General features: G+C 45.9%; 1 protein-coding gene across 1 annotated transcript; it reads right to left on the bottom strand.

Moving 5' to 3' along the window:
• Positions 1-23,394: 23,394 nt before the first annotated feature.
• Positions 23,395-49,791, bottom strand: LOC308238987 (zinc finger protein 587B-like). The gene is made up of 3 exons (XM_080651527.1): positions 49,503-49,791; positions 28,402-28,525; positions 23,395-27,176 (listed from the first exon to the last, which is right to left on the bottom strand). The coding sequence occupies exons 1-3, from the start codon at positions 49,503-49,505 to the stop codon at positions 25,873-25,875; spliced, it is 1,431 nt and encodes a 476-aa protein (XP_080507653.1). The 5' UTR covers positions 49,506-49,791; the 3' UTR covers positions 23,395-25,872.
• Between the last annotated feature and the right edge of the window lie 22,298 nt (positions 49,792-72,089).

Genomic DNA, 72,089 nt, shown 5'->3' with positions numbered 1-72,089 from the left:
TAAAAAGCACATAGTCATATTGATGAAGAAAAAGCATTTGACAAAAGTCTAACACTGTTTCTTGATAAAAAAAAAAAAAACCCTCAGAAAAATGGGAATAGAGGGATCATACCTCAGCATAATAAAAGCCTTATATAACAAACCTACAGCCAACTTCATACTCAATGGGCAAAAATTAAAACCATTTCACCAAAAACGGGAACAAGACAGGGATCCCTGCTTTCACCACTCCTGTTCAACATAGTTCTGGAAGTGCTAGCCATAGCAATTACATAAGAAGAAGAAATAAAAGGTATCCATATTGGAAAAGAAAGCGTAAAACTGTCATTATTCGCAGATGAGATGATACTGTACATAGAAAACCCTAAAGATTCTATCAAAAAATTATTAGACTTAGTAAATGAATTCAGCAATGTAGCAGGATACAAAATTAAGGCCAAGACTTCTATGGCATTTTTATACACTAATAGTGAACTTACAGAAATGGAGATTAAAAAAGCAATCCCATTTACCATCTCACCAAAAAAATTAAGATACCTAGGAATACACTTAACTAAGGAGGTAAAAGACCTGTACTCAGAAAACTACAGGACACTGAAAAACAAGATAAAGGAATACATAAACAGATGGAAAAACATACCATGTTCATGTATTGGTAGAATCAACATCATTAAAATGTCCATACTACCTAAAGCAATCAATAGATTCAATGCACTCCCCATTAAAATACAAACGGCATATTTTACAGACCTAGAAAAAACTCTCCAAAATTCATCTAGAGTCAAAAAAGACCCCAAATAGCTGCAGCAATTCTGAGAAAGCTGTATTACAAAGCCACTGTTCTTAAGACAGCCTGGTACTGGCACAAGAACAGACATATAGATCAATGGAATAGAATAGAGAACCCAGAAATCGACCCAAACCACTATGCTCAATTAATATTTGACAAAGGAGGCATGAACATACAATGGAGTCAAGACAGTCTCTTCAACAAATGGTTTTGGGAAAACTGGACAGATACATGCAAAAAAATGAAACTAGACCACCAACTTACACCATATACAAAAATAAACTCAAAATGGATACAGGACTTAAACATAAGACAGGAAACCATAAAAATACTAGAGGAATCCACAGGCAGTGAAATCTCAGACATATGCCAAAGGAACTTCTTCACTGATACTGCTCCTAGGGCAATGGAAGCCAAAGAGAAAATAAACAAATGGAACTACATCAAAATAAAAAGTTTTTGCACAGCAAAAGAAACCATCAACAAAACAACAAGAAAGCCCACTGTATGGGAGAACATATTTGCCAATGATATCAACGATAAGGGTTTAATCTCCAACATTTATAGGAAATTCATACAACTTAACAAAAGGAAGATAAACAATCCAATCAAAAAATGGGTAACAGACCTAAATAGATACTTTTTGAAGGAGGACAGAAGGAATGCCAAGAGACATATGAAAACATGCTCAAAGTCACTAATTATCTGAGAGATGCAAATCAAAACAACAATGCGGTATCATCTCACACCTGTCAGAATGGCTATCATCAACAAATCAACAAACAACAAGTGTTGGCAAGGATGCGGAGAAAAAGGAACTCTTTTGCACTGCTAGTGGGAATGGAGACTGGTGCAGCCACTGTAGAGAACAGTATGGAATTTCCTCAAAAAACTAAAAATGGACCCAGTGATCCCACTTCTAGGAATATATCCCAAGAAACTAGAAACACAAATCAAAAAGGATATATGCACCCCTATGTTCATAGCAGCACAATTCACCATAGCTAAGATTTGGAAACAGCCTAAGTGCCCATCAGCAGATGAGTGGATTAGAAAACTGTGGTACATCTACACAATGGAATACTATGCTGTGGTAAAAAAGAAGGAATTCTTACCATTTGCAACAGCATGGATGGACCTGGAGAGCATTATGCTAAGTGAAATAAGCCAGTCAGAGAAAGATAAATACCACATGATCTCACTTATTTATGAAATATAATGAACAACATAAACTGATGAACAGGGACAGATCCAGAGACAGAGAAGCATTGATCAGACTGTCCAACCTCAGAGGGAAGGTAGGGAAGGGTGGGGGAAAGGAGGAGAGATCACCCAAAGGATTGTATGCATGAATATAAGCTTAACCAATGGATAGGAACACAGGGGGGTGAGGGCATGAGTTGGGGGGTTTGGGGGGTTAATGGAGGGATGAGGACACATATGTAATTGCTTAATTAATAAAGAAATTTAAAAATAAAGTTATTATTGATAGGTACTTGTTTGTCGCCATTTTTATTCTTTACCCCCGTGTTCCTTCTTCGCTTCCTATTTCTTTTCTTTTTTTTTAACACCAGACCCTTTAGCATTCCTTGCATTGCTTGTTTGTTGGTAATAAACTCCTTTAGTCCTTTTTTGTCAGTGAAGCTCCTGATTCCACCTTCAATTTTGATTGATAGCCTTGCTGGGTATAGTATTCTTGGATTCAGTCCCTTGCTTTGCATCACTTTATATATTTCATTCCATTCCCTTCTGGCCTGGTGTGTTTCTGTTGAGAAATCCGTTGATATTCTAATAGGAGATCCCTTGTAGGTAACTTTCTGTCTGTCTGGCAGCCTTTAAGATTCTTACTTTGTTGTTGGTGTTTGCCAATTTAATTATAATGTGCCTTGGCATCGGTCTTTTGGGGTTCATTTTTCTTGGGACTCTGTGAGCTTCTTGGGTTTGTGTGGGTTTTTTCTTCCCTATATCAGGGAAGTTTTCTGTCATTTCTTTAAACAGGTTTTCTATTCCTTGCTCAGTTTCCTCTCCTTCTGGCATCCCTATTATGCGGATGTTGTTTTGTTTCATGTTGTCCCAAAGTTCCCTTAGGCTCTCCTCCTGCTTTTTAATTATTTTTTCCTAGAAGCTGCTCTATTTGTGTATTTTTTCCTACCCTGTCTTCTAGCTCACTGATTCAGTCCTATGCTGCTTCTTGTCTACTCTTGATGCTTTATATTGAGTTCTTTACAGCAGCAATGTCATTTTTCATTTCTTCTTATTCTTCTTCATTTCCTCTTGGTTCTTACACATATTGTCGAATTTGTCTTCCATTCTTTTCATCCACGTTATAACCATTTCTCTGAATTCTTTCTTTGACAGGTTGCTTGCCTCCATTTTGTTTACTTCCTTTTCTGGTGATGCCTGCTTTTCTTTCATATGCGGGCTATTTCTTTGTCTCCCCATGATCTCTCTTCTCCGGGTGTCTGGTTATGTAGTTTTCTCTCTCTGCGTTGATTTAAAGGCACAAAATACAACACAACAAGGTACAACACACAAGGCACCGAACACAAATGTACTCATGATATTAATAACCCCAAATAAAGGTGACCACCAGAGAAAAGAAATTTAGAGGATAGAGAAAGGATAAGAGAAAAAAAGGAGTGCAAAAATGAAATTGGAAAAAGGAAAAATAAGTAAGAGAGAATAAGAAAGAAGAGGGGGAAAAACTATATATATGGGGAGAAATCTCCAATAGAACAGCCACTAATCCCAACACATGCCAGCAACAAGTACCTGGAGATGAATGCAAACTACAAACAACAACTAATATCAAGCGAGGTGAGAGAAAACAGAAGCAAAAAACAAACAAAAAGAAAAAGAAAAAGAAAAACAATCTCACAAACAAGCATAAAAATGATATAATCAACAATCAAGCAAACAACAACAGGAAGAAAACAGGAAAAAAAATTGGATAGTGAAGAAAGAGAAGAGAGACTTGGAGCAGGGGATTGGAAATTAGATACATAAGTAGGGTGAAATTTTAACAGGAGGTAAGAAGAAGGAATAGGGAAAATCTAAAGCAGGAATATGGTAAGAGAAACAGGAAAACAAAAGGGGGAAAGTGAGGAAGAGAGTGATGGCATAAAGGTAAAGTTGAGGTAGAGTAAAATGATGCTAAAGGAAAGATGAAAATAGAATGTAGAACACTAATCCCACAGTAAAATAAAGAGAAAATAAAATGACACTTTAAAAAAAACATAAAATAGTAGTAATCATAATACTGACTGAAAATAAAAATGTAGCAATTACAAAGGTAAAATCAAGTGAGGAAAAAAGAAAAAAATAGTTTCTTAAGTAAAAGATGAAAAAATAAAAATGTGCAGTAGTGAAGGTCATTCAGTTCCTCTACTGTTCTGTTTGGCACGCCTGTTTCCTAGTCAGGACAGTATTGAAGTTCCCTACGTTCCACTTCTCCTCAGTGATGTAAGCCAGTCCTGATTTTTAAGTAGGCAGTACATCTTTATTTTAAAAATTCCTTTATTTGTGTTTACACAAGAGTCAATTTGTGATTCAACCCCTGGGTGGCAGTGTTTCTGGATTAACTTCCGGGTCTATAGGTTCTCTCTAGCTAGTGTTTAGATTTTGTTTTCCCTGTGGCCCTTAATACCAGTTTGCGGGAGTGGGTTGCCCCAGAGCTGGTTCTCTGATGGTTATTCCCCGCTCTGATCCCCAGGTTCCATAAAAACAACTTTCCCCTGCAGTCTCTTAGAGTGTCCCCAATTGGGTGATCTTATGTATTGGGCTTAGTAATTAGAAGCAAGGATTTAAAGAGGAAAAAAAAAAGAGCCAGAGTAATTGTGCGAACTCCGGGGCTGTGTGCAAGTCTGTGCAGTCTTTTTTCCCCCTTGGGTCTAAGCAGCCGGCACATTTTTAAAAATTTTAGGCTGTCCTTTTGTGCCCAGATCAAAATGGATTGCTTTTTAGAGTTCTCTTCTGTTAGCAGCTCTGAGGCCCCCTTCCACATTCACGGATCACGCCAGCCCCAATACACATGGATTTTCCTAGGCGCAGACTTCCCCAGGTTCTCCAGCTCCCGCTGTGCACATTTCTCTCTCCTGCCCAGACCACAGACCTCACCTTATCCCAGGCGCAAACTGACCTTCCCATGAGGGACTGTAGAGCTCCTCTGAATCCACGTGCTTGCGCCACTTGGGCACCAGTGTTCTCGGGTTCGCAGCTGTTCGGTGGGTGCTGTAGTTGTAGATTCCCCGGGCTTTTCAGGCTTCTGATAACATCCACTTTCCCCTTCAAGATGGCGCGGTCTCCGTGTCCAAACCAGTCACTCTGGGAGGGAACCCAGCAGCAGTGGGGGCTGCCTGGTGAGGGGAGCCCCGTCCAGCAGTCCCCCACAGTCTCCTGGAGTATAGCTGTCCCTCAACTCACCAACAAACACTCCCCATTGACCATACACTCTCCCTTTGTTTTCTCACTCACACACTATCTTGCAGTCTGCCTTCCCTGTTATCTTTCTTTTAATTTTTTTTACTGTTTCACTCATTACTGCTGTGCATGTGCTCCATGTAAGTGAAGTAAGTGCTTATGTAAGTGGGTTCCAACTTACTGTGAAAATCACGTTACCTCATGCCATAGGAACGGATCTATGACGTAACCCGAGGACCTACTGTATACTTATTTCCAGGCCTAGAATTTAAAAACATTAAACATTACATGTGCTCACATGGATAAAGAAAAACTAGAATTTTCATTATTGTGGGTGACGGGGAAGGCAAAGGAAGGACATTTTAGATCACAGTTCTGCATATCTTAAAAAGAAAAACTCACCTATACTGCAACAGTTAGATAAGGAAAACATACATTTATATAAAGAACTGAATGCAGTATTCTCAGCAAATCCTCTATAATAAAGAGGTAATATGAAAATTGACCATCATGCCCTCACACAAGATGACCGCCCCATGTGGGCACAAGATGGCTGCCCCCATGTGGGCACAAGATGGCTGGCAGGGGTGGGCAGTTAGGGGTGATCAGGCTGGCAGGGTAGGGCTGTTGGGGGTGACAAGGCTGGCAGGGGAGGGCAATTAGGGGCAACCAGGCTTGCAGAGGAGGGCATTTGGGGGCAACCAGGCCAGCAGGGGAGGGCAGTTGGGGGTGACCGGGCAGGTAGGGGAGCAGTTTGGCGTTGATCAGGCTGGCAGGGGAGTGGTCAGTGGGTAATCAGGCTGGCAGGCAGAAGCGGCTAGGGACAATCGGGCAGGCAGTCAAGCAAGCGGTTGAGAGCCAGCAGTCCCTGTGGGATCAGGCCTAAACTGGCAGTCGGACATCCCCCGAGGGGTCCCAGATTAGAAAGGGTACAGGCTGGGCTGAGGGACACCCCCCCAGCCCATGCATGAATTTCAGGCACCAGGCCTATAGTTTATTTATAAAACCCAAACCTGGCAATAACTAAAACCATAGAAAGATCAACAGATAAAGCAGTTGTTCAGAGAACACAATACTACTCAGCAATAATAAATAACTATTCATATAAGCATTAGTATGGAATCTCACAATAACTGTATGGCATGAAAGATACCAATATCTGTTAAAGAATATACACCCTATAGTGCTTTTAAAGTTATGAAACTTATAAACTAACTAGAGGCCCAGCACATGATTAAATCTTGTGTGTGTAGGTTCCCTAGGCCTAGCCAGCCATCAGGGCCATGTCTGCCACCCCATAAATGCCTCACATGCTCCGCGGACACTGCCGGCGCACCGTGACGCTCAAGCCCCCATAGGTGCCCGCAGGGATTCAGTGTCAAGCGCCCCCTGGCGCCCGCAGGGGCACAGTGTCAAGTCCCCGCCAACCCGCGTGCACCTGCCGCACACACAGCCTCCTGGTGATTAGTAGTTATGGTGTGAGGGCATCACGACCCCAGGCTTTTTAGAATATAGGATTTTGTAAAGGAAGGAAAATCAATGCCTGATGGAGGGCTGGGCAAGGCAGAAAGAAAGATTATAAAGGGCCAGGAGGTAAATATAGGGTGTTGTAAGTAGGTTTAGTGTTGTTGGCATGGAAATTAATATAATAATTAATAAATGATAATGCAAGAATAAACTCTTCCTTTACCACTGTGCTTCAGTTGATGTGGCACCATCTCTTACCCAGAACAGTCACTGGTTCCATTCCAAGTCAGGGCACATGTCTGCCTGGATGCCCTGTAGGTGACATGCAGGAGGTAGCAGTTCAATGTTTCTTTCTCATATCACCATTTCTCTCTCTCTCTCCCTTCCTCTGCATTCTAAAAGGTCAATAAAATAATTTAAATTTATAAAATACTTATTTTTAAAAAGAGAATAAACTCTGTATTTTGCATACTCACATCTGTAAGCCTACTTTTGCTCTAACCTGTATATGGGTGTGAGATACATTTATTTCACACGTGACGTTTTACAGCTTTATCCATATGTCCAAACTCAGCAAATAGTACACATTAGAAAAGAGTATTTTGTTGCGTGTCAGTTATAAATATATTTAAATAAATCCTTAAAGAGCACTTCCAAATAAAGGCCTGGATATCCCTATCTTGTTAGGAAATTAAAATGACAACCCTATATGGGCTCTACCATCTCTCTCCTAATTTCCTGGGAGGACCAGCCTTGCCTCAGGTTCAGCCAATATTGGCAGCAGTGTAGACTATTGCCATTGAAATTCACAAGAATGCTGACTGGTTAAAAAATAAATCCTGGGGTTGATTATAGGATTATCCTTCCTCTAGCTTTGAGGTCTTACCAGTTAAAGAAACCTTGAGGTGAACACCCTAGATGGGCCAGGGGACTCCAAAAGACTGTGTTTATTTTTTCTGTCAATTACGTCAGCCACAGAATACAGATAGAGTTATGGAGGTCCTGAGAATGTCTATAAGCAAACGTCACACCAGACACAGACCTTTGATCATTTGTGAAAAACGTTCACAAGAGGCATTTTTTATACAATTTACTGCAGTCTTTCCCATTCGTTATGAATACAGTGTTTCTGTTCGAATGATGGTTCCATTTAAACCTCAGAGTCTTAAAACAAATGACACCAGCCTATGCAATTTCATCCATCCTGGCACATGGCTCCTTTACAGTATGTGAGGTGTTTCCCTAAAAATTGATGAGAATTATGTAATACTAACTGTGAACAGAGACTATACTTCATATTGTTCACACAAGCACAACAAAGGACTACTATTTTTGGGTGACCATTGATGTCACCAATAATAGAAGCACTAGGCTGCAAACTAGAACCACAGAGTCATGCAGACATTCTTTCAAGGCCTTGGCCAGCAATGCAAAAAAAAACAATATTGGCAAAAGAGTGATTTTCTGCTATTGTTATGTGCCTTCCAAAGCACAAAAGTTTGGAACCACATGAATGCTGTCATACTAATTCATTCTCTTTAAAAAAAAATTTTTTTATTTCAGAGAGAAAGGGAGAGGTAAGAGATAGAAATATCAATGTTGAGAGAGAATCATTGATCTTCCGAAACCTGCACGCTCCCTACTGAGGTTTGAGCCCACGACCCGGGCATGTGCCCTTTATCTGAATTGAACTGGGACCCTTCAGTCCACAGGCCGACTCTCTTTCCACTGAGCCAAGCCAGCTAGGGCCTAATTTACTCCCTTACAGGAAACATTAAGAATTAAGGTGCTGCCCTGCTCAGGTGGCTCAGTGGGTTGGAGCATCCTCCTGTAAAGCACCCCCACTCTAAAAACATGGCCTGTTTGATTCTTGTTAAGGGCACATAACTAGGTTGCAAATTTGATCCTTGTTTGGAAAGCATAGAGGAGGCATTTGATCCATATTTCCTTTCACATTGATGCTTCTCTTTCTCTCTCTCTCTCTCTCTCTCTCTCTCTCTCTCAAATCAATAAACAATTCCCCAGAAGCAAAAAAAAAAAAAAAAAAAAAAAACACAACTAAGGTGTTGATGTTTCAAGTACATATGGTTAAATCTAAAGTTATCTCTCTAGAAAAAATAAAAAAAATAAAAAAATAAAGTTATCTCTCTAGAACAGTTACCATCATCTGAACTCCATGGAAGTCTGTCTCCTTTCATGTAAGAGGCTAAAAGAACCAATATCACGGATTTTAGACAAACCTCACACTATTAGTGTCATAGTCACGATCCCCACCTTGTTTTTATTTAAGCCCTAAAATCTGATTGTTTCTGATTAAAGTCATCTCTTTATTTTTTTAACTTAGGTTAGTCTTCGAGTGATAAATATTAACTTTCCCACGGGAGAAGCTGTTTCTGAGGGATTCCATTATAACTTTAGACACTGGAGTGAGTAGAGCCCATGGTGAACTAGAAGCTGTGCTTTCCCTAGTGAAACTCATCTACATATATAAAAGTCTATGCCAAACGACTGGTCGACCAGTTGCTATGACGTGCATTGACCACCAGGGGGCAGATGCTCAATGCAGTAGCTGCCCCCTGGTGATCAGTGTGCTCCTACAGCCAATGTCCTGCAGCTCACCAACCTCCCAAGGTCCCTTCTCCTGGCCAGCCTGACCCGATCAGGACTGGGCAAGAAGGCCCTGATCGGCCTGATCACTGGCTAGGCTGATGGACCCCACCCATGCACAAATTTGTACATGGGGCCACTAGTGTTTTAATGTCTCTAAATACTGCCAATTTCACAGGAGGCACAAGTCAGCCAACTTGCAGTCTTTCTTAAAGGAGAGAATTCTCTGCAGACCACATGGGGGTTGGTCTTGGGATTTAAAGATGACTTCTTTAGACAAATATAAAGTAAATGTCTAAGGATCCTCATTATCTGAAATAGTATTTCATTCATTGCATACCCTGCCCCATGTATCCTCCAGCCATTTTTTTTTTTTTAATTCTGTGTAAGCTTACCATCATCACTGTCTCCTTGTACATTTCTGTGTTTGTCATTTTCCTCTGGAGAACGATCCTTGTGGTGAGTAAACTAAAGGACTTTACAGATACACTTTTACTCATAAATAAGCAAACATGTTTAAGCCCCTGGATTCTTTATGTGCATTTGGGATTGTAAATTTTCCTCTAGCAATGATGTTTCTGAAGGCAGCCTGGGGCTAGAGGCAAACTGTGAGGCCTCCTGAGGAGGAAGTCAAGTCCAGCCACAGTGCCCACAGCACAGCCAGGACCCCCTTTCTAGTTTTAGTTGTCCAAAGCAGCCACAGTGACCTCCCTTCATCTCCCAAATGGGTTATGCTCCCAGCAGGCCTTCCAATGGGCTCTGCCATCCCTCGCCATATTTTCTCTGTGAGGCCTACACTGACCACCACTGGCTTCACCTTATGCCTGAGCTCCTGTCACCTGTCACAGCTGTCCTGTTCATTGTCTGAGGGCTGTCCTCCACTAGGACACCAGCTCCTAAGGGAAGGGGACTCTATAACTCTGTAGTCTGGAATAGTTGGGGTCAACAGTGTCCATGCCCTCGGTCCTTACAAGTCTCAGATGTACCCGACCTTGGCTGCTGCCTCTACATCCAGTCTGATTCAAATTCTCATTCCTAGAGCCTTCCCTCAGCCCACCCACTCAAGGACCCTGCCTTCTCTCCTGCCCTGTCCCTGACACCAGCCTCTCTGCTCCTTCAACCACACACCCCAGCAGCACACTATACCCACAGTTCAGGGTCCATCAACTCGCTTCAGGAGCATGTCTCACTTTCAGTGGAACATCCCAGGCACAGCCAGGAAAGAGTGTAGGGGGTGGTCTGTGCAGGCAGCGTGGATGTTTACCCATGAAGGAAAGATCAGGGACACATTCCCTCTCTGGATTGATAAATATCTAGAACCTCCTTTGGTGGCTAAACTTTAAGACACTTGTAACCCAGCGCAGGACCACCTGGCTCAGCAGCCTGCAACCCCTACTGCTGGGCAGAGAGGGAATCAGCCTCTGCAGAGACAGCTCCTCTCCCTCCCTGGGCAGGGCAATGGCTGGAGCACTTCATTACAGTAAACTAGGTTGGCCCTGCCTGGGTCACAAGTTTTCTTGGAGCACATGCTGACTCCCAGGTCACGACCCCCCAGGAACTCCTGCAGCAGAGAACAGAGTGGCCACCAGCCAGTACTGTGACTAGAGTGGGCCTCAGAGCCACACATATGGCCCAGCACCAACTCAACCTAGCAACTGACCTAGCATTTTCCCTGACCCACCTGCCCAGCTACCACTATTTCTCCAAGACTTAACACCTGAGAGGAATATGGGCTCCACAGGAATATAATCTAAAATATGGAAGTCTTAACATCTTGCTGGAAGGTGCAGAGACCACAAAGGGCATGTCCAGACCCAGAACTTTCCTGACCCCTTAAGTTTTAGTTTCAGGGAGCACAGATGTCATCATCCCCTGTGGGTGATTGTGCAGCAAAGACCCAGTGCCCCACCCTCCACACTGGCAGCAGGGGCACCTTCCCTCCTGTTCTCTCTGCCATTGCATGCTCTATACTCGTTAGAACCCTGGCTGCTGGTTCATCACTGGGTACCTGGTCTGTGCTGGTGTTCACATGTGTCAACTAATTGAATGGGCAAAAATAAACACAGCAATACACCAAAGATGTTGACTTGAGAGAGAGAAAAATTGGGGGAGAGAGAAAGAAACATCCATTTGTTGTTCCACTAATTTTATAATTCATTGTTTAATTCTTGCATGTGCCCTACACAGAATGCAACCTGTACCGCAGGTGTTATCGAGATGATGCTCTAACCAACTGAGCTACGTTATCAGGGCCAGACATATCTGGGGTTTTCAGAAAAATTGCCCACTAATGTTCTTGAGAATAGATATACACCAGAACCACCATGATGACAAATAGTGATAGAAGGCTAGAATAGGATGCATGGGGTTTCATATTTCTTTATATGGATATATTTGAAATAAGGTATTACAAAGGTAGATTATATTCTTGATCAGTAATTTTATATGCCAAGAAGGAAGCACTGAAAGAGACAGGAAGAATTCAGTTTAAGGGATGCAGGCATGTATGGAAACATCAAAAGTGCATGTAAAAAAGTGTCATAGCCAGGCTGGTGTAGGTCAGTGGTTGAGTGTTGACCCATGAACCAAAAAGTGATGGTTCTATTCTCAGGCAGGGCACATGTTCAGGTTGCCAGTTCAGTCCCAAGTTTGGGGCGTGCAGGAGGCAACTGATCAATGACTTTCTCTTATCATTCATGTTTCTATCTCTCCCTCTCTGAAATCAATAAAAATATATTTTTGAATGTATGTTCTAAATCAATTATACTTAAATCAATATTTCAAAAAATGTTTAACTATTTTTACTAAGAATGTTCTTGAGCATATTTGTTGCCACTGTATCAGTATGTTGGAATTAAAATGTAATGATTTGCTATTGAAATATTTTATCATGCCCATGTTTACTGCCATCAGTTTGGCAGTTCGAAACTGACCTTAATGAGAGCATGTACAATGGGGCAATAAACAAACATTAAAAACCTATGTATTAGTGAAGTCACTTCACTTCATGTATTAGTGAATGCTGAGCATTACAAAAGTGTAGTGGAGAATGTTAATAATGCATGTAAAGGTACAAGTGGGTTTAAATTGTACATAGGATACAAACTGAAGAAAACAAAATTTCCTTCCTGTATTCAAAACCTATAATTCCATATGGCAAAGAAGTCACTCTTCCTTCTGGTTAAAATAATAAATTACTTTAAACAATTTGAAAAAAGATTCTTAGCTGACATTTTAACAAAGGAGATAAAAACAATGTAAATAAATTCATGAAAAAAACACACACTCACCATAAAAAATTGCTTACGTGAATGGAATTAAAACAAAAGTGAGTTGATACTATATTCATTTCCCAGGATATTATTTAAAAAGTTTAACCATTGCATGTGACGGCAGGGTTGCAGAAAAACTGGGATTTTTATACACTGTGGGTTATGGGAAGGCAAAAGCAATCACCAATTTGGGTCACAGGGCCACATATATTAAATGTAAAACATTCACCTACAGTGCAACAGTTTGAGATGTAAAATATATGTCTATATAGAGAACTGAACACAAATATGCCCAGCAGATCCTGTCTAATAAAAGAGTAATATGCAAATTGACTGTCACTCCAACACACAAGATGGCCATCAGGGGAGGGCAGTTGTGGTTGATCAGGCCTGCAGGGGAGGACAGTTGGGGGGACCAGGCCTGCAGGGGAGCACAGTTGGGAGTACCAGGCCTGAAGAAGAGGGTAGTTAGAGGTGACCAGGTTGGCAGGGAAGGGCAGTTGGGGGCAACCAGGCCAGCAGGGGAGGACATTTAGGGGCGACCAGTCCTGCAGGGGAGGGCAGTTAGGGATGACCAGGCCAGCGGGGGGGCAGTTAGGGGAAATCGGGCTGGCAGGGGAGCAGTTAGGTGTCGATCAGGCTGGCAGGGGAGTGGTTAGGGGTGATCAGGCTGGCAGGCAAAAGCAGTTAGGGGCAATCAGGCAGGCAGGCAAGCGGTTGGGGGCCAGCAGTCCCGGATTGTGAGAGGGATGTCGAAGAGGGTCCCAGATTAGAGAGGGTGCAGGCTGGGCTGAGAGACACACCCCCCATGCACAAATTTCATGCACCAGGCCTCTAGTTTATGTATAATACCTCAAATCTAGAAATAACAAAAATAATAGATCGATAGATAAAGTAGTTATCCAATACTACTCAGCAATAAAAATCATTAAGTATTGACATAAGCAATACTGTTGAATCTCAAAATCACTGTGCAGCATGGAGGAAACCAGTACTTGTTAAAGAATACACACCAAATAGTGCCTATGAAATTATGAAAAATATAAACTATTCTATAGTAAAGGAATGAAAATCAATGACTGCATGAAAGGCTGAGAAAGACAGAGAGATTATAAAATGGATGGGAAAAACAGGATATGGCAAAACTAGGTTTAGAGTGGTTGGTATGGAAAATAATACAATCTATACTAATCCTATATAAGAAAAGAGAAACATGTAAATTGACCGTACCTCCGTGATGCTCACCAGCCAATCAGAAGTGAGTATGCAAATTAACCAAACAAAGATGGATGGTTAATTTGCATATGCAGGTGCTGAGTGGCCTGCACGTAGACCCTGAGTGGCCAGGGTACCAGAATGCCCCCGGCCACTCTGGGACTATGGGTGCAGGTGCCAAGTGGATGTTCCCATCCTGCGGCCACTTGTGAGTGCACTGGTGCCAAGCGGTGGCCCAGGTCCACGCCCCTCAGCCTGGTGCCCACAAGGCGGGGCTACTAGCCTGGGGGGCATGCCCCCATGGGCCATGAGGACATGCCCTTAACCCAGTGGACACAACACAGGGGCTCCTCTGCACATGTGCTGCAGAGGAAACACCTTTACTTTGCTTTTTAAAAAATATATTTTTTTCTTGATTTTTTTCAGAGAAGAGGAGAGAGGGATAGACAGTCGGAAACATCAATGAGAGAGAAACATCCAACAGCTGCCTCCTGCATACTCCCCACTGGGGATGTGCCCGCAACCAAGGTCCATGCCCTTAACAGGAATCAAACCTGGGACCCTTCAGTCTGCAGGACAACACTCTATCCACTGAACCTAACCAGTTCGAGCATAAACACCTTTTCTGAACGCTCATTGGCTAAGCTCTCTGTACAGCGCCACTTGCAGTGTTCTTGGTAACTTGGGTTATAAGAATCCAAGAAGGTGATCTAGGGTTTTTCTACCACACTCCTGGAGGAAAAAACGAAGGTCTGCTGCTGGAGGGGCTAAGAAATGTCATATCCTGCCCTAGCCGGTTTGGCTCAGTGGATAGAGCCTCGGCCTGCCGATGGCAGGGTCCGGGTTTGATTTTGATCAAGGGCATGTACCTAGGTTACAGGCTCCTCCCTGGCCGGGGCCCAGGTCAGGGCTCATGCAGAAGGCAACCAATAAAAATGTTGCTCTTACATTGATGTTTCTCTCTCTCTCTCCCTCTCTCTTCCACACTCTCTAAAAATCAATGGAAATATATCCTCAGGTGAGGATAAAAAAAAGAAAGAAATGTCATATCCTATGAAAGACACATCTTGAAAATGGCTAAAGAAAATTGTCATTTTTTAATGGTGAAGGGACTGGAGTCCGTGTTAATGAAAACACCTTGGGGCTGTGGTGGCTGGCAGTGGCTGCAGCAGTGGGGTGATGGGGCTGGTGCCTTCCCCTGATCAGCCCAGTCACCTCATGCAGAGGGAGGCCAGACTGTGGTAGGGCAACCCCTGTGGGCTCCCAGTCTGTGACGGGGGCAGGCTGGGCTGAGGGACCCCCATCCTATTGCATGAATTTCGTGCACCGGGCCCCTAGTAAAAAGATAATATGCTAATTAGACTGGATGTCTTCCAGTTGACCTTCTGGACATCCTTCCTCACAAAGTTGGCCCAGGCAAAGCTGCCCATGGTACCGGGCACCTGCGCCTGTGGCCTGCCCGGGTGAAGCCATCCCTGGTCCTGAGTGCCTGCAGCCAGCCAGGTGAAGGGAAGCCTGGGTCCCAGGTGCAGGGGCTGAGGCAGAGGCAGTTAGGGGTGATCAGCCTGGCAGGGGAGCAGATGAGAGTGATCAGGCCAGCAGGGGAGAAGTTAGGGGCGATCAGAAAGGTAGTCAGAGGTGGTTAGGGGTGATCAGGCAGTCAGGCAGGTGAGTGGTTAGGAGCCAGTGGTCCCAGATTGGAGAGGGTGCAGGTTGGGCTGAGGGACCACCTCCCATGCACGAATTTTACGAACTGGGCCTCTAGTCCTATATAATAAAAGGCTAATGTGCAAATTGACCGAACAGCAAAATGACTGGTGGCTATGATGCGCACTGACCACCAGGGGGCAGACGCTCAACACAGAAGCTGTTCCCTGGTGGTCAGTGCAGTCCCACAGGGGGAACGCCGCTCAGCCAGAAGCTGGGCTCACAGATGATGAGTGCAAGTGGCGATGGTGGGAGCCTCTCCTGTTTTCACGGCAATGCTAAGGATGTCTGACTGTGTCAGTTGGACATCCCCTGAGGGCTCCCAGACTGCAAGAGGGCACAGGATGAGTGGAGGGACCCCCCACCAAGTGCACAAATTTCATGCACTGGGCCTCTAATAATTAATAAATGATAATACAAGAATAAACTCTTCCCAGACAATGTCCTCAGTTGGTTGGGTGTCATCCCATTCACCAAAAAGTCTCTGGTTTCATTCCAGGTCCGTGCACATCCCCAAATGGATCCCCAGTAGGGGGAGTGCAGGAGGCAGCATATTTATGTTTACCTCTCCCTTCCCCTTTCTTCCATGTAGATTTCTCTAAGTTATACAAGAGATGTACAGAGAGGGTGGCCAGGCTCAGTGCTTCCAGACTCTTCTGTTAGCAGTGACAGGTTTCACTCCCAGCACATTTCATCGATCAAAGCACATCACAGGGCTGCAGCAAATTCAGGAGGTCAGGAGGGAAAGCTGACATACTTGATGGGCCTCATTCATGTGACTACATGGGGCCAGCTTCTTTTGGAGCTGTGTGGGGGCAAAGAAGAGCAGTGAGGATTGGTAGGAAATGACAGTGGAAATTAGTTCAGATGGTTCACTTTCCCCTCATCCAGGTGCACTTTGTCCCAGAGCTGCCCAAGACCACCACTGTCAAGTTTCAAAGGTGTGAACTTCTGTAAAAGGAATTTGGTCAGAAGTCATTGGCCATGAACTCAGAGCCCACTTCGGAGTGTGACCTTTGATAAATCCCTGACTGCCTCGGTTCTCCCACTATGGTCAAGGTGAAGACCCACATGTTGAGAATGTTGATTAGGAAGGGTACAGGACTACAAGCATTCTGGCACCCATGTTCTTTGAAATTAACTTCAGTCACTACGCTTCCTCCGAGTGTCTTTATCTTACGCATTGCCCAAGTGAGTGAGTGCTCAACCAGGTGGGGCTGATGGTGAAAATGCTGACATTAACATCAATGTTGTTCCCAGGTTCCCATTCATTTGTGACTGAGCTGCCCTAAATGTGGTCCCTCCATAGTTCTCTCCATCCCCACTGGATAGAGCACTGGGCCTAATTCTCCCTCCTCGTCCCAATGTTCCTGGGTGTCCAAGCACACCCAGTAAATGATGAGAGCCCAGAGGACAGAAAGTGATGCTCTAAGCAACCCCAGGCACCTTAGGTGTCAGCGTAGCTTACACATGGGCAAGGGATTGACCTTCTCTTTAGGGACCATGAGTACCACCTGACTATTCCAGCCCTCTCCAGGGGTATTTCTCTCTCTCTTTCTCCTTAGTCATTCCTGGGGGTGGATTAGGGTCCTAGTATTCTTCACCCTCAGCTTTCCCCCATTTGTACCCATCCATGTATTCCTTTCCAGGGATGCCAGATCTTCCAGCTCCTCCTCAAAGGATTAGAGTCCTCCCAAAACAGAGCCTCCACACTCTATTCCTCTTTTCTGCAATCAGAATCTTCCCCAATTCTCCAACTTCACTCAGCCTGCAGTTCTTTGACCCTTCACTTCATCCATCCATGAATCGGAGATGGGACCCAAAGGGGTATAACAGTGACTTGAAAGAGTAGAGTCAGAAGGAGCTCAGCCTGGGGAGCAGGGAAGAACATACTATCCTCTAAATCACCCCTTTGGAGATTGCCTATGCATTTGCCTGTTGTTGGGGTGCACACATACACAATCTCACAGGGAACATGCAGACACCATAAGCACAGAAACACGCAGGTACAGAACACCCCCAGCAAAGACGGGCTCTCGGGTGCAGGGCTTGAGGCTAGGCTCACACAGACCCAAACTACAGACACGGACATCACTTTGAGGGGAACACACACAAACACACAGATAACAACACATGGGAACAAGACAGTGTCACGATGCACACCCACACACACAATGGACACACACACTCACACACCAGGGGAGACATACATGGACACAGATTACAGACACAAAGAAATAAAAATAAAAAAAACACAGATACAATCAGGAACACCCAAAGGGGCAGAAAATTCACACATACAACCAACACTGACACATGCAAAAGCAACACTCCCCTTAATTCTGAGTCATACTAATACACTGTTTTGAAGGAAACATTAAGAATTGAGGTGCTGTCTTTGAGAGGTGGCTCAGTGGGTTGGAGAATCATCTCATAACACACGTCCTCTCCCCCGCAACACACACACAATAGATTGTGGATTTGATCCCTGGTCGGGGCATGTATAGGAGGCAACTGATCCATGTTCCTCTCTCATTCATGTTTACTTATTTCTCTCTCTCTTTCTCCTTAGTCTTTCCCTAAATCCAATAAACATATCCTCACCTGATGATTAAAAAAGAAAAAATAATAATTAAGGTATTGAATTTTCAAGAACATAGCATTAAATCCAGGGCAATCTCTCTAGAACAGTTATCAGGATCATTTGAATGCAACATCTGTCTTCTTTATATGAGAGGCTAATAGAATCAATATCACTAATCTCAGAAAAACCCCACATAATTAGTGACAGTGTCATGATCCCCTCCTTGCTTTTATTTAAGGACTAAAATCTGATGGTTTCTGAATAAAGTCATATCTTCTAGGTTAGACTTTGAGCGATAAATATTAACTTACCCTTAGTAGAAGCTGTTTCTGAGTGATTCCAAGATAACTTTAGGGACTGGAGAGAGGAAAGCCTAATTCTCCCTCCAGGCCCCAGTGTCCCATGTGGCCATGCATCCCATGTAGATGACTAGAACCCAGAGAGAGGTCCAGGAGTGATGCTCTGAGTAGACCCAGACACCTTCCTCTATTAGTTGTCAGCCTAGCTTTAACATGGGCAAGGGACACCCTCTCCGGGGATGTCCAGTTCATCATTACTTGTGGGGACTTAGGAGCCTAGAATTCTTCACTCAGCTTTCCCACACATGCATCCATCTTCACATTCCTTCCCAAGGATCCTAGGTCATCCAGCTACTCCAAGAAGGCATAGAGACTTCCACAAACATTTCCAATCCACACTCTACACCTCCTATTGTCACAGTCTTTCCAATTCACCACCTTGCTACAGCTTGACATTCTATGAACTGACCCTGTGCTTAATCCATCCCTGAGATGGGACCTCCAGAAGGACACCAGATGCCCGGATGAGCAGGAGAATAAGGGGCTCACCTGGTGGTGGGAAAGAAAAACATATAGTCCTCTACATCACCTCTCCGTAGATTGACTATGCACTTGCCTGTGGTTTGGGTACACAGACTCAGAGAGAAACATGCAGATAACATGAGCACAGAAACATGCAGGTGGAGAACACCCCCAGCCTCTACTGGGCACTCAGGTGCTGGACTTAGGTCCAGGCTCACACAGACACACACTGTAGACATAGGCAATACCTTCAGGGGAAAACACACACACACACACAGAGAAACAAACATTTGGGGCTACCCAAACAGTGCTACAGGAAACACACACAATGGACACCCCCAAATATGCTGGCAGGAAACCCTATGACCAACCCTGTCCCAGGGCCCAACCTCTCTGCCCCCTCAACCTCACATCCCACAGTGTACTGTCCCTCAGAGTCCAGGCTCCATCACCTCACTTCAGGAGCCAGGGTCTGCTCTGCACAGGCTAACCTTATGGGGGGGGGGGAGACCACCTGTAATGGATCCCCCCAAAAATGGTATCATGTTGAGATCAAGCCTGTCCTTCTGGAAATGCTTGTATAGCAGAATGGGCTCACCATTGAATAAAACACAGCACCATTTCCTGCAGAATCCATGCTACCTCCAGGACTGGTTGGGTGGTGGTAATTGTAATGAAATGAAAATGGAAAATTACCCAGAAATGCAAAAGTAGACTTAAACAATGCCTGTGGGGCTCAGGCATGTGTGGCCGGCTCAGAAGTAGATGAACTGATTTGAGGGCCTCAAGTATCAGGAGCTGCTCAAGAACACCTGGGAGGAATCTGTTTCCTCAACGACCTGAATCCAAAATAGCTCAGTCTCAACCCCTGGCTGGAAGGTGCTGAGACCACAAGGCCCATGTCCAGGCCCAGAGCTTTTGCCAGCCCCTTAGGTTTAGTCTCAGGGAGCACCAGTGGGTGACTGTGCAGCTCAGCCCCAGTTCCCCACCCTCCACACTGACAGCAGGGGCCCCTCCCCTCCTGTTCTCTCCCTCACTGTGTTCTCTGCCCTCAGGAGAACCCTGCTGTCTGGTGCACCACAGAGTTCCTGGTGTGTGATAGTGTTGACAGGTGTTAACACATTTACTGATTAGAGAGAGATAGAAGAATAGGGAGAGAAACACACATTTGTTGTTTCACTAATTTTATACATTCATTGTTTGATTCTTACGTGGGCCCTGACCTAGGATGGAACCTGCAACCTTGGCCTTATTGAGATGATGATTTAGTCAACTGAGCTCTCTGGCCAGGGCCAAACTCACCAGGGGCTTTTAGTAAAATAATTCACTAATGTACCTGAGAATAGATAGATACCAGAACCACTGGGACGAGAGTGATGGAAGGCTAGACTGGGATACGAAGTTTCATAAGTGTTTTCTTTATATGGATGTATTTGAAATAAGCTATTACAAAGGTAGATTATGTCCTTGCATCAGTAATTTCATATGCCAATAAGGAAGCACTGAAAAGGGGAGGAAGATCTGGTTTCTGGGATGCAGGCAGGTATGGAAACATAAAAGTGCATGTTAAAAAATGTTTTACCCTGGCTGGTGTTGCTCAGTGGTTCAGGATCAAGCTATGAATCAGGAGGTTACAGTTGGATTCTTGTCAGGGCAAATACCCAGGTTGTAGGTGTGATACCCAGTGTGGGTCTTCAGGAGGCAACTGATCAGTGATTCTCTCATATCGTTGATGTTTCTCACTCTCTCCCCCTTCCTCTCTGAAATAAATAAAATCTATCTATATATCCTATCTAATAAAAGAGTAATATGCAAATTAACCATCACTCCGCTACACCAACAGGCCACGCCCACAGGCCACGCCCACAAGCCAATCAGGAGCGAATATGCAAATAAACCCAACCAAGATGGCTATGGCCACAGAGAGCTGGAGGGAGGTGTGGGTTTCCCCGGCAATGGAGGAAGCCAAGCTTTCCGCCTGCCCTTGCCGGCCTAGGCCTCCACTCAAGGCTACAAAGTTTCAATTATAGAAGATACATAAATCCCAACAGAAATGGCTACTGCCACAGAGCAAGCAGAAGGCTTGGCTCCGCTCCAGGCTACAAAGTTTCAAATGTAGAAGATAAATAAACCCCAGATACCAGGGCCTCTGCTTGGGTAGCCAGGGGGCATGGCCGGCCTGCAAACCACCACAGGCCCCTCGCCCAGGCTGCCCCATGCCCCAAGGGAACCCCCACCCTGATCTGGGACACCCTTCAGGGCAAACCAGCTGGCTCCCACCCGTGCACCAGGCCTCTATCCTATCTAATAAAAGAGTAATATGCAGATTGACCATCACTCTAACACACAAGGTGGCTGCCTCAATGTGGTCAAAGATCCTGCCCCCATGTGGACACAAGATGGCCAGCAGGGGAGGGCAGTTGTGGGCGATCAGACCAGCAGGGGAGGGCAGTTGAGAGGTACCAGGCCTGCAAGGGAGGGCAGTTGTGAGTGATCAAGCCTGCAGGGGAGGGCAGTTAGGGGTGACCCTGCCGGCAGAGGAGGGAAGTTGGGGGTGACTGGGTCTGCAGGGAAGGACAGTTGGGGGGGACTCAGGACTGCAGGGGAGGGCAGTTAGGGGTGACCAGACCTGCAGGGGAAGGCAGTTAGGGGTGACCAGGCCTGCAGGGGAAGGCAGTTAGGGGTGACCAGGCCTTCAGGGGAAGGCAGTTAGGGGCAAACAGGCTGGCAGGGGAGCAGTTAGGCATCAATCAGGCTGGCAGGGGAGTGGTTAGGGGGTGATCAGACTGGCAGGCAGAAGCGGTTAGGGGCAATCAGGAAGGCAGGCAGGCGAGCAGTTGGGAGCCAGCAGTCCTGGATTGTGAGAGGGATGTCCGACTGCCTATGTAGACCCGATCCCACCGGAATAGGGCCTAAACGGGCAACCGGACATGCCCCGAGGGGTCCCAGATTGGAGAGGGTGCAGGCTGGGCTGAGGGACACACACCCCTGTGCACAAATTTCGTGCACCGGGCCTCTAGTATATATATAAAAGCCTAAGTGACTGCATGACTGGTCGCTATGATGTGCACTGACCATCAGAGGGCAGATGCTCAATGCAGGATCTGGCCCCTGGTGGTCAGTGCGCTCCCACAGTGGGAGTGCTGCTCAGCTGACTGAGCCATCCCGCAGCAGCCACTCCCTCCCTCAGTGGCGCAAGTCTCTCCCGATCAGCACTATGTCAGCGTGCAGGGGCTGGGACGAGCAGGAGCAGCGGGCAGGAAAGGCAGACAGGAACAGCATGCAGCATTGGCCTGCGGGTTTCAGCCCAATCCCTGCAGGCCACACCAAGGGACCCCTCCCGTGCACAGATTCATGCACTGGGCCTCTAGTTTTAAATATATACATATTTACTTAAAAATTATGTTTTAAATCAATTACACTTATCACTTTCCAATAATTCAGCTGATTATGTTCTTGGTCACATTCATCGCTACTGTATCAGTATGCCGAAAATCTATATAAAAGGCTAAGGGACTGTCCGACCACCTTATAGGTAGCTATGATATATAATGACCACCGGCTGGCACACACTCCAACAGGTAGCTATGATGTGCACTGACCACCAGGGTGCAGATGTTCAACGCAGGAGCTGCTGAGCTGCAGTGATTGGGCAGTGGCGGTTCTCTGGTGACGCACCACAGAACCGGAGAACTGCCCTCTCGCAATCCAGGCACCCTCTCAGGATGTCCAAGAGCTGGTCCAGTCCTGATCCCCGCAGGCCAGGACGAGGGACCCCACAGTGGGAGGGACCCTGCTCACTCCACAGACGCCCTTCAAGCCACGGCACCGCCCCAGGTGTGGCTGGCAGGGGAGGGACTGTGGGGATGGTCTCACCCAACACCCCCTGCCAACCACTTCCTAATTAATTTCCTTTCAATGTGCATGAACCCATGCACCCGGTCACTAGTAAAAAAATAATTATGTAACACTGAAATATCTCATGTCCATGTTCAATGCCATCATTCTGGCAGTTTCAATGTGGTGATGATGAGTATTTACACCAGGGGAATTGTCAACTACTTACTAACCTAGACTTCACTTAATGTATTATTAAATGCTTAGACTTAAAGAACACTGGTGGAGAATGTGAACAATGCAGATTAAACAAGTGGGCTATAAATCGTACATAGGATAAAATTTGAGAAAAACTATTTTGTTTTTAGAATTCGAAATCAAGAATTCCATATGGCAAAGGAGTCACTCAAGTCATTGAGGAATGAGTGAAATTCAAACATATGTCTTAGAGGCTGCACTGTCCTCCTATTGGTTAGGATAAGAAATTAACTTTAAAAGTAGACAAAAAATCCTGAGCAGACATTTTAACAAAGGAGATAAAGACAGTGTAAAGAAATGCATGAAGAAATGATCGCCACCAAACATTTTTCGGGAAATGGAATTAAAACAAAAGCAAGTTAACAGTATACTCATTGATGGGGTTAGTACTGAAAAAGATTAACCTTCACATGTGCTGGCAGGGTTGTAGGAAAATGGAATTTTTATTACTGTGGGTGGTGGGAAGGCAAAGTGATTGACCATTTTAGATCACAGTTCCACATGTTAAAATGTAACACGTTCACTGACACTGGAACGGTTTGATAAGTAAGACATACACCTGCAGGAAGAACTGAACACAATATTCCCAGCCGTTTTATTTAGAAAACCCCAAACGTAGAAATAGCTGAAACCATAGACAGCTCCATAGTTAAAGTGGTTATCCATACAATACAATATTTCCTAGAAATAAAAAAGTAACTATTACATAAACATTAGTGTTGAATCTCAAAATATCTGTGTAGCATGAAGGAAGCCAGTGTTTCTTAAAGAGAACTCACCTTATAGTGCCAATAAAATTTTGAAAAATAGGAACTTCTCTATTGTAAAGGAAGGTAAATCACAGCCTGCATGGAGGGTTGGGGAGACAGGACGCTGACAAAAGGGCTGGAGGAAAACACAGGGTGTGGTAAAAGTAGGTTTACAATTGTTGGTGTTGAAAATAATAATAATAACACAAACAGGAACTCCCCTTGGCCAGCTGTGCCTCACTTTGCTGGGCGTGATCACGGGGCGTGAAAGCCACTGGTTTGACTCCAGGGCAGGGCACGCGCCTTCCTGAATCCACAGGAACAGTTGTGCATGAGGCAGATGATTGCTGTTTCTCTCTCCCCCATTCCTTTCAAAATGTAATAAAAATACATTTTAAAATATATAAAATAGTCACTTGAAAAATAGAATTAACTGTGTGTTTGGCATACTCACAACAGTAAGCCTACTTATTTCCCAACGTGGATGTGGGTAACAGAGAAGCCTATTTCACCTGTGACGGTTTCTCAGCTTTATCTGTATGTTCTACCTCACCAATAGTGCACATTAGAAACGACCATCCCCTTGCTCGTCATTTGTACATATACGTAAGCCTTGCAATGTGGTTCCATACGAATCCTAGATATTCCTCTGTTGTTAGAAAATTAAGATGGATGCCCTGACTGGTTTGGCTCAGTGGATAGAGCGTTGGCCTGTGGACTCAAGGGTCCCAGGTTTGATTCCAGTCAAGGGCATGTACCTTGGTTGCGGGCACATCCCCAGTGGGGAGTGTGCAGGAGGCAGCTGATCGATGTTTCTCTCTCATTGATGTTTCAAACTCTCTATCTCTCTCCCTTCCTCTCTGTAAAAAATCAATAAAATACATTTAAAAAAAAAAAAAAAGAAAAAAGAAAATTAAGATGGCAACGGTATACAGACACGACCATCCCTCTCTTCATTTCTTGGGAGGACCAGCCCCGCCTCAGTGGCAGCAAATATTGGCCAGCAGTGAAGACTATTGTCATCAGTCCAGCTGGCATGGCTCAGTGGTTGAGAATTGACCTATGAATAAGAAGGTCACAGTTCGATTCCCGGTTAGGGCACATGCCCAGGTTGTGGGCTCCATCCCCAGAGTGGGGCGTGCAGGAGGCAGCTGATCAATGATTCTCACTCATCATTGGTATTTCTCTCTCTCTCTCTCTCTCTCTCTCCCTTTCTCTCTGAAATCAATAAAAACATTATTAAAAAACCTACTGCCATCAAAATCAACAGGAATGCTGACTGCTTACAAAAGACACATCCTGGGACAGATTACAGGATTATCCTTCCTCTAGCTTTGACTTCTTGCCTGTTGAGCAACTTAAATGCACAAAGTCATGTGGTCTTTCTTTCAAGGCCATGGGCTGCAATAAATAATAAGCCAATATTGCACAAAAAGTGATTTCCTGCCATTATGCTGTCCCTTCCAAACCACATAAATTTTGAGATAAACACAATATACATCTCTATATGCTGAAAGATCACATTTGTGTTTGCAAATCATCTGTGGCAAATCATCTGTGAATAAAACCAAAATTAAAGATACAAATGTAAAAAACACCTTAACAAAAGATCATAAACCAGAGCAGAGTAAGTGGTTTACAAGTTGGTGAATAAGAATCCACCCCAAATTTATCAAAGCATAATGTGAGTACCACTATGTCCCTGAAAGAGGTAGCTCTTCTTAGCTGAGAAGGGGTGCTCTGGATGATTCCTGGGTCAGGTCCATTTTTTAGTCACAGAGAAATGAGTGAAGATACTGTCAACAGCTTGGAGGAATCATAATTACTTCAAGTAGAAGTGACAACACAGAACACATTTCCCTGAGCACCAAGGGACTGTGACTGATTCACACTCCTCAGGTGAGCCAGGTGTTAGAGGTGAAATCTCTTCAGCGACAAACACTCACAGTGACATCATTTGGGTCGTAGGTCTGGGCATGTTAGCAAGTACAATGCAGTTCCTTCAAGTCTCTTATACTTGAAATTTATAAGGAATCTAGCAGAGCGTATGTTCTCATAAATGGGGTTTACATTTATGTAAATGGGTCCCATAGTCTCCTTAAGTGTTCTTATTCTAAGTGAGAAAAAGGAAACATTCTCTGCACGTTTACAGCTTTTCTCCAGTGTGAACTCTCTTGTGGTGTGCAGTGAGGGTAGACTTTTGACGAAAGAACTTCCCACATTCACTGCACTCATATGGCTTTTCTCCAGTGTGAACTCTGTGGTGTATAATAAGCTCAGTCCTTCGACTGAAGTGCTTACCACATTCGCTACACCCATATGACTTTTCTCCAGTGTGAACACTCAGGTGTCTATGTTTGTAGGTAAGAGATTTCCCACATTTACTATACTCACTACATTTACCAGTGTGAACTCTCTTGTGTCGACTGAGGCTATAGCTTTTACTAAAGGATTTCCCACAATCACTACACTCATACGGCTTTTCTCCAGTATGAACTCTGTGGTGTTTAGTGAGGTCAGTCTTTTGACTGAAATGCTTCCCACATTCACTACACGCATATGGCTTTTCTCCGGTGTGAACTCTGTGGTGTGTAGTAAGGTCAGTCCTTTGACTGAAATGCTTACCACATTCGCTACACCCATATGGCTTTTCTCCTGTGTGAACTCTGCGGTGTCTAGTAAAGTCAGATCTGTAATGGAAGGACTTCTCACAATCACTGCACTTATACCGTTTTCTAATGTGAACTCTGCTGTGTTTAATGCACTCAGTGCTTTCACTGAAGACCTTCCCACAGTCAGTACACTCACAGAGCTTTTCTTCAGTGTGAACTCTCCCATGTTGAGGGTGGTTCCAGATCCGACTAAACACTTTCCCACATTTATTAGACTCATAAATCATATCTCCAGAGCAGAGACCTTTCTGATAAGCAACTTTCTGTTTCTGGCTGGCAGCTGATTCACACTCAACCCACTGGTGATGTCTTTTTCCACGGATACATTCCTGTGAAATCTCATGGTTACTGTGTGGCTCCTTAGTATTACGAGTGTCCTGGTGCTGGAGAAGCCCTGAGATGGCTGGGGAGTCTTTCCGAACCTTTGTACTAGCTGCAGGCACCCCTGATAAGTAGAAGCAGCAACTCGTCACAAGCGAGGCACTCTCCACATCTTCTTTCCAGGGATTCTCTCCACTGGCATCCTTCTGCTGCTGGTGAGGGTTTACACTGAAACACAAGTCTCTCATACATGCATCACTTAAGAACACATTCTTCTTAAAGTATGCTGCTTGTAACTCAGTCAGGTGCAAAATATCTTTTAACACTGAGAAGCATGGCTTACACAGATGGGTCCTCTGGGTGGCTGGAGCTGTCTTGGAAGCCCTGACCTGAGACTCTCCTACAGATACACTGTGCTCAGAACAGGCCTCCACATCATCCATTTTATGCCAAGGACCTGAAAACAGAGGAATGAGGAGGAAATGAATGTTGACTCTGGTGACAGGGGGAAGTCCCATTATAAAAGTGTGTTGCACATACTACATTGGCTGAAAATAAAAGACCTGAAAGATGGATTATTAAGAGGCCCCTGTGAGTTCTTGATCACTGAAGATCACAAAACAGGGGAGACTTAAACAAAAATAGAGCAAAAACATGGCAAGCACCACATGGAGGAGAAGCGGACTGTCCAGCTCATACTGCTGCCAACAGCATTCAGTAGATCTTCTCTGCTGGTGACAGGGGCCAGCTGTGCAGAAGGTTGGTTACATCTCATTCCAAGTAAAATTCAATAAACAAGTAGCTGATGTTTGAGGGGTGTTTAAGCACGTATGTTCTCCTCATAACACTTGCATAGGTCCATGTTGTAGTATACTGCAGAAGGAGATGTGCAGGGGAATAGGTGATGTAAAAAGGACAAGTCAGCAAAGTGTCAAAAATGGAAAAGGAAAATTATAAGTGAGGTGTGGCCATTGGAACCTGCGCCAAACACCATTAGACAGAAGCAGGTTCCTGGTACAATCTGAACACCATCCTTATGTCATACCTTCCCCAAGTTGCCACTCAGAAGGGCCAGGCATCTTATGAGATCATCCTGTACATTCACCCTAGAAAAAACCAGGGTTTCCCCTGCACCTCCTTCTCTGGAGATATGTGCAAACTAAATATTCTGATTATTAATGAAAGACAACAGAGGTGAGGAGCCATCACCTGCCAATAGCATTAGGCTTGCAATAGTATTCAGGGAAGGTAATATTACAAACAACAATTGAAGGAGGGTCTTACAACAACAGCCCCTGGTTCGTGTATAGAAAGAAGATACCTGGCACACGCATTCACCAAGGTCCTTATCTACAGGAAAGGTGCAGAAGTGGAAGCCATGGATCTGGGTATAGTCACCCTCCCTGGGAGAGGAAGAGCAGGAGGGACCCATTAAGCGGTCTGTAAGACTGCTGACACCCAGACACTTCCTGCAGTTTCTAATGCAACTGGTGTCAGGGAAGTTTATGGAGTCTATTGCTCAGGACTCTCAGCAGAGTTCAGCACTGGCAGCCACAGCCCATTGGCAAGACAGTGGGGGACATTAGCAGAGCCCATGGTCTGGCTTTGAGAGTGCTATGTCTGGAGAATAAATAAAGAGTGGGCATCACTTCAGGACACTAGGAGCGATGTGAAGGTCTTACCTATGAATGATACAAGTGCAAACACTTCCAGCATCACATCACAGTACAGACGTCTCTGAGAGTCATCAAGGATCTCCCACTCCTTCTGAGAGAAGGCAATGGCCACGTCCTCAAAGTTCATATCCTGTGATAATGGAAACAGTACATCCCATGATAAAATTCTCTCTTCAGATGCCAAGCTTGTCATACTCCCCACTCGGCTCCCTCTAGTCCCCACATTAGAGAAAATAGCAGGCCTTGGACCCATTAAAGTCAATCTCTCCTTATATTCCTACTGATGCTGTGTCTTCCCACAACATAAAGGCAGATACCTGTGCTCTGATCCTCAAATGTGAGTCAAATTGCCTCTTTTCAAAAACAGTGGGTGTCAGGAACATAAGGTAGGAAGAGATGTTGTACATAAAGGGAATGTGATGGATTTGACACTAGTCTTGTCAGGCAATACCCATGTTGTCCTCCAAATTATCCCTCCAAGACACCAAATAACATGGTAATGCCCATTACACTTCCAACTCCAATCCCAGTTTGCTGAGGCCATCACTTCGCATTACCTGCTGCCCATAGTTCTTTGAGCCACACTTGTCTCACACAGCTTCATTCCCAGAGGCACAACTTCACTGGTAACACAAATATGGCATGACAAGGACGGGTTGTTTTCTAATCAGCTTCTTTTCCAAAATTCTAGTTCACCACCTCTGTAATTATTTTCCCCCCTCACCCTTCTCTCTTTTCCTTGCCCCACACTGGTGGAGATTTTCAAGCGCAGATGATACTGATGTATGCTATCTCATTCCTTTTGTTCACTGGGTGAGCCCTCAACAAGAAATGCAGGTGGGCACATACATGGTATCTAAGCTCTGGACCTGCATGTAGCTCCACAGCAACCCATCTTATTGGGAATTACCCTAAAATTCCCCATGTCATATTATGAAGATACCATCAGAAATGGACTCCCTTTTCATTCATTCTTATATAAATATCAGTGCACTGCCTTGAATTCACACCCCCTCTCTAAGTGCAAATCACTTTCTACTACACCTCTCTCACACCGGAACTCGCAGAGCCACAGCCCCCATAGTTATCCCCTAGGTTTTCTACTCAGTTACTCAGCATGTGTGTTCCAGAAAGTGCTTGGCAAATTCAAAGAAGACCACGTATTCCACCAACTCTGATAGTCCACAGTCGTAGCAATAGTCTTGAACCTGGTATGAAGGTCTCCCTCCCTGACTGTTTATTCCTTCAACCTCACCTATGGAGAACCACATCACATCTCAGATGTCCATAGACATCTCCACTGGTGCTGCACCTGATGTCCCTTCACCAGTCATGCTTCACCATTCAAGTCCCATCACCTATGGCCCTCTACCCTATGCCCAGTGAGTCTCACAGATGACCCCTCATGGCCCTAAGCAAATCAATCAGACTGACTGCAACCCCTCAGGCCAGACCCAATGGCACAAAAAGTTCCTGGTGGGTGTTTAGAAGTTAATATGCACCAGCCCAGCCACAACTTGTTGGAATTACTCTTCAGCCTTCAATTTTAAAAAATTATCTAAAGTGCTTCCTGGTCCATAATTCTTCATAAGCTTTTGAAGAAGTCTTCATCCTAAACTACCCCTCAGAGTCAAAGATGCTCATGAACTGCTCTCTGAAATCTCATATTCCAGTGGTTGGCAAACTCATTAGTCAACAGATCCAAATATCAACAGTACAATGATTGAAATTTCTTTTGAGAGCCAATTTTTTTTAACTTAAACTATATAGGTAGGTACATTATTAATTTAGAGTACTCCTAAGCTGGCCTTTGCTAAAAACTCAAGGGGCCAAAGAGCCACATGTGGCTCACGAGCTGCAGTTTGCCCACCACTTTCATATTTTAACAGGCCAAAAAGAAGTGTTTGTATCCCCAATGAATATCACTCTTCCACTATGATTTCCTCCATCTAAGTTGATGGTGATAACTGCAGCTGCTAAATCCAAAATGTCAAGAATTCTCTGACTCTTATCTCTCTCTCTCTCAATCTCAAAATTAGAATATTTAGGTGGCCACACCTAAAACAGCAATCCATAATGCAAGTGTTTCTTCCTCTTCCACAGCCACCTTCATGGGCCAGTTCCCATCACACTCACTAAGACTATCTTCTTAGTATTTCTACCACCTCCCTCAATGCCCACATTGTCCATCATGTTGCAGCCACAGAATCTAGGGAGACCTTGGTCAGACCACGTGTCTCCAATTCTCCAAATGTCCCATTGTTCCCATAACATGCAAAAGAGATACACAAGTTGTCACAAAGTTCCTCTAGACCTGTCTCCTGTCCCATTGTTACCTGTTCCCATTTTGTTTTAATCTTTATGGTTCAGATTATTACAGTTGTTCCTCTCCCCCCCCCCCCCATAGCTCACCTTCACCCGGTTCCCACCCCACCCATGCCCTTACCCCACACACACACTGTCCTCCATAGGTTTATGATTTTTGTCCAGTCTCTTCCCACACCCCCCACACCCCCTTACCCACAAGGATTATCAGTGCACTCCCTTTCTATGCCCCTGATCCTATTATATTCACCAGATTATTCTGTTGATCAGATTTTTATTCACTTGATTTTTAGATTCACTTGTTGATAGATATGTATTTGTTGTTCATAATTTTTGTCTTTACCGTTTTCTTCTTCTTCCTCTTCTTAAAGAATACATTTCAGCATTTCATGTAATACTGGTATGGCAGTGATGAACTCCTTTAGCTTTTTCTTATCTGTGAAGCTCCTTATCTGACCTTCAATTCTAAATGATAGCTTTGCTGAGTAGAGTAATCTTGGTTGTAGGTTCTTGCTATTAATCACTTTGAATATTTCTTCCCACTCCCTTCTGGCCTGCATAGTTTCTGTTGAGAAATCAGCTGACAATCGTATGGGTGCTCCCTTGTAAGTAACTAACTGTTTTTTTCTTGCTGATTTTAATATTCTCTTTGTCTTTTGCTCTTGGCATTTTAATTATGATGTGTCTTGTTGTGGTCCTCTTTGGATTCCTTTTATTTGGGGTTCTCTGCGCTTCCTGGACTTGTATTTCTTTCACCAGGTCCAGGTGGGGGAAGTTTTCTGTCATTATTTCTTCAAATAGGTTTTCAGTATCTTGCTCTCTCTCTTCTTCTGGCACCCCCATAATTCAGATGTTGATAGCTTGAAGTTGTCCCAGAGGCTCCTTACACTATCTTCATATTTTTGGATTCTTTTTTCTTTTTGCTTTTCTAGTTGGGTGTTTTTTGCTTCTTCGTATTTCAAATCTTTGACTTGATTCTTACGATCCTCTAGTCTGCTGTTGGATCTCTGTATAGTATTCTTTATTTCAGTCAGTGTATGCTTAATTTCTAGCTGGTCCTTTTTCATATCCTCGAGGGTCTCACTAAATTTATTGGCCTTTTCTAGAAAATTCTTGAAAAACCTTATAACCGTGGTTTTGAACTCTATATCCAGTAGTTTGCTTTCCTCCATTTTCTTTCATTTGTGACCTGTTTCTTTGTCTCCGCATTTTTGCTGTTTCCCTGAGTTGATAGAGTGGCTTTGTGTGCTAGGTGTTCTATAGGGCCCAGTGGCTCAGCCTCCCCAGTTACCTAAGGTGGACACTCTTGGTACACCGCTTTGTGGGCTGTGTGCATAGTCTTGATGTAGTTAAGCCTTGATTGTGGTTGGTATCACTGGGAGGAATTGACCTCCAGGCCAATTGGCTGTGAGGATCAGCTGTGTCTACGATGGGAGAACTTCTGTGCTGGAGACACCCTTATGAGGCAAGACTTGCTTCAGTGGGGCTTTGTTGCTCACTGAGTCTACCCCCTGAGTATGTCCCTTATGGATTTGAGGAGTTGTAATCTGGATGGTTCTACTCTGACCTCTGGGTACACTGGCTCTTGGATCTCCAAGGTGGTGCTAATTTAGCCTCTGCCTGAGGCCACCCAGCAGGAGCTATGGAGAGATCTTCAGATTCCTCTTCTTTGTTTGGATTTTGGAGTTGCCCAGATGAGGCCCAGATGTGAAGCAATGCAAGCTGTTGTGGAGCCTTGGGCCTTCTTTTGGATGTTCTGGGTCTCACTGACGCAGCTGCAGTTGGTTAGGTAATTTTAGATTTCTAAGGACCAGGCCATTCATATGCAAAAGCCTCTGCACACAGCTTGGATGGGGCGGAGTCTCAGGGCAGAGCAAACAGCAATGGCTTCCCATCAGCCCTGCCCTAAGAGGTCCTGGGTCTCAGTGTCCCGCAGTAATCACAGCAAGCAACTCTGAGAAAAAGCCACCTTCGAGTTCCGCCCGCTGCCTGACTGTCCAGTTTCTTCCCGTATGAGTCTGGGTCCCCAGAGTCTCACCCAGAACTGGAGTTCAGAGCAGTCAGGAGCTTTTGTCTCCCTCCTGCTTGAAAAAGACAGCCGCATACTCAGTTGCCAGCCCTCTCTGCGCACGTGCCTCCGTACCTCTGCCTTTACTTCCACAGCTCCTGTCAGTCTCAGTGTGCTTTTCTCTTCCCTTCTAGTTGTAGAATTTCCACTTAGCCAGCCTTCCTGTGGTTCTGGGTGATGTCCATTTTGTCTTTTAGTTGTAGTTTTAAAGTGGTTGTGCAAGGCAGCAAGTTCAGGTGTTTACCTATGCCACCATCTTGGTTTCACATCTGTTTCCATTTTTTTTTTTAAAGAATACATGCCGGTTCTGAAACCAGCTCAATCTTAACTCCAAGCCATTGCACATTCTGGTACCTATGCCTGGAGGACCTACAACTTCTCATTCCACTGGTTGCCCAAACAGGGACCACTTCATATAACACTGGACCTGGACTTAACATTATGGGCTTGGTGTCTGATTAAGGTCCTCAGGTCCAAGGATAGGACGGTCCCAGGAGACCACTATATCTTAGGCTACAAGAGTGTGAGGTCCTAAAATAAGTTCCACAAACCAGTACCCCTAAGTGATTCTGCATTTGCAGGAATCTGTGGAAAAACTAAGTTTTGCTGACACTGTCAACCACCGCCAGGATCCATGGGCTCAGGCTGCTCAGTACCCTTACCCAGCCCTAGGGCCAGGTCACCTCGAGATGCCTGCGTTACCTCAGGGCTCAGTCCTCAGTGCACACTCTTGCGGGATGCATTACTTTTACAGTACTTCTCCTTCCTGTCCCTAACTGCTCTCCTCTCTCTTCCAGGCAGTTCTTCCTCTGAGCATTTTGGGTAAGTGTGTAGAACCCTACCTCAGACCATATCCCTTGTTTTTGTCACTATAATGGATGGCCCCACCTTCCTGATCTTAATGTAACAAACATTCACAACTTTAAAGAATTTTTTGAGTTTATTTTAGCAAAACTGACTACAATTCGCCAAAAGTAGAATCTCAAAAGTTTTGAGATAATGCTCCAGAGAATAGTGTTTCCCGCCCGCCCCCCCATTTTTTTTTTCAATATATTTTATTGATTTTTTACAGAGAGGAAGGAAGAGGGATAGAGAGTTAGAAATATCGATGAGAGAGAAACATCGATCAGCTGCCTCCTGCACACCTCCCACTGGGGATGTGCCTGCAACCAAGTTACGTGCCCTTGACCGGAATCGAACCTGGGACCCTTCAGTCCGCAGGCTGATGCTCTATCCACTGAGCCAAACCGGTTTTGGCCCCCCTATTTTTTACCTTGCAATCCAAGAAGATGTGAGTGGGCTACATGAAATCCACTGCTGATAGATTAGGGAGGCAGGAGCAAACAACATGGGGAAACCTCTGGGATTAGATAAAAATAAAAAGTAAAATGATAGATGTATGCTGTTTTACATAGGTTTGTACAGGATAGTTAACAGTCACTAATGAACAGGATAACAATAACAATGAGTGAATTTGCGGTCTCCACCCTGGCCCATTGGTTGTTCCCTGAAGGGTCCAGAAAAAGGGAAGTTACAAGTTACCCTGACATTCCAACTATATGTTATCGTAGATGCAAAGACAACAGACAGGCTTAGTTAGGTAAAGATTGATTTTGTCAGGGAAGAATCTAGCTTAGGACATGACTACTTGCCATAAACTGCATCTAGTTAAAAAGTTTTAATTTAGACTTTCCTTTGGGGTTATTTAGGTCTCTGAGTTTGCATGGCGGCCATGTTGATGTTCCCTGAGATAGTCGGTTAGCATGTGGCCCCTTTTCATCCACACTGAGAAGGAAAATAAAATTCATCATGGAAAACTTGGCCTCGTGTTATTGGTTGCATTAAGACACAAAACAGGCCTGGGTTTCCTGAATCCTCCGGGCTCAGTCATACCACCCAGTCCTTACACAGTGGCATGGCAGCCTGTCAACCTCCTCCCCCATCACACCCTGTGTCACCCACAAGCAACTCAGTGTTCTGGATGCAGTGACCTGGGCTGCAGGACCTGAGAGGTGCCCACACGTGAGGCTGGAGGGTTAAGTGGGGTGAGGCTGAGTTGCACTCTGTAAGCAGAGAAGAGTGTGTGAAGCAGCAGGCCTCCATCCCACCTGTTGCAGCTCAACATGCCGCAGATACACCACTGCACAGCAAAGACTTTGCCTCTGGTGCCTCGTCCTCATTCCTATCTCATTCCTAACTATCTCATTCCTAGCAATGAGTGTGTCACCCCCAACAACAAAAGGCTGGTGGGTAGATAAATGACATCTAAGCCCTGTACCTGGCAGGTAGCACCAAAACACCCCTCTTTTCAGGCAATTAGCCTACAGTCCCAGCCCCCATAGTCATCTCCTTGCCCTCTTACTTATTACTCAGCAAGTGTGGTCCAGAGAATGCTTGCCAAATTCAAACAGGATCAAACTGTCCAGACACTGACAGTCCACACTCATAGAGGCAGTCTTGAGTTCTGCTATGAAGAACCACAGTCAGATCTCAGATACCCAGAGCCAACTTCCCTGGTGCTGCACTTGATGTACTTTCATCAGTCGCAGCCAACTCCTCTCCACTTAACCGTTATGCAAGTCCCAGCTGCACTGGCCCTCTGTACCATGCTTAGCGAGTTTCACAGATGACCACTCGAGCCTCTAAGCTAATCCACAAGACTGACTATTACTCCCTCTGCCAGGCCACACTGAGGGTCACAACAATATCCTGGTGAGAGTTTAGATAAGTAAATATGTACCAACCCAATCTCACCTTGTTGAATTACTCTTTGGCCTCCAATTAATCTCAGGTCCACTCATCTTTTAAAGGCCTTGGCCACTGCAAAATGATGATCTCTCCCCGACACTCTACATGACAACTTCTGTCCCTATGTTGTGTTGTGACACCACCTCCCACAAACAGTGGCCCCAGCAGGAAAGCCAGTCCTCAGGCTCACACTGTCTGTCCCTTCTGAGCTACTACTACCATTACCAACCTGACCATCATTCCCTGTATTAAAGGATCTACAGTCCTGGCTGACGTGTCTCAGTTGAGCATAGACACATGCACTGGTGAGGTCACATGTCTGGTTTGTGGGGTGGATCCACAATAGGGGTTGTGCAGGCGTCAGCACAATCGGTCCCAGGTTCGATTCCGGTCAAGGGCACGTAACTTGGTTGCAGGCACATCCCCAGTGGGAGGTGTGCAGGAGGCAGCTGATCGATGTTTCTCTCTCATCGATATTTCTAACTCTCTATCCCTCTTCCTTCCTCTCTTGTTTCTTGTTCATCCCTGTTTATCTGTCTCTCTCCCTCTCCCTTACATTCCTAGAACATACCTGCTGGTTCCTGAATCAGCTCACTCTTCACTCCTAGCCCTGGAGGACCTCCTACTCATTACACTGGTTACCAGAAACTAGGTCCACTTCATGAAGCCCTACTCGTGGCCTTAGGAGTCTGGCCTTAGTGTCTGTTCAAAGTACCCAGGTCCAAGGGCTACAAGAGCAGCTGGACAGTCCCAGGGCACCACTATCTCAGAGGCCACAAGTGCGTGAGGACCTGAAATAAGCTCCATAAATCAGTACACCTACCATAATCGATTCTGCATTTGCAGGAATTCATGGAAAGAAAATGGTCTGATGAGAGCCTGGCAAACACCGCTAGGATCTAGGGGTTCAAGTTGCTCAGTACCCTTGCCCAGATCAAAGCCAGGTGACCTTCAGATGCCTGCATTAACTCAGTTCTCAGTGCACACTCTTGCCAAGTTTGCTATCTTTCAACAGACTTCTCCTTCCTGTTTCCAACTGCCATCCTCTCTCTTCTAGTGTGTTCTTCCTCTGAGGAGTTTTGGGAAAAGTTTAGAACCCTACCTTAGACAATGTCCCCATTTTATTCTCCACCATCAATGTCCCCAGGTTCCTGAGAATGAAACTAAAATGTCTCATGCAAAACAGCCTCATCCTCTCTGTTGCCTTTAGACACAAAACAGGCCCAGCATTCCCAAATCCTCCCACCTCAGCTACAATAACCACCTCCTTACATGGTGATATTGCAGCCTGCTACCCTCTTACACCCTGACACACCATGTATCAATCACAAGCGACTCAACGTTCTGGACGCTGTGACTTTGACTGCAGAGGACCTGATAGGCACCAGCACCTGAGACTGGAGGGTAAATGGGGTGAGGCTGAGTTAAACACTGTAAGCAAAGAGGAGCCTGATGGGAAGGGAGGCCTCAATACTGCCTATTGGGGATCAACAAGCCTGACAGACCTCTGAAGAGTGGGGACACTGCCACTCACTCTTATTCCCGTTGTTACTCAGCATTCTGGAGCTTCTGACTATCAACAGAAAAAGAGGTCACAAGGACCACCAGGAGAAAGACTCAGGAAGCCACACCCAAACCAATGAGCACTAGGATAATGTGCCTGGCATGGGCTTTCATTGGCTAAACCCAGTCATCATTAGGTGCAATGCCTTTTGGGTAATGTACTTCTCCATGCCACAAAGGTGGCCTTCGGTTTCCTGTCACTGACCCATCATTGCAAATATTGGTTTTTGGGTACCTGAGTGGTGTTGGAAAATGACAACATTAGGTTTTTGGGGTGGTCTCAGGTTTCTAGGAAATGTTGTCTGCAACTGATCTCTTGTTTTGAGATATTATTTTAGATTCTGTGAAGCTGAGAATGTCCCTTAGGTGAAAAGTATTCTTTCAATAATTCCTGAAGAGTACAAATCTATATAAATGGATACACACACTATCTAATAAAAGAGTAATATGCAAATTGACCGTCACTGCAACACACAGGATGGCCGCCCACATGTGGACACAAGATGGCCCCCACAAGATGGCCTGCAGGCAAGGGCAGTTGTGGGCAATCAGGCCAGCAGGGCAGGGCAGTTAGGGGTAACTGGGCCGGCAGAGGAGGGCAGTTGGGGGTGACAGGACCAGGCCTGCAAGGGAGGACAGTTGGGAGGGGACCCAGGCCTGCAGGGGAGGGCAGCTGGGGGGGATGCAGGCCTGCAGGGGAGGGCAGTTGGGGGACACAGGCCTGCAGAGGAGGGCAGTTGGGGGACACAGGCCTGCAGGGGAGGGCAGTTGGGGGACGCAGGCCTGCAGGGGAGGGCAGTTGGTGGGGACCAGGCCTGCAGGGGAGAGCAGCTGGGGTGGGACCAGGCCTGCAGGGTAGGGCAGTTAGGGGTGACCAGGCCAGCAGGGAAAGGCAGTTAGGGGCAATCAGGCTGGCAGGGGAGCAATTTGGCATCGATCAGGCTGGCAGGGGAGTGGTTAGGGGGTGATAAGGCTGGCAGTCAGAAGCAGTTAGGGCAATCAGGCAGGCAGGCGGGCGAGTGGTTGGGAGCCAGTAGGCCTGGATTATGAGAGGGATGTCCGACTGCCTGGTGGGATTGGGCCTAAATGGGCAGTCGGACATCCCTCAAGGGGTCCCAGATTGGAGAGGGTGCAGGCCGGGCTAGAGGCCCGGTGCATGAAATTCGTGGCGGGGGGTGGCGGTTCCTCAGCCTGGCCTGCACCTCCTCACAATCTGGGATCGCTGGCTCCTAACCACTCGCCTGTCTGCCTGATCACTCCTAAGTGCCTCTGCCTGCATGCCTGATTGCCCCTAACTGTCTCTGCCTCATCTCCCGTTGCTGCAGCTTCGTCCAGAAGGACGTCTGGAATGTTATTCGGCTGTCCAATCTAATTAGCATATTACGCTTTTATTATTATAGATAAGAAATATTACTTATGATTACCTTTATCCTAAGAAAATTCAAATGGGAGCAGATCACCTAGAGATGGAAATAATGACTGATGAGGCCTTGTGCCTCTCTTTTGGGAAAGTGACAGCATCTTCAATTATTTAAGGGGTATTTGTGTGACACTGCTATTGTTCCTGGAAGTTTAATATAGGGTAAAGGATGAGAATAAATGCCAAATAGGCAAACGGTAGGTTTTGTCTGTTGGCTCAGAGCTCCATCTATGCCCTCCTGTGCTTTCCTATAGTTCAGGGGGAACTGCGTTTCCTAGATGCCCCTGGCAGCTAACCTCACTGCGGAGCATGGACGCAGTGGAGAAGCTCCACTCTCTGCTCCTCACTGGGCTCAGCAGCGGTGGAGGCAGGGGCAGCTGAGGAGGCAGGGGCAGAGGCAGTGCAGTCCGCAGGCTGCTGTCTTCCTTGGCAGCACCATTCCAATGGCAGCAGCAAGTTCTCAGCAGCCTCAGCAGGGCATGGTCTGGCTCCTTCATCCATGAGAGTGAGAATGGCTTCCTGTAGCTATTAATCTCTAACTTCACTTTTTTTTTTCTTTTCTAGCCTTTCCTTTCCAACCCTTTGGTAACCATTTCCCAATATTAAATTCTATCTGTTTGAAATACCTAGTGAGGGCTCTATTTCTCCACTGATGCAGGTGAACCCACAGCCCAGCCTATGCAAAGAATAATATGAATGGGGAGGAGGAGGAGATCATTGATAGGTCAGAAAAAAAAATAAAAGAAGAAATTATATAATAGGATGTCAGGGACAACATGCTATGATTTTTATTTTTTATTTTTGTTAATCCTCTCTAGAGAATATTTTTCCATTGATTTTGAGAGAGAGAGTGAAAAAGAGACATTGATGTGAGAGAGACACATAAATTGGTTGTCTCCTGCATCTGCCCTGAACAGGGCTGAGGATCGAAATTGTAACCCAGGTTTGTGCCCTTGAACCTGAGATCCTTCGGTGAGCACATGGACGCTCTAATCACTGAGAAACGCTGGCCAGGGCCATGCTACAATTTCTGATGTTAGCAGTTGCTGGTGGTAATAAGGCTCAGAGTACGACCTTGGAAATAGTGGCTGAGATGAAGTGAAAGTGTAGTTTCACTGTAATGGATAATCTTTTAACTGGGAAGTGATGGTGTTACTTGGTTCACTCAAGTGACTGTCAAAATAAGGAACGATAATTCCAGGATATGAGATAGGGAGAAGGATGAGGGCATGTCAGACTGTGCCGCGGAGGCTTGGAGCAGGCGCTGTGTGTGTGTGTGTGTGTGTGTGTGTGTGTGTGTGTGTGTCTGCTGGGGGCCTGTCCCCAGCCGCGTCATGGAGGCTCAGAGCAGGTGCCCCTGTGTTCTTCTCTCAGGCTCCGGGCTGCACCTGCATGTTGTTCTCTCAGGCTCAGGGCCGCACCCGGCCCCTCCTCCTGAGCTGGTCATGACCATTACGGTGTCCTGACCTAATTTGCATATTTCTCTAATAAATATATATATAATATAGATTAGAGGCCTAGCGCATGAAAATTCATGCCCTGGAGGGAGGGGGTGTCCCTCAGCCTGGCCTGCCCCCTCTCATAGTCCGGGAGCCCTCAGGGGCAGGAGGCAACCCAGGTGATCAGGGGAAGGTGATGCCCCAATCACAACTCTGCTGCTGCCACTGTCGGCAGCAAAAGTCTTGGCCAGCCCTGGTTACCTGAGCAGGGCAGCTGCCATCCGAGGCTTGCCTGAGCCTTGGCTGGCCCTGCTTGCCTGAGCCTCAGTCAGTGGGGGGTGCAGGAGGACCTGAGGCTCCCGGCAGGGCTGAGGGGACTCTGGCGGCGGGTGTGCGGAGCGGCCAGCCCTGGCTGAGGAATGGAGGATACTCTCAACGACATGAGTTATAACTTCCAATTTGTTGGACACCACAGTCAGGCTTCAGCTTCAGGGGAGGGAGGAAAGGAGGGATGGGTAGCTCATTGGAGGAGCCTGGGCAAGCTGTCAGTCAGTTGGGGGGGGTGGGGTGCAGGAGGACCCAAGGCCCCCGGCTGGGCTGATGGGACTCCTGCTGCACCCCCAGCAGGGCTGATGGGACTCTAGCGGCAGATGTGCGGAGAAGCTGGCCCTGCTATGCTTTGGGCTCCGCCATCTTGTGACAGTGTGATCATCAATTTGCATACTACCTCTTTATTATATAGGATATATATATAATAAAGGATATATATATAATAAAGGATATATATATAATAAAGGATATATAGGACATATATATATATATATCTTATATATATATATTTGTATATATATATATATATGTATATATATATAATTTGATTTTTTTCAAGAGAAAGGAAGGGACAGGGAAAGAGAGAAACCTGGATCAGCTCTGGATCAGTTGCCTCCCACATGCCCTTTATCCACCCACTGGCTATCCAGTCAGAAAACCTGGCTTGTGCCTCAACAGGAATTGAACAGGCAACCTTTCTGTGCACGGGAGGATGCTCAAACATTAGAGCCATTCCAGCCATTAGATTTCTTTTATTTTTAATATAACAATTGCACATTATTAAAAGAAAAATCAGTCTATGATAGAATATACACAATCTATCCAATTTCATTAAAAACAAATTTTCTCGGAACACATGCTGGCACCCAGGTCATGACCCCCCAGTAACCTATGCAGCAGGGCTTGCTCCATTTCTCACTAACCATGGTTCCAAAGAACAAAGCAGCCACCAGCCTGAACTGGGACTATAGAGGCCCTCAGAGCCACACACCTGTCCCAGCACCAATTCTACCTGGCAAATGCCCTGGGCTTTTGGCTGCCCACACACACCCACCTGCCCAGCTGCCATGGCTGCTCCCAGCCCTGACACCTGAGAGGAATCTGAGCTCCTCCACCTGAGTCTGAAATAGCCCAGTCTCAAACCCTGGCTGGAAGGTGCAGAGACCACAAGGGGCATATCCAGGCCTAAAGTTTCTCTCAGCTGCTTTGCTTTTACTCTCAGGGATCACACTGACGCCATCATTCCCAGTGGGTAATTGTACAGCTCAGCCTGTGTTCCCCGCCTGCTACACTGACAGCAAGGGCACCTCCCATACAGTTCTCTCCATCACTGCCTGCTCTGCCCTCATGAGAACCCTGGCTGCTGGTTACTTCACGGCCCCTGGGCTGTGCTGGTTTTCACATGTGTGTGGACTGACTGGGTGATTAAAATATATACATGTTGATTTTAGAGAGAGAGAAAAATGGGGGAGGGGGGGAGGGAGGGAGAGGGAGAGGGGAGAGAGAGAGAGAGAGAGAGAGAGAGAGAGAGAGAGAGAGAGAGAGAGCAATTGTTTTGTTCCATTATTTTTAAACATTTTTTGGTTGGTCTTCTAATTACCCTGACAGAGGATGGAACTTGCAACCTTGGCATTATTGAGATGATTCTCTGACCCACTGCTCAGTCAGACATGTGTGGAATTTTAAGTGAAATAACCCAATAATGTACCTGAGAATACAAAGATACATAAAAACCGTCATGATAACAGAAAGTGGTGTAAGGCTGGAATAGGAGTCATGGGGTTTCATAAGTGTCTTTTTTACATGGATATATTTTAAGTAAGCTGTTTCAAAGGCAGACTGTATTATTTTTATGCTGAGAATGAAGCACTGATAAGGGCAGGAGGAACTTGGTTTCAGTGATGCAGGCATGTATGGAAACACCAAAAACACTTTTTTTAAAAAAAATGTCCATTTGAAATCAATTCTATTTAAATAAAACTTTAACAAAGGTTTAAATAACAGCAATAATTTTACTGTTTTATTATGAAAGTGCTTGAGCATATTTGGTACTGCTGTATCAGCATATTGGAAATCCTATCTAATAAAAGAGTAATATGAAAATTGCCTATCACTCCAACACACAAGATGGCTGCCCCCATATGGACATAAGATGGCCACCACAAGATGGCCAACAGGGGAGGGCAGTTGGGAGGAACCAGGCCTGCAAGGGAGGGCAGTTATGGGTGATCAGGGCAGCGGGGGAGGGCAGTTGGGAGGGACCAGGCCTGCAAGGGAGGGCAGTTGGGGGAGACCAGGCCTGCAGGGGAGGACAGATAGGGGCCACCAGGCCTGCAGGAGCTGTCAGTTGGGGGTGACCAGGCCAGCAGGGGAGGGCGGCAGTTAGGGGAGACCAGGCTGGCAAGGGAGGGCAGTTAGGGGTTACCAGGCCAATAGGGGAGGGCAGTTGGGAGCGACCAAGCCTGCAGGGGAGGACAAGGCTGGCAGGGGAGGGCAGTTAGGGGTGACCAGGCTGGCAGGGAAGGGCAGTTAGGGGCAATTGGGCTGGCAGGGCAACAGTTAGGCATCGAACAGGCTGGCAGGGTAATGGTTAGGGGGTGATCAGGCTGGCAGGCAGAAGCAGTTATGGGCAATCAGGCAGGCAGGCAGGCGAGCGGTTGGGAGCCAGCAGTCCTGGATTGTGAGAGGGATGTCCGACTGCCCTTGAGGGGTTCCAGATTGGAGAGGGTGCAGGCTGGGCTGAGGGACAACCCCCCCCCCCGCACGAATTTCATGCACCGGGCCTCTAGTAAATTCATAATTCTTTACCCGTTTTGGCCTCGTACGTTCCGCGTTCGGTGATCCTAACATTTGGTGCTGATACCTGGTAGGGTTCTATGGGGACAGGGAGCCATCGCCCCAGCTTCGGTCACCCTAAGTATGCTACTTGGATAGCAGAGGCAGTGGCAGCTCAACCTGGGCTTACCTCCAAATGCTACTCGCGTGACCCAATTTCTGGCTTCGATTGGGCCTACTTACTGAGCCAGGCAAGGAGTACGCCGGATTGGAAACCTCTCCTTCTCCATTGCAGACCCTCCATCCCACACTCACCAATCTTCTTCAGGTGAGTGACGATCCACAATTTCCCTCGTCTGGAGTCTTCTGCCGACTCTCACTGACGTCTCAAAAGTCTCTTTTATCCTAAGAGTCCTAGCTCTAGGCCAGAAGACTCCTCAGCTATTTGGCTTTGGGTCCTTCTGGGTTGGGGGCTCCAAGTCCAGAGGGTTACCTCTCATTTCTCATGGTGATTTGTTTAGCAGGGGGGATGCCTGACCTTTGTATTTGCGGTCTGTCACTCACCCTTCCTCTCTCGTGGGCCACACCACACTCCCTCTGCACACTCACAGGGGAGATCATGCCCAACCACCTCATTTTCTTTTGTAACACTGTTTGGTCACAATATAAACTAGATGATAAGTCTCAATGGCCTATAAATACTAATGCATTGCACAATTTAGATATTTGCTATCACTGCAATGGAAAAAATGGTCAGAGATTCCTTATGTCTGGGCCTTCTTCACCCTTCAGTCCCAATCCCCTTTCTCAGTTCTGCCCTAACCATCAATCTTTCTCCTTCACACAACACATCATTTCCCTAACACTTCTGATTCTGAATCAACTTTGACCCAGCAAACCACTGACCTCCATCTCCTACACATCCCTTCCCTCACCTGCAGTACATTCCCAAAACTAGGCCCTCTTCACCAGCAACCACCTTCTCCCCCAGCCCCTCAGAGCCCAAATCCCAAGAACTTGAGCTCCAATACAGCCTTTTCCCACCTAACACTTGCTCTCGGGACAGCTGTTTCTATTCCTGCTCCCATTCTACCCTGAGGGAGGGAGCAGGAAAGGAGGGTATCGTCTGGGTACACATCCCATTTTCCATGTCCGACCTCGCACAGATAGAGAGGCATCTCAGGTCTTTTTCTACCAACCCGACCACCTTTACTATGGAACTTAAGTACCTGACCCAGTGCTGTGACCTGACCGGGCATGACATCTGAGTCATCCTGTCGTCCTTTTTCCCCACAGAGGAGAAGGAGCACATCTAACTAGCAGCTCAGGACCATGCTGTGCCCTCCATAGACAGGACTCGATGGCCAACCAGGTTGGCGCTAATGCAGTCCCCAGAACTAACCCAAGATGGGACTATCAGATCAATTCTCCAGGGCGCCAGCTCTGTAGTTTGTCTTATTGCCGGACTAAAAAAGGCAGCCCATAACGTGTCAATTATGACAAACTTAATGAAATCACTCAAGGCCCTGACGAAAACCAAGCTCTCCTCTCCGGCCTCACGGAGGCCTTACATAAATTTACACCTTAGAACCCACCTCTCCAGAGGGAGCCCTTCTTCTGAACACCCATTTTATATCCCAATCTGTCCCCGACATACACCACAAACTTCAAAAAGCAGACACAGGTTCACAAACGCCTCAAAAAGACCTCATTAACCTGATTGTTAGTCTTTAATAACAGAGTCAAGGAGACCCAAATTCAAAAACAAAGGTGAGATCAGGCCAAGGTGAAGGCCTTGCAGCACCTAGCCACAGCTCTCAAGAACCCCATGTGAAGTGCTGGTCCTCCAACCGAGGGAAGTCAGGTACTAAGCCTCTTCCAGGCCCATGCTTCCAATGCAACAAGGAAGGACAATGGACCAAGTCCTGCTCAAACCCCAGGCCCCTGCCTGGGCCCCGGCCATGGTGAAGGCAGGAAGGCCACTGGAAATCAGACAGCAATCTGGCCCCTCCAGGTCAGACATCAACCAGGCCAGCAAGGCCGCCCTCTGGATCTGCTTTTGATCTCCCAGACCTCCTGGGAATGGCCACCAAAGACTGAAGCTGCCCAGGCCCTGAGAGGGCCCCACAGACTTACAGCACCAGGACAGAGCCTCGGTAACGATGTGGGGCAGGTAAGTCAATCTCCTTTTTAATTGGCACTGGGGCCACTTATTCTGCCCTCCCAGAATTCTCTGGGATCTTTGTCCCCTCCTCAGTCTCTATTATGGGGGTTGACGAATTAGACTCACAGTCATTAGCCACTCGACACTGTATCTTACTAAACACCCCATCAACTCTTTTCTCCTTCTACCTCAGTGTCCGACCAGGGCTACAGCACATCCCCGCATAAAACCCAGTTGTCCCAAATGACAGTCCTCTACCTGTTTCCCTCTCAGCCCACAAAGCCGCGCCATTCCTTAGACTGTAAACGCCTTATCTCCTCCACGATTGCCCCTCTTCTGAACAAGAAATATGCTCCTTTCTCAGGCTGCTGGGTACTCTCCCCTCTGAGTTCCCAACTTCAGTCTTCTCGAAAAGCTCCCCTGTGACATAACATGGTGAAAGGACCCCTCCTCACTGAGCCTTCAGATCCTTTAATGCTCTGAAAACTGCTCTCACCTCGGCGCCTTCTCACCCCCACCCACGCCCTTTCCCAAAGAACAACTTTCTTTACTGCAAAACTAGAAACGCTTACTTAAGAGTCTATCTACTATCAGAAGCTGAACTCATTACCACCCAAACCTTAGCATGTTATCTCTAGGAAAAATGTGGCCTTTTTAAATCCAAGTAGCTGGAGGCCTGGGAACAGGCTTGGGGTCTGCTTCCTCCTCCCCGCCCCCCCGCCCCCCGCTCCCTGCCTTTTCTCCAGCCTCCTGTGCCTACACATAATTTCCCAGAGTCTTTGGTAACTTAAAGGCTTTGGAGCATTGCTGAGTTAAATGATAAACATCTAAATAACGTACAGAATAAAACACTGAAACATTGATTGCTAGGCATGTTTTAATTTGCCTGCTCTTAGTTTTTATTACCCATGGTCTCTTGTACTTTGAGGAAGGCATATTAAAGTAAGAGTGTGTTTATTTTCTTCAAAGTAAGAGTGTGTTTAAAGTGTGTTCCTAAATGTAAATGCTGTTTGTTTACTTTTAGGCTAAAGCTGGTTATTTGTAAATGGGAGGAAGGATTATGTTGACCAGTGAGTCAGGACCTGATCACCCCTGATGTCCCAAAGGAACCCCTTCTCTCCTGGTAAGCTAAAGCAGCCCCGCCCAGACTCTCTCCTGTTGCTTACATCCTTAAGTTGAAGCCTGCACTTCCTTTATTTCCAGCGCTCTTCACAGTTCTTGACACTATCACTGAAAGCCTCACAGGTCTTCCTGCTTGTTATTTAGGGACATCTCTCCCCTTTTCTAGCCTTCTTAAACGTCACACACTGCAAAGGACACCACGTGGGAAATATCCCACAATACAGGGACATAACAGAGCAACAGGAGGCCAAGACAGTGGCTCAGAGGAAGCCTCCGTCTCCCCAACTCTTAGCTACACCCCATATAACCCCGAATACACTCCAGAGGAACGTCAGTCCCTGGTAGCTCTTGGGGCCATGCAGGAAGATCCATGGTTAAAATGTCAGGGAAAATATATCCTTCCCCAGGGACAGGCCCATGGTATCTCATGGGCTATTCACAATTCCCTGTGTATAAGATACATTTACAACTCCTAAAACCCCTCATCGCATGTCCTAGCCTAGCCTTCCTTCTGCAAGATATCTCCAAAACGTGTTCTACTTGTTACTCAGTATCTCCCTAAGGCAAGGTTAGATTTCCTTCCCCCACCAATCAGGCTAGGGGCCAAATCCCTGGACAAGACTGGAAAAATGACTTCACTCATATGCCTCCTATAAAAAAACCACACACCAAATATCCCTTAACCCTCGTAGATACCTTCTCAGGCTGGGTAGAAGCATTCCCCACTGCATCTGAAAAGTTCATTGAGGTCACACAAGCTCCCATTCAACATATCATTCCCAGATCCGGCCTCCCCACCTCATTACAATCAGATAATGGACCTGCTTTCAAACTCAAATAACTCAACAGGGCTCCTCCACTCTGAACATCCTGTGGACCTTACACCCCCCGCAGCCCCAATCTACTGGCGAGGTAGAAAAGGCAAATTCCTTCATTAAGTTTCAACTAACTAAATTAACTCTCAACACTGAAGAACCTTAAACTATTCTCCTACCTCTAGCCTTTATGCACATCGGGGCAATCCCCCCATGCACCCTCCTGTCTTAGTCCCTGTTAACTCATGTATGGAAGACCCTTCTTATTAGGAAACTTCCCTTCCACAGAGACCCCTCTCGGAGACTATGTCCCCATTTTAAATCTATTCCAACCATTACTGAGAGAACATGCTGATCAAGTCCTCCCTCCACCTTCTATGGGAGACACCCCCCTACTCCTCTACAGCCAGGGCACTGGGTCCTCCTAAAGGAAATCCACCATCGAATAATTTACAGCCCCGAGGGCAAGGCCCTTATCAGGTACTGCTAACCACCCGCTGCGGCTAAACTCTCAGAGCAAACCCCACGGCTCCACCTTCCCAGATTAAAACATCCCCGGAACACCTCCATCACGTGACCTGGAGTCCCCTAACTGTTACAGCCACCAGATTGGGCCCACCAGACTGCACCTTACCCTCATCTATCGCTCACCCAGTGTAGAGGTAGCCCCAATAATCAGTCTTTACCTGTCCCTGTAACCCACTGAGGCATAGTAACATTCATCTCCGGTGAAAACTGCTGTTTAAATTTTAACCCTGCTCTTCTGGCTCTGTAAACATTTGCTTGCTTCAATGATAGGGTAGTTAGCCTCAGTGACTCAGTGACGTGGGCTTCCCCCTTGTGCTTTTACAAAGGCTATTCTTCCCGCCTGAGGACCAGAACCGAAAAAAAGGCTTTCCCTTGACTCACTGGTTCCGGTTCCGGGAACTCGAACTACAGATAACCTTTAGAGATAACTAACTCTGCTCAATCTGGCTTCTGTACAAATCCTTTCGCAAGGTAGTTCCACATTCCAATGTCTAGCAGGAAGTGGTTTCGCCTTTATAACTTTGTTGCTGTGCTCACTCCAGGCTGCGAGATTTGGAGAGCTTGAATTAAAGAGCCTCCTTGATTTGATTTTGTTGCTGAAGCGTCCTCTGTTCGACTGGCGGGGTACATTACAACACCGCCATATCTGACACAAAAGGGCAGTTCAGGTTGTGGAGGGCAGGAAGGGACTAGACCTCGGGGTCTAGAGTCAGAGTAGAAAAATTTAAAGCAACTACTTGGAAAGGCCACCCCCCCGCAGGCACTATAGAACTCCCCGTTCCATAAATAAAATAGTTTCTGCCTGACCACCACTCCCCTACCTGCCAGAGGCATTACAGAGCTGTCTCTGTAACGAACAACCCATATAGGGAAAGGTCCGGCGTAGAACTTCCTCACTGGGCCAGCGAACCATATTAGGAAAAGTCCAGGACAAAGGTGTCCCACATTCGCGGGTCATTCAAAGGGGCCAATCAGGGAATGCCAGGCCAACGGTTATAGAGGGAAGGGGTATAAAGGAAGGGACTGCCCCTTTCAACGGCGCTCCCGCCACGGCACTTGCCTGCTGCTGCTTCAGCTACGGCGGGGCCCAGATTCGAATCTGCAATAAACTTTTTCCCTGTTTGATCCAATTGGTCTCGGTGGTCTATCTCCGGGGGACGCGCTCCGTTACACAGGTAATCCCTCTCCTCATAACCCCGGGCATCACAGCAGAGGCTGGACCTGGCACAGGGGCCTAACCCCTGCTCTAGCCCCTTTGGAAGTCCTGTCTCAGGACCTACAAGAAAGCTCTGGATGCAGGCAAGGGGCAAACCTGGGAAACAAGAACCCCGCCCCCAGGGTAACCTCCCCTCCCCCAGCCAGTAACTGGTCAGGCCACTCAGACCCCTGACCTTTTCCTCCCTACAGGTCAGTCTGGGCCTCAGTTGTATTTCAGCTCCAGGCCCAGAAGAGCAGCGAAAGCAGACAAGAGACGCTGCGGCAGCCTCAGGACCAGCTTCCGCCTCCCAAGTCCCTCAACAGGACCGTTTCCGAGCCTTCCAGGCGGCCTAATAAATTCATAATTCTTCACCGTTTTTGGCCCGTGTGTTCCTCCTTCCGCGACCCTAACATCTATGGCCCCAGCGTTCTGAGAGTGAAAGGAAAACTCCTCGTGCAAAACCCACACCTCATCTTTGTTGCCTTTAGACCCAAACAGGCCCGGGTTTCCGAATCCTCCCAGCTCAGTGTCACCATCACGTCCTTACAAGGTGGCACTGCAGCCTTCCACCCTCTTCCCCCATCACCCATGTGTCACCCACGAGGGACTCACCATTCTGAACGCTGGGACCTGGGCGGCAGGACCTGAGAGGCGCGGGTCCCCAGGCTGGAGGGTGAAGTGGGGTCAGGCTGCGGGAACGCTGTGAGCAGAGAGGAGTCCGGGAGGCACGGAGACCCGATCTCGGTCTGTTGGGGCTCAAGGAGCCTCAGACACACCCCGCACCGCAGGCAGCTGCCCCCCAGGCCTCCTCCTGCTCCCGACCAGCTCCCTGAAGCCTGTGACTGTGAACAAAGACCTAAGAGGTTAAAACGACCACCGCGAGGAGAAAGGCGGAAGTCCCACCCTATCCGGATGCACAGACACCAAGTTGCCTTTTAGCTCCGCCCACATCAGCGAGTTTCCTTCTGGGTAATGTAGTTTTCCCCGAAACCCAGGGAACTACTAGCATCCCAGCCGAAGACTTGGGGACTAAAGGTGTTGTGACACAGCAAGCGATGCCTGGGGAGGAAAAAGATGTGAGCAGAGGCCTGGCTGACTGGAACAGACTGAGGCATCTCCAAGGCGAAGAGGATGGGGAGGAATGCAAGAGATCCACCAAAGGATATATATACACGGGGGAAATGGGAGACATCAACAATAAAAAATAAATTAAAAAATCATATCAACAATAAAAAAATACATGTACTGCCCTAACCGGTTTGGCTCAGTGGATAGAGCATTGGCATGCAGACTGGAAGGTCCCAGGTTCAATTCCGGTCAAGGGAATGTACCTTTGGTTGCAGGCACATCCCCAGTGGGAGGTGTGCAGGAGGCAGCTGATTGATGTTTCCCTCTCATGATGTTTCTAACTCTCTATCTCTCCCCTTTCCTCTCTGTAAAAAATCAACAAAATATATTTTAAAAAGATTAAAAAAATACATGTACTTTAAAAAAAAATTTTTTTTTTAATAATATAGTCCAGCTGGTGTGGCTCAAGCTATGAACCAGGAGGTCATGGTTGTTCTGGGCTGCAAACATTGCACAGCTCCTCCGTTGCCTGGGGGCAGGATACAGAGGGAGAGGGAGCAGGTCACCGAACAATGGGTCAGTTGGAGTTTGAAGGGAGGCAGTGGTTCATGCTCCGGCCAAGCGTGCCCAGGCATTGCACCTGTGCCCTGAGTTTCTTGGAAACAGCTGAAATGGCTTTTGTAACCTTTGGGTTGTCATTGCAACTATCCTAACTCCCTCTTGTGGTTCCCGAGTATAAATTTGCTGTAACACCTGTGGACTGCACTGCAGTTCGGCCTTTACCGCGGTGAAGTGCTGCAACTGTAGTCGCTGGCCAGCTTAATAAAGGCTCATAAATTTTGATCTCAGTCTCTGGTGGTCGTCTCTTGCGGGTTGCCCCACAACAATGGTTCTTTTATTTTTTTTTATTTTTTTTTTATTTATTTATTTAAAAATTCTTTATTGTTTCAAGTATTACATATATTATTACATGTGTCTCCTTTTTCCTCCACCGGCTTCTCCCTGGCCATCCCCACTCCCCAGCATAGGCCCTCACCTCACTAGTGTCTGTGTACATTGGTGCTGCTTATATGCATGCATCCAAGTCCTTTGGTTGTTCTCTTACCCCCTTGTCCCCAACCCCCTGCCTTCCCTCTGAAGTTTGTCAGTCTGTTTGATGCTTCTATGTCTTTGAATCTACTTTTGTTCATCAATTTATGCTGTGCATTATATTCCACAAATGATGAGGTTATGTGATACTGGTTCTTCTCCTGGTCAGGGCACATACATGTGTTGCAGGCTTAATTCCCAGTGTGGGATGGGGAGGTGCAGGAGGCAGTTAACGAGTGATTTTCTCTCATCATTGATGTTTTTATCTCTCCCTTTCCCTTCCACTCTCTAAAATCAATAAAAATATTTTTAAAAGTATATACATATATACATAGGCCATGGACATCTATATATATAAATGCCTAAGGGACCAAACAACTGAATGACCTTTTGACCGGTCACACTATGATGCGCACTGACCACCAGGGGGCAGATACTTAATGCAGGAGCTGCCCCCAGGTGGTCAGTGTGCCTTCACAGCAGGAGCGCTGCTGATGGTGCCAGATGCCAGGCTCACAGCTGGTGAGCCCAGCTGCCGCAGTGCCAGCCTCTCCCGCCTCCACGTCAGCTTTCTACCTAGTGGCAGCAGCTGCAGGCTCAGCAGGGCCAGGATGAGCAGGAGTGGTGCAGCGCCGGGCCCAGGTACAGATTTATTTATAACTAGAGGCCCGGTGCACAAAATTTGTGCACAGGGGTGTGTGTCCCTCAACCCAGCTTGCACCCTCTCCAATCTGGGACCCCTCGAAGGATGTCTGACTGCCTGTTTAAGCCCAATCCCAGTGGGATCAGGCCTAAACGGGTAGTCGGACATCCCTATCACAATCCAGGACTGCTGGCTCCCAACTGCTTGCCTGCCTGCCTTCCTGGTTGCCCCTAACCGCTTCTGCCTGTCAGCCTGATCACCCCCTAACCACTCCCCTGCCAGCCTGATTGATGCCTAACTGCTCCCCTGCCAGCCTGTTTGCCCCTAACTGCCCTCCCCTGCAGGCTTGGTCATCCCTAACTGCACTCCCCTACAGGCCTGGTCCCCCCCAACTGCTCTCCCCTGCAGGCCTGGGTCCCCCCCAAACTGCCCTCTCCTGCAGGCCTGGTCCCCCACAACTGCTCTCCCCTGCAGGCCTGAGTCCCTCCCAACTGCCTTTCCCTGCAGGCCTGGTCGCCCCCAACTTCCCTCCTCTGCTGGCTTGGTCACTGCCCTCCCTAACTGCCCTCCCCTGTAGGCGTGATCACCCCCACCTGCCCTCCCCAGCTGGCATGATCGCCCACAACTGCCCTCCCTTGCAGACCTGATCCCCCCAACTGCCCTCCCCTGCTGGCCATCTTGTGGTGGCCATCTTGTGTCCACATGGGGGCAGGATATTTGACCCCATGGGGGCAGTCATCTTGTGTGTTGGAGTGATGGTCAATCTGCATATTACTTTTTTATTAGATAGGATAGAGGCCTGGTGCATGGGTGGGGGCCAGCTGGTTTGCCCTGAAGGGTGTCCTGGATCAGGGTGGGGGTTCCCTTGAGGTGTGGGGCGGCCTGGATGAAGGGCCTGTGGTGGTTTGCAGGCCGGCTACGCCTCCTGGCGACCCAAGTGGAGGCCCTGGTCTGGGGTTTATTTATCTTCTACAATTGAAACTTTGTAGCCTGGAGCAGAGCCAAGCCTTCCGCTTGCTCCGTGGCAGCAGCCATTTTTTGAGGCATTTATGTATCTTCTATAACTGAAACTTTGTAGCCTTAAGCGGAGGCCTGGGCCAGCCAGGGCTGCAGAAGCTTGGCTTTCTCCATCGCCGCGGGCAACCCTAGCCTCCTGCTCTTTCCAGCTCCGTGGCTGCCGCCATTTATGTTTGGATTTATGTATCTTCTATCATTGAAACTTTGTAGCCTTGAGTAGAGGCCTAGGCCGGCAAGGGCAGGTGGAAAGCTTGGCTTCCTCCATTGCCGGGGAAACCCAAGCCTCCCTCCTGCTCTCTGTGGCCGTAGCCATCTTGGTTGGGTTTATTTGCATATTCGCTCCTGATTGGCTGGTGGGTGTGGCTTGTGGGCATGGATTGTGGGTGTAGCAGAGGAATGGTCAATTTGCATATTACTCTTTTATTATATAGGATACCCCAGACCTGGAAATAACCAATTTTATAGACAGATCAATAGATGAAGTTGCTATCCATAGAATACAATACTACTCAACAATAAAACAAATTCAATATTCACATAAGCATTTGTATTCAATCTCAAAATATTTGTAGCATTAAGGAAACCAGTATTTGATAAAAAGAACACACCTTGTAGTGCATATACAATTATGAAAAATATGAACTAAAAGACGGAAAATGAATGATTGCATGGAAGACTGGGAAAGTCAGAAAGAGAGATTATACAAGGGCAGGAGGAAAAGGTAGAATGTGGGAAATGTAGGATTAAAGTTGTTGGTATGGGGAATAATTAATACATAAACATACCGGAATAAACTCTGCATTCACTGTGTACCTCAGCTGGGTGGGTGTCATCCAGGGCACTGAAACGTCCTGGTTCAATTCCAGGTCAGTGAACAGCCCCGCCTGGGTGCCCAGTAAGGGCTGTGCAGGAGGGAGCTCATGTATGTTTATCTCTCTCTCTCCCCCTTCCCTCCTCTTTCCTAAAAAAAATAAATAAATAAAGGCATTTTTAAAAAATATTTTTTAAAGCACACGCAGTGTGGTTTGTGTACTCACAACTGAAAGTCTACTTTGGCCACACCTCGTTTATGAGTGACAGATAAGATTATTTCACCTGTTCCAGTTTCACAGCTTTACCTCTAGGCCAAGGCTCACGAAATCACACACATTAGAAAAGTGCACTTTCTTGCACGTCAGTGCTCATTTCCTGGGGGGAACAGCTTTGCCTCAGTGGCAGCAAATATTGGCAAGCAGTGAAGACTACTGCCATGGAATCAACAGGAATGCTGACTGGTTACAAAAGACACATCCTGGGACTGATTACATGATTATCATTCCTCTAGCTTTGAGTTCTAAAATATAGAGAGGCCACGGGAATCCACAAAACCATTAAATTATTTTCTCTGCCAATGACTCCAGCTACAGGAAACAGTTAAGGAGGTCCTGAGGATGTCTGTACACAATGATCACACAAGCCACAGGCCCAGGAACATTTGAGAATTTACGTTCAGATGAGGCACTTTCCATCTAATTTACTGCAGTCTCTCCCGTCAGTATGAATACAGTGTTTCTGTCTCGATAGCAGTTTAACCTCAGAGTCTTACAACAAATGCCAGCAACCCATGTAATTTCATACTTCACAGCACGTGGCTCCTTTGCAGTATGTGGGGAGGAGTTCCCCTCAACATTACTGAGGCTTATGTAATACTGTGAACAGAGAATATAATTCATATTGCTCACAGAAGCACAGTAAAAGACTTTCTCTTCAGGGTGACCTCTGACCTCACTAATAAAGGTACCAGGCTGAAAATTAAAATAATAAAGTCATTACGTTTTTCTTTCAATGAAAAATAAACCCATTTTGGACAAAAAGTGATTTTCTATCAGCATGCTCTTCCTCCAGAAGCACAGGAAGTTTGATGTTCCCATAATATCTGTTCACATCTACAAGCTGACAGATTACAACTCTGCTTGCAAATCATCCCAGGCAGTGAATAGAGCAAACACAATTAAAGATACAAAAGAAAACACCTTTACAAAATACCATAAACCAGAGCCATGTGCAGCAAGCAGATTTCACATTGGTGAAATAGAACCTAAGCCGATCATCACAGCATCATATGAGAACCACAATGTCCCTGAAAGAGGTACCACTTCTTAGCTGACTATGGCATTCTGGGAAAACCCTGGGTCACGCCCATTTTCTAGTCAGAGAGGAAGGAATGAAGATTCTGCCAAGAGTTCAGAATATTCAGAATTTCCTCAAGCACAAGTGAGCACGCAGGGTTTGTGACTGACTCACACTGTTCAGGTGAGCCAGGTGGTGGAGGTGAAATCACTTCAGCCACAATCACTCGCAGTGACATCAATGGGGTAGTAGGCCTGGGCAGGATAGCAAGTGCAAGCAGCTCCTTAAAGTCTCACTTGTACCTGAAAGTTAGGAGGAATCTAGAAGGATGTATGTCCTGATAAAAGGGCTTTATATTAAGGTAAATGTGTATCATAGAGTCTCCTTCATTGTTATTATTCTGAGTAAGACAAATAAAATTCCCTGTGCATTTAAGGCTCTCCTCCAGTGTGAACTCTCAGGTGTCTAGTAAGGTTACATTTTCTGCTAAACGATTTCCTACAACCAGTACATTCATAAGGCTCTATCCCAGTGTGCACTCTCTGATGTTGAATGAGTGCATAGATATGCCTGAATGACTTTCTACAGCAAGCATGTCAAACTTGTGGCCCACAATGAATATTTTTGCAGCTCAGCCAATATAACAGTATGTAAGAAATCTATAAATATAAAAGGCTTATATGTTAAGTGTCCCTCCGCCCGTCCAACAGGTCACTATGACGCACACTGACCACCAGGGGACAGATGCTCAATGCAGGAGCTACCGTGACGTGCACTGGCCATTTACAGAGAAACAGCAGCGCGGACCTGGTGCTGACAAAGCAACACTTGGATTCCCCCAAGTGGGACACCATCCCCGCCACCACCCCAGAGCCACACCCCACCAAATCACAGCCAATGCTGCGATGGCACAAAATGTGGCCCACAGCCCAGCCCAGCCCGGAAATGGTGGCTGTGGGTGCCAGGTAATGACGTCACATAGCAACGCCTGGCTTCCTCTCCCTAGCGACTAGCCTCCTTGGAATTTCTTCAGCCCAGGAACAAGACTTGCTTTATAGCCAGGTGCAAATAGTTTACACTTTAACCAAATGTTTGTGAAGTGTTTTCCCATGCCTCATCTCATTTGATCCTCACAGAAGTCCTGGAGTAGGTAGATAGGAGACTCGGTAGAATCCTATTTTCTTTTCATTAGCCAGAAAATGGAGATTTAGAAAGCTGAGAAACTTGACCCGACTGAAAAGATGTAAGAAATGGTGGCCCTTGAAAATGACTTCAGGTTTTCTCACTGCAGAATATATTCAAACATTGCTGCAGTTAAATATTTTACCCTTTGTTCTCCTGTGTAATCTACAATAATAATCTGCTTCATGTTGATATTTACTGCTGTGTTGCTAACAATTACCTGAAAGAGAAGTTGGGGTGCTTCACTGGGCTGGAAAAAGTTTAGCTAAATCAGAAAGCAGGACTAATTAAGAGAGGTCTAATTTATTCTATACATATAAAAGGCTAAATTGACTTGTGCATGCTGAAACATATAAAGCTCTTACTGGTGCCAATTGCACACGTGTGTTTCAATCTGTCATTGTCAATCGTGAATTTGGTTGACACTTCTATTATAAAGAAAGGGCAAATAGAGATATTAAAATATTTCTTCTAGCCCTAACTGGTTTGGCTCAGTGGATAGAGCGTCGGCCTGCGGACTGAAGGGTCCCAGGTTTGATTCCGGTCAAGGGCATGTACCTTGGTTGCAGGCACATCCCCAGTAGGGAGCATGCAAGAGGCAGCTGAATCGATGTTTCTCTCTCATCGATGTTTCTAACTCTCTATACCTCTCCTTTCCTCTCTGTTAAAAATCAATAAAATATATTTTAAAAAAATATTTCTCCTAATCAATTTCCTTTCAATGTGCATGAATCCGTGCACCGGGCCATTAGTGCTCTAATAAAAATTTTGTAACTTAATTTTTACAATATCCTGTTATACATAATCATATATATAAAAGCCTAAGTGACTGGAATGACCAGTCCCTATGATGCGCACTGACCACCAGGGGGCAGACACTCAACTCAGGAGCTTTCCCCTGGTGGTCAATGCGCTCCCACAACCAACCTCTCCTGGCTGGCCACCTTCCGCGGTCCCTCTTCCCTGGCCGACAGGCACTGATCCCCTGATCAGGGGCAAGCCCTGGGCTGGGAAGGGGAACCAGGGATGGGTGGTGGTGGATGCGGACTCTTTCCCAAGGGGGCCAAGGGCTGGATCCCTCCTCGGGACCACCAACCAACCTCCCTGCCCTGTTCCTGTCCCCGGCCAGCAGGCCCTGATTGACCCACTGACCACCCACCACGGTGGCGGCACAGCAGCAAGGGAAGGAGGAGGGGCGGGGTCAGAGAACCACATGGTGGTGGGGCCCTGATGATGGCAGCGCTGGTGTTCGGCGTCTGTTCCTTCTGCACCTGGCCTGGTGAATGTCACCTCTCTCAGGGAACCAAGAATAATCATGCCTGGGATTAAACAGAACATGATATATTCTTATTTCACTTGTGCCGAATGCTAATTGCTCCTGGCTGATTAGTCCCCGTGAGCATCTTAGTGGAAGGCCAAAAAAATGTTGAAAGTGTAATATTCAAAAAGCTAAAAACATGATATTCTAACACATGTAAAATTAGTGCATGTCAAAGATTTATTAAACAACTCATTAATGATGGAACCAGTAAAATTAAAAGCTAGTACAAAGGGCATTTGTGAGCAGAGGCTTTCTATTCCAGTAGAAATTTTTTGTATGTAAATGGTGGATTAAGATTGCCAAATGAGATACAAAATGGAAAAATGTTCTTTGGGACAATAAAGGATAACCTTTGAGATTAAAAAAAGTATTAATTTTTAAAAAATAAATCTTTATTGTTCAGATTATTACAATTGTTCCTCTTTTTTCCCCCCATATCTCCCCTCCACCCAGTTACCACCCCACCCTCTGCCCTTAACCCCGCCCCCCACAGTTCTCATCCATAGGTGTACGATTTTTGTCAAGTCTCATCCCACACCCCCCACATCCCTTTCCCCCCGAGAATTGTCAGTCCACTCCCTTTCTACGCCCCTGATTCTATTATATTCACCAGATTATTCTGTTCATCAGATTTTTTTATTCACTTGATTTTTAGATTCACTTATTGATAAATATGTATTTGTTGTTCATAATTTTTATCTTTACTTTTTTCTTCTTCTTTCTCTACTTTCAGCATTTCATATAATACTGGTTTGGTGGTGATGAACTCCTTTAGCATTTTCTTATCTGTGAAGCTCTTTATCTGACCTTCAATTCTGAATGATAGCTTTGCTGGGAAGAGTAATCTTGGTTGTAAGTTCTTGCTATTCATCACTTTGAATATTTCTTGCCACTACCATCTGGCCTGCATAGTTTCTGTTGAGAAATCAGCTGATAATAGTACGCATACTCCCTTGTAGGTAACTGTTTTTCTCTTGCTGTTTTTAATATTCTCTCTTTGTCTTTTGCTCTTGACATTTTAATTATGATGTGTCTTGTTGTGGTCCTCTTTGGATTCCTTTTGTTTGGGGTTCTCTGTGCTTCCTGGACTTGTAAGTCTATTTCTTTCACCAGGTGGGGGAAGTTTTCTGTTACTATTTCTTCAAATAGGTTTTCAGTATCTTGCTCTCTCTCTTCTTCTGGCACCCCAATAGTTCAGATGCTGGTACTCTTGAAGTTGTCCCAGAGGCTCCTTACACTATCTTAATATTTTTGGATTCTTTTTTCTTTTTGCTTTTCCGGTTGGGTGTTTTTGCTTCTTCGTATTTCAAATCTTTGACTTTATTCTTGCAATCTTCTAGACTGCTGTTGGATCTCTGTATATTATTTGTTATTTCAGTCAGTGTATGCTTAATTTCTAGCTGGTCCTTTTTCATATCCTCGAGGGTCTCACTAAATTTATCAGCCTTTTCTAGAAAATTCTTGAAAAACCTTATAACCGTGGTTTTGAACTCTATATCCAGTCATTTGCTTTCCTCCATTTCTTCCATTTGGGACCTGTTTCGTTGTCTCCACATTTTCGCTGCTTCCCTGTATTGATAGAGTGGCTTTGTGTGCTATGTGTCCTATAAGGCCCAGTGGCTCAGCCTCCCCAGTTACCTGAGGTGGACAGTCTTGGTGCACCCCTTTGTGGGCTGTGTGCACAGTCTTGTTGTAGTTAAGCCTTGATTGTGGTTGGTATCACTGGGAGGAATTGACCTCCAGGCCAATTGGCTGTGAGGATCAGCTGTGTCTACGATGGGAGAACTTCTGTGCTGGAGACACCCTTATGAGGCAAGACTTGCTTCAGTGGGGCTTTGTTGCTCACTGAGTCTGCCCCCTGAGTGTGTCCCTCATGGATCTGAGGAGTTGTAATCTGGATGGTTCTACTCTGACCTCTGGGTACACTGGCTCTTGGATCTCCAAGGTGGTGCTAATTTAGCCTCTGCCTGAGGCCACCCAGCAGGAGCTATGGAGAGATCTGCAGATTCCTTTTCTTTGTTTGGGTTTAGGAGGTGTCCAGATGAGGCCCAGCTGTGAAGCAATGCAAGCTGTTGTGGGGCCTTGTGCCTTCTTTTGGATGTTCTGGGTCTCACTAACTCAGCTGCAGTTTGTTAAGTAAGTTTAGGTTTCAAAGGACCAGGCCATTCATATGCAAAAGCCTCTGCACACAGTTTGGATGGGGCGCAGTCTCAGGGCGGAGCAAACAGCAATGGCTTCCCGTCAGCCCTGCCTTAAGAGGCCTCGGGGTCTCAGTGTCCCACGGTAATTACTGCAAGCACCTCTGAGAGAAAGCCACCCTCAAATTCCGCCCACTGCCAGACAATCCAGTTTCTCCCCATATGAGTCTGGGTCCCCAGAGTCTCGCCCAGAACAGGAGTTTAGAGCAGTCAGGAGCTTGTGTCTGCGGATTGAAAAAGCCAGCCATGTACTCAGTTGCCAGCCCTCTCCACGCGTCCCTCCATACCTCGGCCTTTACTTCTGTAGCTTCTATGAGTCTCAGTGTGTTTTTCTCTTCCCTTCTAGTTGTAGAATTTCCACTTAGCCAGCCTTCCTGGGTGATGTCTGTTTTCTTTTAGTTGTAGTTTGAAGTTGTTATGTGAGGCAGCAATTTTAGGTGTTTACCTATGCCACCATCTTGGTTTCTCCTCCAAAAATATTAATTTTTATTAAAATGTTCTATTATTTTATGTTAATGATGACTCATTTATTTCAGTCCTTTGTATTTAGCATGTCTCTATCAAAATAAAATCATGTTTCTATGAGAATTGAAGTTTTTGTTTTTTTTGCAGCCCACATAAACTTAAACCTTGTTTATTTGGCCCATATTAGCCTTTGAGTTTGACATGCTTATTCTACATTGTACTTAAATGGCTTTTCTCCTGTGTGAACTCTGTTGTGCATAAGGAGGTGACTCTTTTGCCTAAAAGAATTCCCGCATTCATAAGGTTTTTTTCCACTGTGAACTCTCTGGTGTTTAATGAGGATAGACATGTATATGAGGACTTCCCACAATCACTACACTCATATGGCTTTTCTACAGTGTGAACTCTGTTGTGATTAGTGAGAATAGACCTTTGGCTGAAATGCTTCCCACATTCACTACATATATTGGCTTTTCTCCAGTGTGAACTCTGTGGTGTCTAGTGACATCAGATCTGTGACTGAAAGACTTCCCACAATCACTGCACTCACATGGCTTTTCTCTAGTGTGAACTCTCCCATGTTGAGGGTGGTTAAAGATTGGTCTAAACACTTTCCCACATTTATTAGACTCATAAATCATATCTCCAGAGCAGAGATCTTTCTGATAAGATCTTTCTGTTTCTGGCTGGCAGCTGAGTCACATTCAACCCACTGGTGATGTCTTTTTCCACGGATACATTCCTGTGAAATCTCATTGTTACTGTGTGGCTCCTCAGTGTTAAGAGTGGCCTGGTGCTGGAGAAGCCCTGAGATGGCTGGGGAATCTTCCCCAACCTCCGTACTAGCTGAGGGCACTCTGGATAAGTAGAAGCAACACTGGTCACAAGCGAGGCACTCTCCATATCGTCTTTCCAGGGATTCTCTCCACTGGCATCCTTCTGTTGCTGGTGAGGGTTTGCGCTGAAACATAAGTCTCTCATACATGCATCACTTAAGAACACATTCTTGCCCTGACCGGTTTGGCTCAGTGGATGGAGCATCGGCCTGTGGACTGAAGGGTCCCGGGTTCGATTCCAGTCAAGGGCATGTGCCTTGGTTGCGGGCACGTCCCCAGTGGGAGGTGTGCAGGAGGCAGCTGATCGATGTTTCTCTCTCATCGATGTTTCTGACTCTCTATCCCTCTCCCTTGCTCTCTGTAAAAAATCAATAAAATACATTTAAAAAAAAAAAAAAAAGAACACATTCTTCTTAAAGTATGCTGCTTGTAACTCACTTAGGTGCAAATATCTTTTAACACTGAGAAGCTCGGCTTACACGGATGGGTCCTCTGGGTGGCTGGAGCTGTCTTGGAAGCCCTGACCTGAGAATCTACTATAGGTACACTGTGCTCAGAATAGGCCTCCACATCATCCATTTTATACCAATGACCTGAAAACAGAGTAATGATGAGAAAATGAATGTTGGTTCTGGTGACACGGGGAAGTCCCATTTTTATTATTTTTTTTAAATCTTTATTGTTCAGATTATTACAGGTGTTCCTCTTTTTTTCCCCCTAGCTCCCCTCCACCTGATTCCCCACCCCACCCCATGCCCTTACCCCCCGCCACTGTCTTCATCCATAGGTGTAAGCTTTTTGTCCAATCTCTTCCCGCACCCCTCACACCCCCTCCCCCCTGAGAATTGTCAGTCCACTCCCTTTCTATGTCCCTGATTCTATTATATTCACCAGTCCATTCTGTTCTTCAGATTTTTTATTCACTTGATTTTTAGATTCACTTGTTGGTAGGTACGTATTTGATGTCATTTTGTTGTTCATAATTTTTATCTTTACCTTTTTCTTCTTCTTCCTCTTCTTAAAGAACACCCTTCAGCATTTCATGTAATCCTGGTTTGGTGGTGATGAACTCCTTTAGCTTTTTCTTGTCTGTGAAGCTCTTTATCTGACCTTCAACTCTGAATGATAGCTTTGCTGGGTAGAGTAATCTTGGTTGTAGGTTCTTGCTGTTCATCACTTTGAATATTTCTTGCCACTCCCTTCTGGCCTGCATAGTTTCTGCCGAGAAATCAGCTGACAGTCGTATGGGTGCTCCCTTGTAGGTAACTAACCGTTTTTCTCTTGCTGCTTTCAAGATTCTCTCTTTGTCTTTTGCTCTTGGCATTTTAATTATGATGTGTCTTGGTGTGGTCCTCTTTGGATTCCTCTTGTATGGGGTTCTGTGTGCTTCCTGAACTTTTAAGTCTATTTCTTTCACCAGGTAGGGAAAGTTTTCTGTCATTATTTCTTCTAATAGGTTTTCAATATTTTGCTCTTTCTCTTCTTCTGGCACCCCAAAAATTCGGATGTTGGTACGCTTAAAGTTGTCCCAGAGGCTCCTTACACTATCTTCATATTTTTGGATTCTTTTTTCTTTTTGTTTTTCTGGTTGGGTGTTTTTTGTTTCCTCATATTTCAGATCTTTGGTTTGATTCTTGGGGTATGTTGATCTAAAGTTGAGTTTCTGTATATTCTTTATTTCAGACAGTGTATGCTTAATTTCTGACTGGTCCTTTTCCATTTTTTTGGCATTCTCATTAAGGTCCTTGAAGGTCTCACTAAGCTCCTCGGAGGTCTCATCAAGTTTCTCGGCGGTTTTTAGAAGATTCTTGAGTAACCTTATAAATGACGTTCTGAACTCTATGTCATCCAGTAGTTTGCTTTCCTCCATTTCTCTCATTCGTGACATGTTTCTTTGTCTCCGCATTTTGCTGCTTCCTTGTGTTGATGGAGTGGCTTTGTGTGGTAGGTGACCTATAGGGGCCAGTAGCTCAGCCTCCCCAATCACCTGAGGTGGACGCCTTTGGTACACCCCTTTGTGGGCTGAGTGCAAAGTCTTGGTGTAGTTAAGCCTTGATTGCTGTTGGTACACTGGGAGGAATTGACCTCCAGGCCAACTGGCTGTGAGGACCCGCTGTGTCTATAATGGAAGAACTGCTGTGCTGGAGACACGCTTATGGTGCAGGACTTGTTTCAGTGGGGCTTTGGTGCTCACTGAGTCTGCCTCTTGAATGTATCACTTATGGATGTGAGGAGTTGAAATCTGGTGTCTCACACTGACCACTAGGTACACTGGCTTCTGGATCTCCAATGGGGTGCAGGTCAGCTACTGTCTGAGGCCACCCAGCAGGAGCTACAGCAAGAACTACCGTTTTCTCCTCTTTGCTTGGGGTTTGGAGGTTTTGGAGCTGTCTGACCCGGGCTGCAAGTTTGCTAGGTTAAGCTGAGATAGGGCAGGCCATTCATATGCTAAAGCCACTGCTTGGAGCTTGGGTGGGTTCGTAGATTGTGCAGGGCGGGGTCTCAGGGCGTGACTAGGCTAGGGCGTGGCAAACAGCGATGGCTGCCAGTCAGCTGGCTCTGCAGCTCTGCGTCTCTGACCATGTCCCCTCGTCCTGCGCCCCAGCGCAGTAAACAATTGTTTCTGCCGGCAGCCCTGCAAGCAAGCCTCCCTCACTTTCTGATCCCCCGGCAGACAGTCCAGCTTCTCCCTGTAGGAGTTTGGGTCCCCCACGTCTCCCCAGAAACAAGTTCAGAGTAATCGGGAGCTTATCTCCCTTCGGGTTGAAAACAGCAGTGCTCCCAGTCACCTGTCTCCAGCCCGATTCGCGCGTCTCCGTACCTCAGCTTTTCAGCGCTTGTGCACCCCTCAATGCTGTTTGCTCTTTCCTTCTAGTTGTAGAACTTCCACTCAGCCAGCTTTCCCGTGGTTCTGGGTGATAGACGTTTTGTCTTTTAATTGTAGTTTTGAAATTGTTGTGCGAGGCAGCAGTTTAGGTGTTTACCTACGCCGTCATCTTGGATCTCTCTCTGCTTTTCTTCTTTCCGCCTATAAAATCAGGCACCAGGTAGATCGGGAAGTCCCATTTTTAAAGTGTGTTGCACATACTACATTGATTTCATGCAATTGGCTGAAAATGAAAGACCTGAAAGATATTTTAATAAGAGGCCACTGTGAAGTTCTTGATCACTGAAGATCACAAAACTAGGGAGATTTAAAAAAAAATAGAGCAAAAACATGGCAAGCACCACATGGAAGAAAAGCAGACTGTCCAGCTCATTCTGCTGCCAACAGCTTTCAGTAGATCTTCTCTGCTGATGACATGGGCCAGCTGTGCAGAAGGTTGGTTACATCTCATTCTAAGTAAAATTTAATAAACATGTAGCTGGGTTTTGAGGGGTGTTTAAGCACGTATGTTCTCCTCATAACACTTGCATAGGTCCATGTTGTAGTATACTGCAGAAGGAGATGTGCAGGGGAATAAGTGATGTAAAAGGACACAACGGTGAAGATAGGCAAAGCTGGAAGTCACCGATAAAATGACAAGTCAGCGAAGTGTCAGGTATGGAAAAGAAATAAGGTATGACCATTGGAACCTGTGCCAAACACCGTTGGACAGGAGAATATTCCTGGTACAATCTGAACACCATCCTTATGCCGTAACTTTTCGAAGTTGCCACTCAAAAGGGCCAGGCATCTTATGAGACCATCCTGTATGTTCATCCTGGAGAAACCCAGGGTTCTCCCTGCACCTCCTTCTCTAGAAATATGTGCAAACTAAAAATTCTGAGTATCAATGAAAGACAATAGAAGTGAACAGCCATCACGTGTCCATAGCAATTCAGCTTGCAATAGTATTCAGAGAAGGTAATATTACAAACAGTAATTGAGGGAGGGTTTTACAATAACAGCCCCTGGTTCATGTATGTAAAGAAGATACCTGGCACACGCATTCACCAAGGTCCTTATCTACAGGAAAGGTCCAGAAGTGGAAGCCATGGATCCGGATATAGTTCCCTTCCCTGGAAGAGGAAGAGCAGGTGGGACCCATTAAGCTGTCTGTAAGACTGCTGACACCCAGGCACTTCCTGCAGTTTCTGAGGCAACTGGTATTAAGGAGGTTTATGGAGTCTATAGCTCAGGGCTCTCCGCAGAGCTCCACACTGGCAGCCACAGCCCATTAGACAAGACAGTGGGGGAAATTAGCAGAGACCATGGTCTGGCTTTGAGAGATAGAGTGCTATGTCTGGAGAATAAATAAAGAGTGGGCATCACTTCAGTACACTAGGAGCGATGTGAAGGTCTTACCTATGAATGATACAAGTGCAAACACTTCCAGCATCACATCACAGTACAGACGTCTCTGAGAGTCATCAAGGATCTCCCACTCCTTCTGAGAGAAGGCAATGGCCACGTCCTCAAAGTTCATATCCTGTGATAATGGAAACAGTACATCCCATGATAAAATTCTCTCTTCAGATGCCAAGCTTGTCATACTCCCCACCCTGCACATCCATCTGCTCCCTCTACCCCCCACATCAGAGAAGATAGCAGGCCTTGGTCTCATCAAAGTCAATCTCTCCTTATATTCCTACTGATGCTGTGTCTTCCACAACAAATAAAGGCAGATAAGCAGATAGAATGCACCTGTGCTCTGATCCTCAAATGTGAGTCACACTGTCCCTTTTCAAAAACAGTGCTATCAGGAACATAGGGTAGTAAGAGATGTTGCACATAAAGGGAGTGTGATGGATCTGACACTAGTCTTGTCAGGCAATACCCATGTTGTCCTCCAAATTGTCCCTCCAAGACGCCAGACAACATGGCACTGCCCATTACACTCTGACTCCAATCCCAGTTTGCTGAGGCCATCACTCTGCATTACGTGCTGCCCATAGTTCTTTGAGCCACACTTGTCTCACACAGCTTCATTCCCAGAGGCACAACTTCACTGGTAACGCAAATAAGCCATGATGAGGACAGGTTGTTTTCTAATCAGCTTCTTTTCCAGAATTCTAGTTCACCAATTCTGTAATACATTTCTCTCTCACCCTTCTCACTTCTACTTTCCCCATGTCAGTGGAGAACCTCAAGGGCAGGGACACTGATATATGCTACCATGTTTCCCCAAAAATAAAACATCCTCCGAAAATAAGACCTACTTACATGTTTCCTTCTGAGTGAAATATAAGGCATCCCCCGAAAATAAGGCCCAGGCTCTGTCTCAGAATGAAAATTAATTTACCGTAAACTGGTGGCTAGGGCCGCTCCAACTGGCGTCTAGCAACCAGTGACGTTACACAGAGTCCTGACGTCACTACTGTGTGGAGGCGGAGCGGAGGTCGGAGTGAGCGGTGAGCGCGAGGCAGGAGAGAGGAGGAGACTTTCGCAGATGCGTGTAGAAGAACAGGAGGATTAGAGCAGACGAGACGCGGCGAAGGTGGTGAGTGCTGGTCTGTCTCTGGTGACACTACCTGATGCTTACGGCCGCCTTCATGATGACTGAAGGTTCTCAGTCAGTGGCAGACCCTGCTCCAGCCCAGATCCAGGCCCCAGCAAGCCCAGTGACAGTCCCCAGGCAGGCCCCAGGGGGTAAATGTCTGATAAAGGGGTAGGGGGGATGTCTGGTGAAGGTGTTCAGTGGCACAGGGGTGGGGGGAGGGGGATCACTTAAAATGACACAGGAGGATCAGAGGGGGCAATCAAAATGACACAGGAGGATCAGAGGGGACAATCAAAATGACACAGGAGGATCAAAAGGGTTACTAAAATGGTAATCCCCCCTCTGATTCTCCTGTGCCATTTTGATTCCCCCCTCTGATCCCCCCTGTGTTATTGGCAGAAATGTCCTGGTCCATAATTCTCAACAAGCTTTTGTAGTAGTCTTCATCCTAATCTACCCCTCAGAGTCGAAGATGCTCATGAACTGCTCTCGAAATCTCAGTCTCTAACAGGCCCCCCAAAAAAGTGTTTGTATCCCCAATGAATAGCACTCTTCTACTATGATTTTCTCCATTTCAGTGGATGGTGCTTCCATACCTGCAGCTGCTAATTCCAAAATGTCACAACTTCTCTGACACCTCTCTCTCTCTCTCTCTCTCTCTCTCTCTCTCTCTCTCTCTCTCTTAGAATATTTAAGTGGCCACACCTAAAACACCAATCCATAATGCAAGTGTTTCTTCCACTTCTACAACTACCATCATGGGCCAGTTCCCATCACACTCACTAAGACTATCTTCTTAGTATTTCTACCACCTCCCTAATGCCCATATTGTCCATCATGCTGCAGCCACAGAATTTAAGGAGATCTTGGTCAGATCACCTGCCTCCACTGCTCCAAATGTCCTATTGCTCCCATAACAGGAAAAACAAACACACAAGTTGCCACAAAGTACCTCTAGACCTGACTTCTGTCCCATTGTTACCTTTCCCATTTTTTTTTTTAAAGAATACTTACTGGTCCTGAAACCAGCTCAATCTTAACTGCAAGCCATTGCACATTCTGGTACCTATGCCTGAGAGGACCTACAACTTCTCATTCCAATGGTTGTCCAAACAGGGACCACATCATGTAACACTGGACCTGGACTTAACATATGGGCTTGGTGTCTGATCAAGGTCCAAGGAGAGGACAGTCCCAGGAGACCACTATCTCTTAAGCTACAAGAGTGAGAGGCCCTAAAATAAGTCCCACAAATCAGTACCCTAAGTGATTCTGCATTTGCAGGAATCTTTGGAAATATTAATGTTTGTTGAGAGACTGTCAACCACCGCCAGGATCCATGGGCTCAGGCTGCTCAGTACCCTTACCCAGCCCTAGGGCCAGGTCACCTCGAGATGCCTGCTTTACCTCAGGGCCCAGTCCTCACTGCACACTCTTGCCAGATGCATAACTTTTACAGGACTTCTCCTTCCTGTCCCTAACTGCTCTCCTCTCTCTTCCAGTCTGTCATTCCTCTGAGCATTTTGGGTAAATGTGTAGAACCCTATCTCAGACCATATCCCCTGTTTTTGTCACTATAATGGATGGCCCCACCTTCCTGATCTCAATGTAGCAAACATTCAAAATTTTAAAGAATTTCTGTGAGTTTATTTTAGCAAAACTGACTACAATTGGCCAAAAGCAAATCTCAGATTTTTGAGATAATACTTCAGAGAATGGAGTTTTTTTCCCTATTTTCTTACCTTGCAATCAAAGGAGGAGATGTGAGTGGGCTACATGAAATCCACTGGTGATAGATTAGGGAGGCAGGAGCAAACAACGTGGGGAAGCCTCTGGGATTAGATGAAAAGTAAAATGATAGACCTATGCTGTTTTACATAGGTTTGTACAGGATAGTTAACAGTCATTAACGAACAGGATAACAATAACAGTGAGTGAATTTGTGGTCTCCACTCTTGCCCATTGGTTATTCCCTGAAGGGTCCAGAAAGGGAAGTTACAAGTTACCCTGACATTCCAGCTATATGTTATCGTAGATGCAAAAACAATAGACAGGCTTAGTTAGGTAAAGATTGATTTTGTCAGGGAAGAATCTGCCTAGGACATGACTACTTGCCATAAACGCATTTAGTTAAAAAGTTTTAATTTAGACCTTCCTTTGGGGTTATTTAGGTCTCTGAGTTTGCATGGCGGCCATGTTGATGTTCCCTGAGATAGTCGGTTAGCATGTGGCCCCTTTTCATCCACACTGAGAAGGAAAGTAAAATTCATCATGGCCTCGTGTTATTGGTTGCATTAAGACACAAAACAGGCCTGGGTTTCCTGAATCCTCCGGGCTCAGTCATACCACCAAGTACTTACACAGTGGCATGGCAGCCTGTCAACCTCCTCCCCCATCACACCCTGTGTCACCCACAAGCAACTCACTGTTTGGATGCAGCGACCTGGGCTGCAGGACCTGAGAGGTGCCCACAGGTGTGGCTGGAGGGTTAAGTGGGGTGAGGCTGAGTTGCACTCTGTAAGCAGAGAGGCGTGTGTGAAGCAGCAGGCCTCAAACCCGCCTGTTACAGCTCAACAAGCCCCAGACACACCACTGCACAGCAAAGACTTTGCCTCTGATGATGCCTCGTCCTCATTCCTATCTCATTCCTAACTATCGCATTCCTAACAATCCATGTGTCACCCCCAACAACAAAAGGCAGGTGGGTAGATAAATGCCATCTAAGCCCTGTACCTGGCAGGTAGCACCAAAACACCCCTCTTTTCAGGCAATTACGCTAAAATTACCCTTATTTTATATCCAGGCACCACCAGATATGGACTCACCTTTCGTCACTCTCATGTCAATGGCAGGGTGCTCTGGCCATGAATTCACACTCCCTCTCCAAGTGCACATCACTCTTTCTACCACACCTCTCTCACACCTGCACTCTTACAGTCCCGGCCCCCATAGTATTCTCCTCACCCTCTTACTTATTACTCAGCATGTGTGGTCCAGAGAATGCTTGCCAAATTCAAACAGGATCAATACTGTCCAGACTCTGGTAGTCCACACTCATACAGGAAGTCTTGAGTCCTGCCATGAAAGCCTCTGTCCATGACTGTTTTTCCTTCAGTCTAACCTATGAAGAACCACCATCAGATGTCAGATACTCAGAGCCAACCTCCCCTGGTGCTGCACTTGATGTCCTTTCACCAGTCACAGCCAACATCCACTTAACTGTTACTCACATCCTAGCTGTGCTGGCCCTCTGCACCATGCCCAGTGAGTGTCACAGATGACCACTCAAGCCTCTAAGCTAATCCACAAGACACTCTGCAACTCCCCACAGCCAGGCCACACCAACGGTCACAACAAAATCCTGGTGAGAGTTTGGAGAAGTAAATATGCACCAACCCCTGTTTCATCTTGTTTGAATTACTCTCTGGCCTCCAATTAATCTCAGGTCCACTCATCTTTTAAAGGCCTTGGCCACCAAATGATTATCTCTCCCTGACACTCTCCTATGCTGTGTTGTGACACCCACCTCCCACAAACAGTGGCCCCAGCAGGAAAGCCAGTCCTCAGGCTCACACTTTCCCTTCTGAGCTATTACTATCATTATCAACCTGACCATGATTCCCTGTATTAAAGTGATCTACAGTCCTGGCTTATATTTCAGTTGGTTGAGCATAGACCTATGCACTGGTGAGGTCACACAAACCACAGACTATTCGTCATTGTGGAATATGTTCATAAGAGGCACTTTTCATCTTTCGCACTCACTATTAATACAGTGTTTATGTCCTAATGGTGGTTCCTTTAAAACCTCAGGGTCATACAAAAAATGACACCAGGGTATGAAATTTCATACATCACAGCACATGGCTCCTTTCCAGTATATGGGGAAGAATTCCCCTAAGCATTGTTGAGAATTATGTAATCCTTATTGTGAGCAGAGACTATCATTAAGATCATCCACAGAAACTCAACAAAGGCCTCCTTCCCTGGGTGATTGTTTACCTCAACAATAATAGAGGCACCAGGCTGCAAATTAGAACCACAAAGTCATGCAGACAATTTTTCAAGGCCTTGGGCAGAAATTTTTAAAAAGCCAATATTGAACAAACAGTGATTTTCTGCCATTACTATGTGCCTTCCAAACCACAGAAAGTTTGGGATCCCATCATATCTGTTCACATCTCCATGCTGACAAGATCAAACTTTCCTCTCTACTCATCCCAGGCTGTGAATATAACAAAAAAAATTAAAGGTATAAAAGAAAAAAAACACCTTCATTGAAAAATCATACACCAGAACAGAGAACAGAAAGAGGTTTGCAGGTTGGTGAATTAGAACCTGAAAAATTCATCACAGCATAATGTGCGACCACAATGTCCCTAACAGAGGTAACACTTTTTAGCTGAGGATGGGTGCTCTGGACGAAGCCTGTGTCAGGTGCATTTCCTAGTCAGAGATAAAGGAATGAAGACACTGCCAAGAGCTCAGAGTAATCACAATTTTCTCAAGCACAAGTGAGAACACAGCATACATTTCCCCTGAGCACACAGGGGTTGTGACTGATGCACACTCTTCAGGTGAGCCAGGTGTTAGAGGTTAAATCTCTTCAGCCACAAATACTTGCTGTGAAATCAATCGGGGAGTAGGTCTGTGCATGTTAGGAAGTGCAATGCAGCTCCTTCAAGCCTCACTTGCATCTGAAACATATGATGAATCCAGCAGAGTGTATGTTTCATTAAAATAGATTTAAATTCAGGTAAATGTGTCACAAAGAATCTCCTTCACTGTTATTCTAAGTGAGGAAAATAAAGCATTCCCTGCATTTTTAAGGATTTTCTCCAGTTTGAAGTCTCAGGTGTATAACCTGGCTAGATTTGTGGCTAAAAGATTTCCTACATTCACTACACTCATGAGATCTTTCCCCAGTGTGACCTTTGTGGTGTTGCATGAGCTTAGATCCTTGGTTAAGGACTTCCCATAACCACTACACTCACAAAGCTTTTCTCTAGTGTGAACTCTGTTGTGGTTAAGGCGTGAATATGGTGCCTAAAAGACTTCCCACACACACATTATTTAAATCATTTGTCTCCGTGTGAACTCTAACGAATTCAGTGACATGAGACCTTTGATTGCATGACTTCCCACAATCACATTCATTTAGCTTTTCTCCATTGTGAACTCTGTGGTGTTTAGTGAGGTGAGACCTTTGATGAAAAGACATGCCACATTCTCTACACTCATATGGCTTTTCTCCAGTGTGAATACTCTGATGTTGAATCAGGGTAGAGCTATGACTAAAGGAATTCCCACAATCTGTACACTCATATGGCTTTTTTCAGTGTGAACTCACTGGTGATGATTGAAGTCAGACATTTGGCTCAATGATTTCCCACATTTTCTATACTCAGACTTCTGTTCTTCAGTGTGAATTCTGTGGTGTTGTATGAGGGTAGACCCTTAATTGAATGACTTCCCACAGTCACCATACTCATAAGGCTTTTCTCCAGTGTGAAATCTGTGGTGGTTATTGAGGAGAGACCTTTGATGAAAGGACATCCCACATTCTCTACACTCAGATGGCTTTTCTGTAATGTGAACTCCCTGATGTTGAATCAGCGATGATTAAAGGACTTACCACAATCTGTAGACTCATATGACTTTTTCCAGTGTGAACTCTGTGGTGTTTAGTGAAATCAGACCTTTGGGAGAAGTAATTCCCACATTAACTACACACATAACTCTTTCCTTTCGTGTGAGTGGTGTGATGTTGAATGAGGGTAGACCTTTGACTGAAGGCCTTCCCCCAATTGATATATTCATATGGCTCTTCTCCAGTGTGAATTCTCAA

Source organism: Plecotus auritus, assembly GCF_963455305.1.
Source record: "Plecotus auritus genome assembly, chromosome: 15".
Taxonomy (NCBI): domain Eukaryota; kingdom Metazoa; phylum Chordata; class Mammalia; order Chiroptera; family Vespertilionidae; genus Plecotus; species Plecotus auritus.
Note: the sequence above shows the minus strand (reverse complement) of the source record. Positions and strands in the feature narration are given on the sequence as shown.

Excerpts from the sequence above, each read along its gene's own strand:
- LOC308238987 (XM_080651527.1), bottom strand. Across the intron at positions 27,177-28,401 it reads TGCACTTGTATCATTCATAG|GTCCTTGGCATAAAATGGAT; the intron begins GTAAGACCTTCA and ends CTCTGTTTTCAG.